Here is a 72,089-nt window from a genome sequence, read left to right as displayed (position 1 = left end):
TGCTGGAATGAGTTTGTTAGGGGAAATTTATGAACACATTACCCTAACTGGCAAGGGCTTTGAGTGCTTGAGGATTTCCTGAAGAGACACTCCAAGAACCTTCTGTGGCTTTTTGTTTTTCCTTAGGATGTGGTGCGATTTTCACGGTCTATTTGTTATAATGCTTCCCTGACGTAAAATACTCATACAGAGTAAATAAACTCTCCCTGAAATACTTCGAGTCTTTCCAATCTAGAAATCTGAGCTTAAGCTCCTTGCTTTAAATACACTGCATACAAATTACATACTGGAAGAGATAGCAAGTTCCTATCGGATCCAGACAATACTTTTTACTGAGTATACCCATTCTTAGCAGGCCTGAGTACACAGATTTGGTCTTTAGAAATTTTGCTGCTATATTGTTGACGGTATAAAAATTAATTATTGGTAGAAATTCTCACTGGATGGTGTTTTTCATCCTTTTTAGTCTCATTTAGTGCTTTTTTGCTTTGAATTTATTCTGTCTTATACTAACATTGCCCCTTCTGACTATTTTGGTTGCATTTACATGGTATCCCCTTGTCCACCTCTTTATTTTCATCCTCTCAGTGTCATCCTGGTATAAATGTGTCTCTTAGAAAACAGCTGATGTGTACATCCATGCTCAGTCGCGTCCAACTCTGTGTGATCCTGTGGACTGTATCCCGCCACACTCCTCTGTCCATGGGAACTTCCTGGCAAGAATACTGGAGTGGGTGACAATTTCCTCCTCCAGAGGATCTTCCCAACCCAGGGATCGAACCTATATCTCCTGCGTCTCCTGCATTGCAGGTAGATGCTTTACCACTGAGCCATCAGGGAAGCCCTCACAAAACAGCTTGGTTCATATTGTTTTACCCCATATAAGAGCAACTGTCTTTTAAAAGAGGCATTTAACTCCTTCATATTTATTGATTCGGGCATATTTCTGCCACTTCATTTCATGTTTACACCTATTCATTTACTAATGTGGTTAGCAAATATTTTCTCTGCTTCTTGTTTCTCAGATATGGAGCCTTTGTAAATTGCATTTAAGTTGTGGCTGGAACCATGGTGATGTTGATGAATAATGAAAGTGCCACTTTTGCTAGCATGCCTTGAAAAAAGAAAACTTGTCTTAAAGTTAATGATGTCCGAACTTGGTAAATCTTCTTGAAAGTGATTGCCATTGGGGTCATGCTTAGTTGTGATAGGATTTAACTACAATAAAAGTGGTTTGGACTTAGAGTCAGGCTCGGGTTTGAATTTGCCCCTCACTCCCAACACACACACACACACACACACACACACACACACACACATACATGTCTGTTATGTGACTGTGGATATTTAATTAACCTCTGTATCCGCTAATTTCTTCATCTGTAAAAATCCTGGGATGTGGAGATTAACTGAAGCAACACAAGAGAGTGTTTTCCACAATTCTAGGCTTACTGCAGAGTCTTAACAATGTCTATATAAAAATAAAACTGCCATCTCTCTTGGTTTGTGGTGTGTTTCCTTTTCGGAGCTGGGGTCTGGTTGGTATGCAAGAAAAGGAGAAGGCATGTGAGCTATGTTATCTGCTTGTCATCACAAGAGGAGCCAAGTGGCAGACCATGGATTGAAGCGCATCCGGAGCACTGGGGTGGGCCTGGGAATTCCACAGCGAAGACTCTGAGATAAGCAAGCGCCAAGGGTGGGGCCTGCTGAATGGTTTGGGCTTCTACAGGGCCAGGGTCTTATAGGAAGAGAGATGACGAGGGAATCTGACTTCCAGAGCTGCCAAATAAGGAAGAATGTCATCTCTCTCTCCATTTCATCCAAGTAGAAATGTCAGCAACCAGAGCAACTCACCCTGTGCCATCTTGGGACCCCCAAACGTGGTTTTGAAAGGACCTAGGATAGCTTTGAGCTAAATGGTACATTAGGAAACATTTCTTCTATTTTTCAATATGCTTTCACACCACTCAAGCTTTTTTTTTTTCCTCTTCCTTCTTTTGCAAAACATAATTTATCAAGAGGACAGCTGTCCTTTGAAGGCAGGAGTTGCTTTAAACATCACAAAGCTCCTGTGATCCCAGCCCCCTCCTCGCCCAGCCTGATGAGCTTTGTCCAGCTTGGGGGTTCTGCTCTCTTACTCACCCAGACTGCCTCCCCAGGGAGCCACTGGGTTGAGCCTCCAGAGGTCATTTCCTTGCCAAACATTCCTTTTCAGTGAGAGGACGTTTTCATCCCCTGGTAAACAATTCCAGCCCACACAAAGCAGACAGGGGTGCCTGTCCCTCTTCTTGCTCTCCACTTGGTTCTGAGCCCATTCCAACCCCAGAGGCGTCAGTCTGCTCTATAAATTCCTTTGTGAAACCTGAGCTCCTGGGCTCCAAAGGAGAGCAAAGATCTTGGAGGGGTTGCAGTTTCCCTTCTCTCTAAAGATCTGCTTGTGTTGGCAGCAGAAGGGTACGTTCTTCCAAAACATGCGCTTCCCTTTCTTACATGAATTCAGTTCAGAAAGCACTGCCAGGCTCCTCCTAAGCAAGAGAGGTAAGGTCGCCTCCCTTGCAGGTCTACACAGGAAAGAGATGACAGGCCTGGGGAGGGGGTGGGGGATTTTCTGAGGTAAAGGGTCTGAAACTCTGTCTCCAACTGTCACTATTGGGAGGGAAATGGCTCTGTTCATGGGAGGTGGGGTGAGGGGGTGGCGGCTGGGTCAGCCTTGAGCTTCAGGTGATTTCTTTTTGAGAGAGAAAAAGAAAGGAAGGGAAGAAAGAAAGGAGACAGTGAAAGAGGATAGAAGAAAGAAGGAAAAAAAGAGAGGAGGATAGAGACACGTTTACTGGCGGGCGTTTCACTGAGCAATTGTGTCACACACCCGAGTCCCTCATCACCAACTCCTCCAATTACTTCCAGGGCACTTTTAAAATTCATATTGTATCATTTCTTAATATACGTGTTTCCTTAATCCTAGAATTTGGAAATGAAGTAGTAAGTCATTAACTGATAGAATCTTAGGGAACTCATCTTTGAAAAGCGATGCATTGTTTTGGTGGCATTACAGGAGATAAAAAGAAGAGAAGAAGCCAGTTGTGGCCTTACTGTAAGACTTTCGATTTTCCCATTGTATGGGTCTGTTGGAGTTTGCGGTCCAGCTGGTTTTCTCCTGAGTCCATGGGGAGACTCTGAACCCCTATGTGTCAACGGGTGCCTACATCTTAATACTCTCATCAGAAACGTCCCCTTACTTGCTGTTTCCAGTTGGATCGGCACAAATGGTGAGAAAGCAGGTCATGGGAAAGCCATTCTGGCTGAGTGACTTTTCTTTCCCCCAACCTTCTGCCCAGCTGGCAGCACCAGGCTGGTGCTGGAGCCTCCCCAGGGAGCTCAGAAGCATGCTGACAGGCAGGGCACCGCTGGGCAGCCACGCCTGCCCCCTGGCCTCCATCCAGCCCTCTGAGCCCAAGCTGGGGCCACCTTTCCTGTTTGTTTTTCATTAAATAATGTTTACTGAATGCCTACTATGTGCCAGGGGCTGCTCTAAGGGCTTTTGGTACCCCAGTGAGAGAAACAGACAAACATACATCCCTTGCTTCATGGAGTTTATGTCCTAAGGTTCCTATTTTATTAAGAGGATTGGTTTATTTATTTTTAATTTTTTAAAGGGACATAAACATGGAAATAGTACAATGAGTACTTGTATACTCTTCACGTAGATTCAACTGCTAAGCTTTTAAAGCTATGCTCTTTCTTTTTCTTTCCACTTTTCTCTCTCAACACACAAACACACACACTGTTTTTTAGCTGAACCATTTGAGAGCAGGTATAATGACACCTCACTCCTAAATAATTCAGAATGTATCTCCTAAGAATAAAGACATTCTCCTACATTATTTCAAAGTCATTATTACACACAAGAAAACTATCATTAAATCAAATATCATGTCTAAAATACAGCCCAAATTTAGATTTCTTTAATTGGCTCTAAAATGTATTTTATGGCTTTTGTTCTTTAAATTACAGGATCCAGCCACAGTTTATGCATTTTGTCTGACTGTTCTCTTTTATGTCTTTTCATCTAGAACAACCTCTCACTTTTTGTTTGGTTTTTCAAGTCATTGACCTTTGAAGAGCCCAAGGTAGTTAGTCTTTTTGACCGCCCAACACTCTAGATTTGTCAGACTGTTGCCTCAGAATCGGATTCAGGTCAAACATTCTTAGTAAGAATATTACATAAGTGATGTTACTCATTGCACTTCAGGAAATGCATAACATCTGGTTGTCCCATGGGAATAGACTAGATAAACAAACATTTCTTGAATGAAGGACTTATATATATGATGTATGTATTTTCCCCCATAGTCTTAGTAAAGGCAGAGTCTTTAACAATCAAACTTCTGATACCATGATAAGGTATCACACACACACAGTTTAGTCACCAAGTTGTATCTGACTCTTTTGCGACCCCATGAACTGTAGCCAGCCAGGCTCCTCTGTCCATGGGATTTCTCAGACAGGAATGCTGAAGTGGGTTGCCATTTCCTTCTCCAGGAGATCTTCCCAACTCAGGAATGGAATCCGTATCTCTGGTGTTGGCAGGTGAATTCTTTACTGCTGAGCCACTAGGGAAGCTCTCTCTCTCTCTCTCTCCCTCTCTCTCTCTCTCTCTCTCCCTCTCTCTCTCTCTCTCTCTCTCTATATATATATATATACACACACACACATATTTGTGTAAATCTAAATAAACCCTGGGATGGTATTCCCAATTCTAGATAGAAATTATAATCAGCTGGAAAGTTTTAAAAAATGCAATATCTGGTCCTGAGCAATTCTCTTGATAAACCAGGTCACTGATGAAGGGGTGCCTGCCAGATTTCTCCACGGTAAAGATGCTTTTTGCTCCTTCGTATTAAATATGTAATCCCTGTGTGATCTTTTATTTTTTAAATTAATTAATTTATTTTAATTGGAAGCTAATTACTTTATAATATTGTAGTGGTTTTTGCCATACATTGACATAAATCAGCCATGGGTGTACATATGTTCCCCATCCTGAAACCCTCCTCCCACCTCCCTCCCCATTCCATCCCTCAGGGTCATCCCAGTGCACCAGCCCTGAGCACCCTGTCTCATGCATCGAACCTGGACTGGCGATCTGTTTCACATATGATAACATACATGTTTCAATGTTATTTTCTCAAATCATCCCACCCTCGCCTTTTCCCACAGAGTCCAAAAGTGTGTTCTTCATATCTGTGTCTCTTTTGCTGTCTTGTATATAGGGTCATCATTACCATCTTTTAAAATTCCATATATATGCATTAATATACTATATTGATGCTTTTCTTTCTGACTTACTTCACTCTGTTTAATAGGCTCCAGTTTCATCCACCTCCTTAGAACTGATTCAAATGCATTCTTTTTAATAGCTGAGTAATATTCCATCGTGTATATGTACCACAGCTTTCTTATCCATTCATCTGCTGATGGACATCTAGGTTGCTTCCACATCCTGGCTATTATAAACAGTGCTGCAATGAACATTGGGGTACATGTGTCTCTTTCAATTCTGGTTTCCTCGGTGTGTATGCCCAGCAGTGGGATTGCTGGGTTGTATGGCAGTTCTATTTCCAGTTTTTTAAGGAATCTCCACTCTGTGTGATCTTTTAGTGCTATGAGAATATCCTGATGCCCAACAATCTTTTATGGTCTTCGTGTTCATAGATGATCTTTCCTTGAATTAATTGTTTCATTGGGGGTTGTAAAGCCATTAACTTTCTAATTGTACCCTTCTCTCCATATCAATTAGCTGGCATTCTTCTGTTAAGAAGAGACTTTCCCTTTCCTTTCCTTTCTATATTTATTTACTTGTTTATATATTCATATTAGCTTTTTGAGTACCGTTATGGACAGACACGACTGAGCGACTTCACTTTCACTTTTCACTTTCATGCATTGAAGAAGGAAATGGCAACCCACTCCAGTGTTCTTGCCTGGAAAATCTCAGGGATGGGGGAGCCTGGGGGGCTGCCGCCTATGGGGTCGCACAGAGTTGGACATGACTGAAGTGACTTAGCAGTAGCAGCAGCATGGACTCAAAAGATTGTCTTATTCAGAAGTTAACATCATGATTCTTTCTGACATTTGACATGTCCCAAATCTGGAGAGCAGGAGCCCTTACAGTTGCATCTTTGGGCAAGTTCCCCATGGTCTGTGAGTATCATGGTCTGTGCTTCCTGGCACAGGGTAGTCTAAGCTCATATTGAACCTCCCCTGTTCCATATATATATATATATATATATATATATATATATATGAACTATAAGCACGGTATAGGAGGAGACAAAATATGAAATGATACATGTGTGGGCATTTACTCTGAAGGGAATACAGCACTAAATGTCAGCCAGGGTATCTTTGTGAAGAAAAATAACCAAGACACTTTTAAGCTAGAGATGGAGTACTGGTCTGGAAGCAGGGAGACCTGAATTGGAATCCCAACTCTATGTGACTTGGGTTGAACCACTTAATCTCTTCTGGTGTCACTTACTCCATTGTATTTAATTAGGGAACTGGGCTAGAGGTACTGAAACACTTTTTATGCTCCAAAATTCAATGTTCTGAAGAGATTAACAATACCTATTTATGAGAAGGGTTTTGAGCTGAAAGTGGGGATTGTTCCTGTAAGATTTTAGGGGCAAAAACCTTACCTTTTAGCTTTTTCTCCTCTTCATCTAACAAAACTCATTGTAAAAAGTGCTCAGTCAATGTTTTTGGTGGTGATGATCTTTTCTGAAGCTAGAGCGAAACAGACTGAACTGCCAAGATTTAGGTAAACCATAAAAAAAAAAAAAACAATTATGGTAAAAGGAGAGTTTAAGCACTGGGATGTTTACAAAGGGAGGCCTCAGTCTTTAAAGTAGGAGGATCCTACCTGCTTGAACCTGGCCCTTCCTGATGGTCAGAGAATGAACTCAATGACTGCTTGGTGTTTTTTCCTGGTCCTCAAGTTGTCTTTTCCTAAAGAATCCAAACTTAAGATGTCTTGTAGCATTTTCTCCTTTATTAGGAAACTCCAAACTACACCAAGAAAAATTTTCTTCCAACATTCCTTACTTGAAGTCAGAAATTGCATTTTAAAAGTAATTCTCTTCTGCTTTAATAAATTGGCTAAAAAGGTTAAATGGATTTTCTTTCTATGTTTGCAGTGAGAGAAGCACTTATCTCTCACCCCAAGTGAATGTCCTATGTAATTGGATGTGAATTAATTCCAAAGTTGCATCAAAATCTTTTCAGAGTGTTACTATGACAATCAGACTTATTTTTCAAAAACCACTTCAGTGCAAACTCTTCATCATCCCACTGTCCATTCAGTACAATTTAATCTCATGAAGTCAGTTTAGCTTTTCAAGAAGTTTAGGGGTAGAAGGGGAAAACATTATGCATTCACAATAGCTGATTCTCCCACACACCCATTCTCCTCTGAGTGGTAACAGGCAATCCACTCATCCTTATCACCATCTCACAATGCTGATTATTAAAGGCTCTGCCTTACATATCAGAAGAGGTAGATATAGTGGCTCAGACGGTAAAGAATCTACCTGCAATGCAGGAGACCCAGGCTCGATCTCTGGGTCAGGAAGATCCCCTGGAGAAGGGAAAGGCTACCTACTCCAGTATTCCGGCCTGGAGAATTTCTATAGTTCATCGGGTCACAATTTGTATAGTCCATTGGACACGACTGAGCAACTTTCACTTTATGGGCTTCCCTTGTTGCTCAGTTGGTAAAGAATCTGCCTGCAACTGAACCAGGAAGAAAGAGAAATTATGAACAACCCAATTACAAGCACTGAAATTTAAGCTGTGATCAAAAATCTCCCAAAAATCAAAAGCCCAGGACCAGATGGCTTCACAGGAGAATTCTATCAAACATTTAGAGAAGAGCTAATGCCTAGCCTTCTAAAACTCTTTCAAAAAATTGCAGAGGAAAGAATACTTCCAAACTCATTCTATGAGGCCACCATCACCCTGATACCAAAACCAGACAAAGACAACACACAAAAAAAGAAAACTACAGGCCAATATCACTATGATGTTCATCACTATGATGAACATAGATGAAAAAATCCTCAATAAAATTTTAGCTAACAGAATTCAGCAACACATTACAAAGCTCATACACCATGATCAAGTTGAATTTAATCCAGGAATGCAAGCATTCTTCAATATATGAAAATCAATCATGTGTTACACCATATTAGCAATTTGAAAGATAAAAACCATATGATAATCTCAATAGATGCATAAAAAGCCTTTGACAATTCAGTACCCATTTATGATTAAAACTCTTCAGAAAATGGGTATAGAAAGAACCAACCTCAACATAGTAGAGGCCATATATGATAAGCCTACAGCAAACATTATTCTCAATGGTGAAAAACTGAAAGCATTCCCCCTAAGATCAGGAATAAGACAAGGGTGTCCACTTTCACCACTATTATTCAACATAGTTCTGGAAGCCCTACCTACAGCAATCAGAGAAGAAAAAGAAATAAAAGGAATCCAGGCTGGAAAAGAAGAAGTAAAGCTCTCACTATTGGCAAATGACATGATACTGTACATAGTAAACCCTAAAGATAGTATCAGAAAATTACTAGAGCTAATCAGTGAATTTAGCAAAGTTGCAGTTTACAAAATCAATACACAGAAATCACTTGCATTTCTATATACTAACAATGAAAAATCAGAAAGAGAAATTAAGGAATAAATCCCATTCATCATTGAAATAAAAAGAATTAACTATATAGGAATAAATTTACCCAAGGAGAAAAAAGAACTATACACAGAAAATTATAAGACACTGACGAAAGAAATGAAAGATGGCATAAACAGATGGAGAGCTATTTCATGTTCCTGGGTAGGAAGAATCAATATTGTGAAAATGACTATACTAGCAAATGCAGTCTACAGATTCAATGTGATCCCTATCAAATTACCAATGACATTTTTCACAGAATTAGAACAAAAAATTTCACAATTGAAATTGAATGAAATTCAAGCAAAATGAATTTCACAATTCATATGGAAATACCCCCAAATAGCCAAAACACTCTTGAGAAAGAAGAATGGAGCTGAAGGAATCAACCTTCCTGACTTCAGATTATACTACAAAGCTACAGTCATCAAGACAGTATGGCACTGGCACAAAAAAACAGAAATATAGACCAATGGAACAAGATAGAAAGCCCAGAAATAAACCCATGCACCTACAGGCACCTTATTTTTGACAAAGGAGGCAAGAATATACAATGGGGTAAGGACAGCCTCTTCAATAAATGGTGCTTGGAAAACTGGACAGCTATATGTAAAAGAATGAAATTAAAACACTTCCTAGGAGCTATCCCACGTTGAAGGTCAGGAAGGGTGGTGGTGAGGAGATATCCCTCGTCCAGGGTAAGGAGCAATGGTTGCGCTTTGCTGGAGCAGCCGTGAAGAGATAGCCCACGCCCAAGATAAGAGAAACCCAAGTAAGATGGTAGGTGCTGCAAGAGGGCATCAGAGGGCAAACACACTGAAATTATACTCAGAGAAAACTAGTCAATCTAATCACACTGGACCACAGCCTTGTCTAACTCAATGAAACTAAGCCATGCCTGTGGGGCAACCCAAGATGGGCGGGTCATGGTGGAGAGATCTGACAGAATGTGGTCCACTGGAGAAGGGAATGGCAAACCATTTCAGTATTCTTGCCTTGAGAACCCCATGAACAATATGAAAAGGCAAAATGATAGGATACTGAAAGAGAAACTCTCCAGGTCAGTAGGTGCCCAATATGCTACTGGAGATCAGTGGAGAAATAACTCCAGAAAGAATGAAGGGATGGAGCCAAAGCAAAAAGAATACCCAGCTGTGGATGTGACTGGTGATAGAAGCAAGGTCCGATGCTGTAAATAGCAATATTGCATAGGAACCTGGAATGTTAGGTCCATGAATCAAGGCAAATTGGAAGTGGTCAAACAAGAGATGGCAAGAGTGAATGTCGACATTCTAGGAATCAGCGAACTGAAATGGACTGGAATGGGTGAATTTAACTCAGATGACCATTATATCTACTACTGCGGGCAGGAATCCCTCCGAAGAAATGGAGTAGCCATCATACTCCATTGAGTAGCCAACAAAAGAGTCCGAAATGCAGTACTTGGATGCAGTCTCAAAAACGACAGAATGATCTCTGTTCGTTTCCAAGGCAAACCATTCAATATCACAGTAATCCAAGTCTATGCCCCAACCAGTAACACTGAAGAAGCTGAAGCTGAACGGTTCTATGAAGACCTACAAGACCTTTTAGAGCTAACACCCAAAAAAGATGTCCTTTTTATTATAGGGGACTGGAATGCAAAAGTAGGAAGTCAAGAAACACCTGGAGTAACAGGCAAATTTGGCCTTGGAATACAGAATGAAGCAGGGCCAAGACTAATAGACTTTTGCCAAGAAAATGCACTGGTCATAACAAACACCCTCTTCCAACAACACAAGAGAAGACTCTATACATGGACATCACCAGATGGTCAACACCAAAATCAGATTGATTATATTCTTTGCAGCCAAAGATGGAGAAGCTCTATACAGTCAGCAAAAAGAAGACCAGGAGCTGACTGTGGCTCAGACCTTGAATTCCTTATTGCCAAATTCAGACTTAAATTGAAGAAAGTAGGGAAAACCACTAGACCATTCAGGTATGACCTAAAACAAATCCCTTATGACTATACAGTGGAAGTGAGAAATAGACTTAAGGGCCTAGATCTGATAGATAGAGTGTCTGGTGAACTATGGAATGAGGTTCGTGACATTGTACAGGAGACAGGGATCAAGACCATCCCCGAGGAAAAGAAATGCAAAAAAGCAAAATGGCTGTCTGGGGAGGACTTACAAATAGCTGTGAAAAGAAGAGAAGTGAAAAGCAAAGGAGAAAAGGAAAGATATAAGCATCTGAATGCAGAGTTCCAAAGAATAGCAAGAAGAGATAAGAAAGCCTTCTTCAGCAATCAATGCAAAGAAATAAAGGAAAACAACAGAATGGGAAAGGCTAGAGATATCTTCAAGAAAATCAGAGATACCAAAGGAACATTTCATGCAAAGATGGGCTCAATAAAGGACAGGAATGGTATGGACCTAACAGAAGCAGAAGATATTAAGAAGAGATGGCAAGAATACACAGAAGAACTGTACAAAAAAGAGCTTCACGACCCAGATAATCATGATGGTGTGATCACTGACCTAGACCCAGACATCCTGGAATGTGAAGTCAAGTGGGCCTTAGAAAGCACCACTACGAACAAAGCTAGTGGAGGTGATGGAATTCCAGTTGAGCTATTCCAAATCCTGAAAGATGATGTTATGAAAGTGCTGCACTCAACATGCCAGCAAATTTGGAAAACTCAGCAGTGGCCACAGGACTGGAAAAGGTAAGTTTTCATTCCAATCCCAAAGAAAGGCAATGCCAAAGAATGCTCAAACTACCACACAATTGCACTCATCTCACACGCGAGTAAAGTAATGCTCAAAATTCTCCAAGCCAGGCTTCAGCAATAAGTGAACCGTGAACTTCCAGATGTTCCTGCTGGTTTTAGAAAAGGCAAAGGAACCAGAGATCAAATTGCCAACATCTGCTGGATCATGGAAAAAGCAAGAGAGTTCCAGAAAAACATCTATTTCTGCTTTATTGACTATGCCAAAGCCTTTGACTGTGTGGATCACAATACACTGTGGAAAATTCTGAAAGAGATGGGAATACCAGACCACCTGATCTTCCTCTTGAGAAACCTGTATGCAGGTCAGGAAGCAACAGTTAGAACTGGACATGGAACAACAGACTGGTTCCAAATAGGAAAAGGAGTACGTCAAGGCTGTATATTGTCACCCTGCTTATTTAACTTATATGCAGAGTACATCATGAGAAACGCTGGGCTGGAAGAAGCACAAGCTGGAATCAAGATTGCAGGGAGAAATATCAATAACCTCAGATATGCAGATGACACCACCCTTATGGTAGAAAGTGAAGAGGAACTCAAAAGCCTCTCGATGAAAGCGAAAGAGGAGAGTGAAAACGTTGGCTTAAAGCTCAACATTCAGAAAATGAAGATCATGGCATTCGGTCCCATCACTTCATGGGAAATAGATGTGGAAACAGTGTCAGACTATTTTTTTGGGCTCCAAAATCACTGCTGATGGTGACTGCAGCCATGAAATTAAAAGATGCTTACTCCTTGGAAGGAAAGTTATGACCAACCTAGACAGCATATTCAAAAGCAGAGACATTACTTTGCCAACAAAGGTCTGGCTAGTCAAGGCTATGGTTTTTCCTGTGGTCATGTATGGATGTGAGAGTTGGACTGTGAAGAAGGCTGAGCGCTGAAGAATTGATGCTTTTGAACTGTGGTGTTGGAGAAGACTCTTGAGAGTCCCTTGGACTGCAAGGAGATCCAACCAGTCCATTCTGAAGGAGATCAGCCCTGGGATTTCTTTGGAAGGAATGATGCTAAAGCTGAAACTCCAGTACTGTGTCCACCTCATGCGAAGAGTTGACTCATTGGAAAAGACTCTGATACTGGGAGGGATTGGGGGCAAGAGGAGAAGGGGACGACAGAGGATGAGATGGCTGGATGGCATCACTGACTCGATAGACGTGAGTCTCAGTGAAATCTGGGAGTTGGTGATGGACAGGGAGGCCTGTCGTGCTGCGATTCATGGGGTTGCAAAGAGTCGGACACGACTGAGCGACTGAACTGATCTGATCTGAACACCAAACACAAAGATAAACTGAAAATGGATAAAGATTTAAGTGTAAGACCAAAAACTATAAAACTCTTAGAGGAAAACATAGGCAGAACACTCAATGACATAAATCAAAGCAAGATCCTCTATGACCCACCTCCTAGAGTAAAGGAAATATAAACAAAAGTAAGCAAGTGGGAACTGATTAAACTTAAAAGCTTATGCACAGCACAGGAAACTATAAGCAAGGTGAAAAGAACCCTCAGAATGGGAGAAAATAATGGCAAATGAAACAACTGACAAAGGATTAATTTCCAAAATATGCAAGCAGCTCATACAACTCAATGCCAAAAAAACAAACAACCCAATCAAAAAGCGGGAAAAAGACCTAAACAGACATTTCTCCAAAGAAGACATACAGATGGCTAACAAACATATGAAAAGATACGGAACATCACTCATTATTAGAGAAATACAAATCAAAACCACAATGAGATGTCACCTCACACTGGGCAGAATCACCATCATCAAAAAAATCTACAAACAGTAAACGCTGGAGAAGGTGTGGGAAAAGGGAACGGTCTTGCACTGTTGGTGGGAATGTAAGTTGATACAGCCACTATGGAAGACGGTATGGAGGTTCCTTAAAAAACAAGGAATAAAACCACCATATGACCCAGCATTCTCACTCCTAGACACATACCCTGAGGAAACCAAAATTGAAAAAGACACATGTATCCCATTGTTCATTGCAGCACTATTTACAATAGCTAGAACATGGAAGCAACCTAGATGCCCATTGACAGATGAATGGATAAAGAAATCGTGGTACATATATACAATGGAAAATTACTCAGCCATAAAAAGGAACACATTTGAGTCAGTTCTGATGAGGTGGCTGAATCTAGAACCTATTATACAGAGGGAAGTGAGTCAGAAAGAAAAAGATAAATATCGTATTCTAACACATATATACAGAATCTAGAAGAATGGTACTGAAGAATTTATTTACAGGGCAGCAATGGAGAAGCAGACATAGAGAATAGATTTATGGACATGGGGAGAGGGGAGGAGAGGGTGAGATGTATGGAAAGAGTAACATAGAAACTTACATTACCATATGTAAAATAGAAAGTCAATAGGAATTTGCTGTGGGGCTCAAGAAACTCAAAGAGGGGCTCTGTATCAAACTAGATGAGTGGGCTGGGGAAGGAGATGGGAGGAAGTTCAAAAGGGAGGTGATATATGTATACCTATGGCTGATTCATGTTGAGGTTTGACAGAAAACAACAAAATTCTGTAAAGCAGTTATTCTTCAATGGAAACAAAACAAAACAAAACAAAACAAAAAAGAAGAATCTGCCTGCAATGCAGGAGACCTGGGTTCAATTCTCAGGTCGGGAAAATCCCCTGGAGAAGGAAATGTCAACCCACTCAAGTATCCTTGCCTGGAGAATCCCATGGAGAGAGGAGCCTGGTGGGTTACAGTCTAAGGGGTCACAAGAGTTGGACATGACTGAATGACTAAGCTCAGCACAGCACCTGTGTTAGAGGCTTTGGAGAATCCACTCTGTGGTCCGCGTGTGGTGCTGCAGTCACGAGGGCTGTTTATTTCTATCTATTAATTCAGTGATTTTGAGATCTCAATAAAACTTTAGGGGCTCAGAAATCATTTTGTTCAAAGCTCTCCTTTGGTAATTTGAGGAGTTGAGGGGATTTGCTCAACTAGTCCCAGGGCAGAGCCCGGATTAAAAGCCAGGTTCCCTAATTCCTCACCCCACATCCTTCATCTTTCACAACTTTATACATTTATATATACAAAGGCTGCCCTCCTTGGTTTTGTGGCAGAAGCAGCATGCTATGTTGCCTGCGGTTTTCCTTAAAAAAAAAACTCAGTAAAACTGAAAACTCCCCGAGGGCAGGAGAGTTTGACTCTTGAAAGCATTGGTATATCTCTAGCTCTAAAAAATGCCCGACACATAGTAGGGCCAAATAAATATTGATGGTAAGTTTGATGTGTGTTTCCCACAGTCTTAGTAAAGGTGATTTCACAATCAGAATTCTGACACTGGGATAAAGATGACTTTACTGCCTCTATCTTCAAGGATATACACAGATATATTTATGTATGTATTCATTTAAATCTGTACCCTGGAGTGGTAATCTCAATGCTGGGGGGAAATTAGAATCAACTGGAAAGGTTTTGTTTGTTGGTTTTTTCCTTTTTCAAGACAATACCTGGATATTAAAGTTTATATTCAGATTTCATTCACCTGGGTTGAGACGATTCTAAGATGCACCCAGCCTTGGAACCACCACCCAAGGAAAGGGCACTTGTGATATGCCCTAACTGGGAAATTACACTTGTCATGGTTGGTCAGCATTTGAAAAATGCTAATAAGATGCTCACACTCCAGAGGATATTACCTAAGCACTTTATCTTTATCCCTAATTAGTATTAGAAGATTATTTGTTATTTAGCATTAAAATGTTCCTAATTATTTGTCATTGAAAGGAGATTTGAGATATGTGATTTGGCTAGGAAAGACTATAAAACTCCTACCAGATGTTAGCTAAATACTTAGCCTCACTATGTGTCAGGCACTTTGCTATGTATGCTCTGTGGAGTCCTAGACCTATATATTCAGTACTAGCAATTGGTCAGATCTTGTCTTGGGTCATACATGGAAGGTTCTGTCATCTGATTGGGCTAGCAAATTAGCTAAAGTCTACTGCTAGAATGACTTCATTTTCCAGGCACTGTCTTAGAGTGTAATGGGTAGGGGCCACTTTCAGAAAGTTTACAGAACAGTCGTGTGGCTGTGTATACCTGTTAGCTGACACAATCCATAAGCGGGGCAGAATTTGGTTACAGACATAATTTATAGCAAGGCACCTGCTGCTGTAAGGTATGGGGAAGAGACCTACTGCTGCTGCTAAGTTGCTTCAGTCGTGTCCGACTCTGTGCGACCCCACAGACCACAGCCCACCAGGCTCCCCCGTCCCTGGAATTCTCCAGGCAAGAATACTGGAGTGGGTTGCCATTTCCTTCTCCAATGCATGAAAGTGAAAAGTGAAAGTGAAGTCACTCAGTCGTGTCTGACTCTTCGAGATCCCATGGACTGCAGCCCACCAGGCTCCCCCACCCAAGGGATTTTCCAGGCAAGAGTACTGGAGTGGGGTGCCATTGCCTTCTCCTACAGCCTTCACCCATGTCTACCAAAGGAAACTGCTGATATTTGCAAAAAGGCAGCTTGAAACTGGGTTGCTTACAACCCAGTGTGTATGCAATTTTTATTCAGAGCTCTGGATACAGGAGGACCTTGGTCTTGAGTCTATCCTTTGAGAGGAGAGGAAGGCAGATGCCTTCTGCTCAAAATGTACTGCTCAAAATGTTCCCAGCATGTGTGGCTTTTCAAATACAGGTGATTTCATCCTTGGTTGGCAGGGAAGGGAAGGAACCTTGAACCTTGTTTGCTTCAATTCTATGACCTCCCTCTGGTATTTTTGAGTGTGTAACTGAACCTAGGCTTGGCTGGAGGGATACTTGGATTCCTAGTAGGGCCAAGTCAGCCATTTCTCAGAGCCAAGAGAGGTGAGGAGCAGCTGGGACTGGGAAGGCAATTAGGAGGGATGGGAAAATGAGCAGTTACAAGTGCAACAGCAGAACAAGGTGGCTTCCAGTCAGAGTCTGGTGACAGTCCTCAGAGTCCTTCCTGTTTGTATCAAGGTGGGTGTTCCGAGGGCAAGGAGTGTTAATAACCATACCATTTTGTGTGCTATAAAATACCTTGGATTGTAGCAAATAAGAGACCATTTTGGAAAACAGCCTAAATGTCCATAAATAGGAGACTGGTTAAATAAGCAAGGGTATGTCCACACACAGAAATCCACGTGGTGGTTGAAGATAATGAGACAGACTCATCCGTGCTGGTAGAAGATAATCTTTAAGACACATGATCAAGAGAAACACATCAAGTACCAAATCAGCACTCAGCAAGATTACAATTAAGCAACCTTCTTCTCTCTGCATTGTTTTAATTTTAACAACATATTTGTATGTTACTTACATAGTCAAGAAAACAGTAAAAATAAAAAGTCTGAGTAAAATGTAAAAATAAGTGTAAAATGTCCTAAAATTTGGCAAGACAAAATTGTCCTTGGAGCTGAGCTATACGGCACATGAACCCTGGTGGTGCTGGGGCACGTCTCTCAAACCCTGGGTGACAATAATAAACGCTTTAGACTCCACTTCTCTGCCCCTCACTTTCCTTACCTGTAAATAGGATTATAATCCTGGTCGCATTGAAATGCACAAATCCTGAGAGGAAGGAGAAAAAGCTCTTAAGATGACTCTGGCCAATCTCAGGGACCATTTCCCTGCTCATTCTAGTTGACACTGGGTTGCTAAATCATTCTAGAACCAATTTGTCTTAATTCGTCTTGATAAGGAAAGGTTATGCTTAGTTTGAGGTTGTGATCAAGTCAAATGTACAAATTTCAGAACTTACTCCACTATGGGAACTTTCATGGAAAGGAAGCTCCTTAAAAGCAAGTCACAGAAAACTCTCCTCCAGTTGCGAAGTTTGGTTTTCAATTTTGATGAATAGGAATGATTTGAAAATACAGTTTCATCTGATCCGTTGTCAGGGAGCTATGAGTATCTAGAAGCTCTTTTGAAAAGCAAAATCTTCTCATGTTTTACAATGACCAATGGGATCAATACTGGAAGCGGCGAGTGGAGAGGCAGGTAGAATTTACTCACCTGATGATACCCAGGGATCTGGCCAGCAGGCTCCTTTCTCTAAGTTCTGCCCATCCCATCAAGCCTTCCTCAAGCGTCATCCTCTGCAGTTTTCTGTAGACCTATTGGACTCTCCTGCGTAAAACCAGCCAGGTTTGAGGGGATAATTAAATGACCAGAGGAAGAAATAGGCTTGGTGTACCATCCCACCCACTTTGACTTGCTTTTTTTTTTTTTTTTTTGAGGTGTCCTGAACATGGAAGGACCTTTTAATAGGTCTTGGTTGGGCCCTGAGTGGGTCTAGGTTTGAACTACTCTGAAAATGTGCTCTGACCTCAATGATTCTCTGCTTCTGATGGACGGAATCCAAACTCTTCAACCTAGCATCCAGCAACCAGCTGTGCGTCTGCAGCCAGTGACTTGTCACGTTTCTGCGCCTCCGTGCCCTCTCTGTAGAATGAATGCACTGGCCTTGCTTGAACTTTGAGGGCATTACCAGCTCTGGGATTCAATATCCAAGACGCTTCAACAACCGGTGACCCTTCCCTCAAGGAGATCTCCTAAGGCTCCCCGCAGTTTGGGTCAGGCCTGGAACAAAGAGACTAAGATAAGAAACGGTAGGAAAAGTTTAATGGCTACTTCTTATTTAAAGAAACCAGTGAAAATGGTCATCGCTGTCTCCACCTCAAAGAAAACACCAGGAAATTTCATTTTCGTAAAACCCCTTTTAGGATAGAATATTAGGAGACTAGAACAGATACCCGGGTAATTGGGAGGATCCCTCTTTGTCAGCACTTTGGTCGGGGGGCAGGTGGCGGGTGTCAGTGTGTCATTCTGAAAATTTCAGCAAAACCACCCCCAGGCTGATCAGGGGAAAGAAGAGATTGGCAGCCATGTGTGCTGAGTGGGGTGCATTTGAGGGAGTGATGGACACAGAAGGTCAACAGAACATCTAATGAACACACTTTTCCATTCACACTCTCTTTCTCTCACTCTCCCCTCCTTTCTTTTACTGAAAAAAAAATAAAAAAACATTTTAAAATGGCTTTGGAGATAGTAATTCTAGTTTCTCCTTGGACTGTAAAGAGACAGTAAACATTTTTACATAATTTAACACTTCAGAGATGAGAAACCAGGATCAGAGGTCTTTTTTCACTCCAACCCAAACAAAGCTCTTTGTTCCTCTGGCAACCTGTCTCAAACCTTCATCAGAATTACTCGAGTGCTTTGAAAAACACAGACTCCTAGGACTCAGCCATAAATTGACACAGAATGCCCCAGAGTGGGGCCCAGGGACCTGCAGTTTTCACCAGCTCCGGCAGGTGTCTTTTCTCCACAGCAACTGAGAACTGTGGCTCAATGACCTGATCAAGGTCATACTGTTACTAACAATCGGCCTCATATAATCTATCTCAGGACATTTTGAAACTTTTTTGAATAAAAAGTGTTCCAGTAAGTATGCTGTTACAGTAAACATGTCATGTGCTAATTATGGCCTGTGACACCGTGAAATAAAACTGTATTACTGAATGCTTTCAATTTCTTATAATGATGGTAAGGTGGCCTGTCATGGGGCCTTTTTAGCCCTCGACATCACTCCAGAGGATTCCAAACAGATATAGACAAGGGCCATTAGGACCTGAGTCCTTTCCTCTCGGGCTGTTTACCCACGGGAATAGGATGTCCTAAAGCAACACTTCCCCCAAGTGACGTGTTGATAAGTCTGGTTATCAGAAAGATATTACTGGCGGTGTGATACGCAGGGCATTTACATTTTCTTGATAGGATTAGTCATATGAAAGCTGACAAAGAAGGAAAAGGAGCAGCGGTGTGGCGCAATGTCAACAGACAGCTGTCCTCTGGCTCCCCGATAAATAGGATGACTTGCATTGCTGAGCGGTGTGGTCACTGCCAAAGGAATGGCCCTCTCACATTTCTTCCTGATTCACATATTCAGTGGGGTTACTTGTCATCCCCTCCCTCCCCTGCTTCCCAGACACTGAGTCTGAAATGAAAAATTCACCTGCCTCTGAGTTGGCCCCAGGAGGGAGGGGGGGCAGGGGTGTTACTTGGGTTCCCAGGTTGGAAGATTATCTCACCCAGCTCTAGCTATATAAGCTCACTGGAGCAGATGGGCTCCCCAGGGCAACTCAAGGGTTCATTCCTCAGGAGGAAAACAGACTGACGAACTTCGGGTCAACATGATGGTTCTGAAGGTAGAAGAGCTGGTATGTAAAGCACATTATTTTTATGCAGTGAAAAATGGTGCAGCCTTGACTTTTATTTGAAAATTGAAATGCTCTTTTCTTTCAGGCATAATGCACAGGTATTCTGAAAAATGTCATATGTGGAAAATGGTTGATTTATGTGATGGAATAAGTAAAATTAGAAAAAAAGGAGCTGGCAGTAATGAATTCTCTACATATTCCCTATTTATTATCTTCTCCTTTGGTTTTATCACTAAAGTGTGGAATCATGTACAGTAATCAAAATGCCTTAGGGGAGAAGTTCTAGTGCAACAATATATATCTGGAAACCACAGGAAGGCAAGGGATCATCAAAAGTACTGAAAAATGAAAGAATTTTAAAATCATCAGTGGGGATGGGGGGAAGAGGTTGGGATTTTCTTAGGAGAAATGTGATTAAGTGGATTAAAAGCAGATTTAAACATATCAACCTAACCTAAACCTTGATTTAACTAATAGAAGAGAACAAGTATCTAAAGGTATTCCTGGAACACTGGGGCAGCGCATCACAACCTGAGCTCTGAGAGTGCATTGCTCTGAAGCCACTGTCAGCAGGGAGGAAGGGCCCAGGGACCTCCTGCAGCATCCTTTATGGAGAAGGACCCCAGGACGGACTCTGTTATTCTGACCCGGCCACCTTCTTCCCTTGTAGGTTACAGGGAAGAAGAAAGGCAGTGGGGATGCTGGGGAGTTCCTTCCTGAGGACTTCAGAGATGGAGAATATGAAGCTGCTGTCACTTTAGAGAAGCAAGAAGACCTGAAAACACTTCCGGTCCACTTTGTCAGCCTGGGGGAGCAACAGTGGGAAACTGAGAAACAGCGAGAGGCAGAGGTAAGGGCCTTCTGGGAGGTTCACTAGTGGGAGGTTGGGGAGGGCGTAGAGGACACAGGTGCCAGATAGCAAGGAGAAAAGAGAGAAACCAAATAAATGCAACCATCCCAAAGGTATTTCTTTATCAATTTCTAACTTACAAAGAAGCAACTTCTATGGAACAGGTTGTAGAAAATAATTCTTTGGCAAGACTATGACCTCTGGATTCCAAATCAATCACCGAATGGTTTTTGACTGTTTTGACTGAAAGACTTGGAAAGAGAAAAGTGTCCAGTGAATTTCTGATGTCTTATATAGTTTAATTAATCCCAAGGAAGGGAGCCTTTTTTTTCCTCAGTAATGTGGTTCATGGATCATTGTTTGACTGTGGCAACTTTTCGTGTTGAGAAAATGTGTTGCTGGGTGAATTTTCATTACTTACTAACCACAGATGTAGTCCCCAGACAGTCTGTTTCATGAGCGCTGCTCAGTGAGCTACCTAAAAGACACTGGCATAGAAATTTTAAGAGTTTGAAACTTATTAGTAAAGTCTTTTCAATTAAAAAAATTCATGAGCATGATAAAAAAATTCTACAGAAATCTGGGGTCTGTTTATGGAAATAATTACAATATCATCACTTAGAAACTAGATTCTATCTTCAGGAAGAAGCTGGTGCTACAAGCAAGGGAAGTGAAGATAAAGGCAATTAGCTGAAAAATTTGACCCCTAAATACTTGAATAAGAAATCACTAAATCCAAGTCAAAGATTTATTATAAATATTTTTTTTAATCTTTTTGCTCAAACTGTTCACATACTGAGCTCAGACCTTGCAGATTTTGTTTTGACACAACCAGAATGCTTGTCAGTAGAACTCACCATATTTTGAAACATGCATTTCTTTTTTAGCTCAAGAAGAAAAAACTAGAACAAAGATCAAAACTGGAAAATTTAGAAGATCTTGAAATAATCATTCAACTGAAGAAAAGGAAAAAATACAAGAAAACAAAAGTTCCAGTTGTGAAGGAACCTGAACCTGAAATTGTGGTAAGCACTGCTGGGTTTCCTTATGTTGTGGGGGTGGGAGTTGGTTGCTCAGTCATGTCTGACTCTGCAACCCCGTGGACTGTAGCCTGTCAGGCTCCTTTGTCCATGGAATTCTCTGGGCAAGAATACTGGAGTGGGTTGCCATTTCCTTCTTCAGGGGAATCTTCCCAACCCAGATATTGAACCTGGGTCTCTTGTATAGCATGCAGATTCTTTATTGTTTGAGCCACCAGGGAAAACCTCGGCATTAGGCTACAAGCAAATAACTATCTGTGGAGGGTTTGACTGAATGTCGGAAAGCCCATGGTAACTCTCACATTGTTTTCTTTTAAACTTTAGACAGAACCTGTGGATGTGCCTACATTTCTGAAAGCTGCCCTGGAGAATAAACTGCCAGTAATAGAAAAATTCTTGTCAGACAAGAACAATCCAGATGTCTGTGATGAGGTAAGGCTTATACAAAGCACTGCAAAATCCAGCTTGTTAATTTTGTGTTTCTTATGCTTTACTGCAGCCTTGCTAGTTTGGTGCCAGAAATCAATCCACCTGAAACCGTCGCCCCAGCTGTTGCCACATATGCCAGTAGCATAACAGGGGAGTGCAGTGGGCCAGAAAAAGAAAATGCTGGATCAGTGCTATGGATTGCATTATTTTTTTGCACTCTCATTTTCTTCCCACTGCTTTTTCAGTTTGCCTTTAATTTTGAGATCTTTGGGATAGACTTTTAGTATGGCAGGACCAACCACTCATGACTGGAGAAATATATTGTTAGCATTAGCTTTGACTGGACCCAAATATATCAGCTCTACACAGGGAATCTCTAGCCCGGAGTTCAAGTGTCAGTTCTATCAGTAGTCACTTATTTGATTCTTGGCAGCCAATCTGCATTTTCTGGACCTCAGTTTCCTTATCTAAAAAGAGAGGGCATTGGAGTGAAATAATGCCTAATAGTGTTCCAGCACAAATAGCCTATTAATCCATTTGCGTGTGAGCTCAGGAGTCTCCGACTCTGCGACTGCACAGACTGCAGTCTGCCAGGCTCCTCTGTTCATGGGATTTTTCAGGCAAGAATACTGGAGTGGGTTGCCATTTTCTTCTCCAGGGGACCTTCCTGACGCAGAGATGGTATCTGCTGCCTCCTGTGTTTCCTGCATTGGCAGGCAGATTCTTTATCACTGAGCCACCTGAAGTGAAAGTGTTAGTTGCTCAGTTGTGTCTGACTCTTTGTGACCCCATGGACTGTAGCCCGCCAGTTCCTCTGTCCATGGCATTCTCCAGACAAGAATACTGGAGTGGGTTTCCATTCCCTTCTCCAGCGGATCTTCTCGGCCCAGAGATCAAGCCTGGGGTCTCTTGCATTGCAGGCGGATTCTTTACCCTCTGAGCCACCAGGGAAGCCACCTGGGAAGCCCATTAATCCATTATTTGAAGCCAATTTATCAGACATCACTAATCCTTTTTTGACTCCTTTCCCCTATGAACTGGAATGGGGAATCATTTCTGAAGCTGAAAGAAAAATGTCTTCCGTTATCTTAAAAATGAATACTTTTTGATATTCAACCTAACAGCAGTCCCAAAGGAAGGAAATGGCCTGAACTACATGGCAGATACTACAGAAATCATGAGGGCACAAAACACAAGAAAGGGAAGTGTCAGCACTTGGGTAGTTTTGAATCTTTAAGTCCATGCGCCTCGATGAAGACCTCTAATCACTTAGAAACGTGTATTGCAGGAGACGCAAATCTCAGTTGCAGAATAATGGTTCCAGTCGATAATTTTAGTAAATTTGACATTTCTAACTCATAAAAAAGAACTCAAGTTTCTATCAGCTAGGTCATCAGAATCCCTAGCTTCCTATTTCTTAGAAAGGATTTATACTCATTTTTATATGCATTGTTCTCTCTCACTCTTTTTAAAATCTCTGACAGTATAAACGGACAGCTCTTCACAGAGCATGCTTGGAAGGACATTTGGCAATCGTGGAGAAGTTAATAGAAGCTGGAGCCCAGATTGAATTCCGTGATATGGTAAATATATCTCTTTGTTTGGAAATGAGCCAAAGTAAGTAGACTATGTGAAGCTTGAGAAAACCTACCATGAAAAATGGGGCCAATTGTATTGAAGATTGATCTGAGAGAACTAGGCAGAAGCTTATTTCTCCATACAAAGGGAAGTTGGGAGATGGACTAGGTCACGTGAAAAGTATTTTCCATATATACTGAAAAGGAGAGGAGTATTTCAGGGAAAAGAAGGAAGTGAGAGCTGTTGGACAGAATTCAATATCCTCATCAAAGACTCGGGTCGTTATCAAGTCAGTAGCCTTACTGAGAAGTAATACAGTCAACACTTGCCTTTCAGCATCCCCATCCTTCCATCATACGTGGCCACCTGCTCCTGACCTTTGGCTGCCAGCAACATCTCAGAATTCTCTGGCTGCACACCTTATTTGATAGATGCTGATTGCTGTCAGTGAGATTTGGGGCTAGACTGCACACAAAATGAATTGCATCTATGGGAAGTGGCTGCTATTCAGATTTCAGTAATTCAACCACTGTGATTTCTATGCAGACCAGTATATAGCATATCCTATGAAATGAAGATTGAGGCTGGGGAAAAAAAATGCTCTATTTATTTAAATATAGCTCAATTTGACTTTTTAAGCAGAGTGGAAAAGGGACTGGAAAAGTCCAAAGGATTTGGCTAAAACTGAACCCAGAAGATACACACACAGAAAAACAAGTAAACAAAATATAAAGTTTGCGTGGAAAGACACAAAAATTCATGAGCATGATATTTGGAGGGCCAAGGATATACCAAATTTTCTAGTATGATTAAGTGCAGTAACTACAAATGAGGACGGTGGAGGCAGATGACAGTGTGCTAGCAGAGAACCAGGAAGAGACGAGGAAAAGACAACAGGGACACAGGAAGAGGCGTCAGATCCAGATGAGTATCTTTTGGAAGGGACTACTTCTTTTCTGCCAGAATTTTAAAATCCGTACATTTGTCTAGAACTTTTGAGTTTATCTGGCAAAAGTGGTTTAACGTTCCAGGCACACTGTGGGTTGGAATAACTCTTCTGCCACTTACTAGCTGTGTTTCCTTGGGCAAAAAATTTGAATAGTTTGGCGCCTCCTTTTTCTCATTTGCAAAATGAGCACAGGAACGCCCACTTCACAATGTTGCTGGGAGCGTCCATGCGTCTGAAGTATGTGGCACCATGTGGGCACCACGAAATTCTCAGTACATTTTAGTTCTTATCCTCTCTTAAAAAGATTAGGTTTCTTGAGAACCTCCTAATGATGCAAACATGCACACAGATACATACACAGGAGAGCATACACGTTCGCACATTTTTGCCGAAACATTTGGCAAGAGATTTGAACTACAATAGTTAGAACTGTCAACCTAGACCAGGACAGCCCAGTGCCATCACAGATGCCCTAGCAAACCTGGTATTCCTAGGTCTTAGAAACCAAGAACTAATTCCTCTGACCAGGTTCTTCTTCCACTGAGTCATGTCCTTTCACCTCCCTCGTACAGCTTGAATCCACAGCAATCCACTGGGCAAGCCGCGGAGGAAGCCTGGATGTCTTAAAACTGTTGCTGAACAAAGGCGCCAAAATCAGTGCGCGGGATAAGGTATTTCTCCTACTCCCGTTCCCCTCCTCCCCTTCACACATGCGTTGGGGTCTGGGACAGCCTTTGTCCTCACGCCCAGGGACCCAACGGGCTTTTCGATTTCGTAGTTGCTCAGCACCGCGCTGCATGTCGCGGTGAGGACCGGCCACTACGAGTGCGCAGAGCATCTCATCGCCTGCGAGGCAGACCTCAATGCCAAAGACCGGGTGAGTAGGCCGGCAGAGTTTGGCCTCCTAAAACCTTCACTCATTTATTTGGGATCACTACCCCTGCTGGGCACCTTTTCGGGACCCACTTCCTGGCCTCAGGCCCACCTTTAGCCTATTCACTCTGTTCTCTAGGAAGGAGATACTGCCTTGCATGATGCCGTGAGGCTGAATCGGTACAAGATGATCCGACTCCTGATCACGTATGGTGCCGACCTCAACGTCAAGAACTGTGTAAGTACTCAGGCAAGGGGCCTTGTTTGCCGGCTTTCTAATGAACAGAAGTATGGCTCACATACTTGAAAATAGCCTTATAAAGGTAGCATTTAGGGGGTCTTTTGATGATTTAAATGCCCTGTTCCTTCCCATAAGGATATTGCTGACCTTGGCAAGGACTCAGGTCATCTAGTCAGAGATGGGGAAGCCATAGTGCCTCCTTTGCCCTCAATGCCTAACACAGCATTTAGGAATTCTTTTAGAATTTGGTATGGAAAATAAAAGATGGTCAAACCACCCACCTTCACAGACACAAGCAGTGTCTGCCTTGGCCTGGCTGAGTTAGGCCGGAATAGTCAGGAATAAAGACACCCACCATTCCTGAAGCTCTTGAAAATTCCACAGTGGTCAGTGCAGCCAAGGGTCAAGGAATTCAAATGATTCAACACTGAATCCGAGTAATTGTGAATAGTCCTTCCCCTCTTAAAATGGCATGAATGCTACCACTTTCTTACAGAGGTAGCCATGCATTTGCCTTTATTTTTGAGCTAATTTCTATTCATTCTCCTCTTTGCTTTAGCTGCACATCCCTCAAAATAGTTTCTTATATTTAGGCCCAGAAAATGCTTGTATAAATCCCTTTTACAAGTACATGTTAATTTAGCTTCATCTGTAAGCCAGGGAATGTAACCAGATTTTCCTCATGGTCCCAATTCCTAGTCAAGCATCATCTAATACAAGCTTTAAAAATACCACTGGGAGGAATGAGTGTAAAGTACTGAAGAAGTAATTTGAAAGAGGCTTTTGGAGAATCACTTTACAAAGAAAGGGGAAAAAAAAAAACCCAGTCATCTTTTACTGTGAATCATTTCCTCCTCTTACTGTGTTACTATAAGACTGAGAGGAATACTTCATCATTCCAAAAAGGAAAATAAAACTGTCTTGGTGACAGGAACAAAATAAATGCAGATAGAGACTGCTTGGGTTGGGAAAGTGTTAACAGTAGGGTCCCCTCATCCTTGATATGGGATTGATCTTATCAAATAATTTAAACCATCAGAAAGAGTAGATTCAACAAAACCCCTAAAGCTGCAGAAAATATAATTTTTTTTCAGGCAGAGATCAAAAGCATATAGATTTGGAGAGACTGTGTAAGTCGCCAGGGAATCACGAGATAAATTTCAATACAAAGGAGTTTAAGGAATTCATGGAAAAATAGCCCTAAATATACAAATAGGCCTTAGAGCTCTGTATTTTCAGTAAGACCCCAGCATAAAGGTTCTAGAACTATAAATGTCATTGACCCAATGGATGGATATTTCCAAAAAAGGATGTTACTGGACACCATCTTGAAGGGAGTTGTAAACAATACATTACTGTATCATTATTGTATCATTGTCCCAAACTGTCTTCACATCTGCTGCTAAGTGTTCCCCAGGGCACATGCTACAGGGTGAGAAGGTCCAAAATTAAGGTTGCAGGGACGTTAACTCAAATCCGCCTAGGGCCCAGGCAGATCACATAAATGACTTTATGGTGGCTGCAGGCTCTGTGCACATAAGGTAGTGGTCCTTCCCTAATCCAGTCCCTTCTTGCTTCATGAAACCATGGATATCATGCTGCCAAGCCTTCCAGTTTTTTTCAGAGAGATCACAGATTCAATTGGGAAATCTCTTAATTTCCAACTGTTGCCAATTAATTCCAGTTTTTTAAAACTCTAAGCTGTTTGGGCCAACACAGGTCTCTAGACTTATTTGCATCTCAAAGCTGCCAGTTTGCAATCTCTGGGATAAAGAGAGACTTCTGAATAGAGATGGAAAATTTTAGGACTTCTCAAATTGAGAGGCAAGAATTGAGAGGTGACATAATTTTAATTTTTGTAAATATCTTGAGACATAAAGTAAAAAAAAACTTGGTCTCAAAAATCATTGATATTATCTCCAAGAAAAATAAATTTCCTGGGAGAGCCCAGCGTAACTTCTGAGCAGCTGTGAAAAATCTACTCCCTGGAGTGGTACCTGTGTAATTAAGCCAAGGTGTTGCAGCAGCTCATATCCCACCAGTTTTTATCAGTCAGGAATCATTTTCCAAACTGATAGGAACTGGTTTTTGACCAGGTGGATACTGCTACCTCTCCATGCCCATTCTGCAGTATACTGTATAAGTACAGAGGCATCTTTTGAATTTCAGTGAGTTGGCTTAGGCTTGCTATTTAGTGTCAAGGGACTTGGGATTTTTACCAACACCTGGGATAGTCCCACAGGGGGGCAAATAAACCAAACACTGCTGATCTGCTAATTTGAAATGCCAGAAGCATTCCTGTGAGAAACAGTAAAGGCCTGGTTTGAAAATAAACTGCAGATCATAGTGGGAAACATAAAACACCTCAGTAACATACACCTATCCATTACCTCATCAAATACACACACAGAGGAGAAGAACTTATAGATGCCTTCAACCTGGAAGTCAAATTCCCTCCTCTGTTTCGATTAGGCTGGGAAGACTCCGATGGATCTGGTGCTACACTGGCAGAACGGAACCAAAGCAATATTTGACAGCCTCAAAGAGAACTCCTACAAAGCGTCTCGCATAGCAGCATTCTGAGAAAAGCGATGACAAACGATTCCATTGGCTGCTCTGTACCAGCACATGGAAGGCGTTGCCCCAAAGAGCGACTCGTAGAGAAATCCAGCTTCTGTTTATCAGCCTGTTGTAAAGTGGCACCTAATGAGGTTTGGAGCACAGGGACGTAGGCATTGACGTTTTCCTTAGTGAAACTCACTCTATTTATTTGTATTTATTCCAGTTAACTTATTTATTTATTTACTGCGATACCACCGATACTCAGATCCTTTGTGATCATTCATTTGGTGAACAAGCTTAGTTTGTATGTGACACATCAGAGCCTCCCTGTAGGTAGTTCTTAGACTATGTTAACCAGCAATGCCTATGATGTATCACCTCGCTCAGGTGAGATGTTTCAAGGTGATTTTGAAAGACGAAGGGGATTACTGCAGCCCTCTTTTCTCCTGCATTTTTAATGCTGAAGTTTGAGGCCATGGAAAGCCTGTAGCAGCAGAAGGGGAAACAGAATGAACGTGATTCTGGGAAGACAGTAAAGCTGGCCATTTGACGCCTGGGCCTGGTATTTCTTCCCAAGTATGTACCAAGGTGAAGAGAATGTCTTGAGTGTAAGTGGAAGGAACATGGGCCACTGTGCCGTGCAGAACCAAACGTGCTCAAAAAAGTGAAACTAACTGCAAATTGTAAATGTGTAAATGTGTATTATGTTGTATGTATATTTTATATTCATAATAAAAGCAGATTCTAAACCTCTTTCCTTCTTTAAGTCTGGTGGAAAGGCCATTTAGATGGGGTTATGTCTTCCAAGCTTTTCAGATTATGAATGTTCTGTAGAACTGTATGTACTTCTCAGTATTTCATGTCTACAAAGATCACCTGAGAATCTTGTTAAAATGCAGATTCTGACTCCTCCAGTGGCCGTGGGTGGGGCGTGAGATTCTGCATTACTGACAAGCCCCTGGGCGATGCAGAGGTGATGGTATATCACAGTCTTCAATGAGCAGCATGGCTGTGAAAACTATGAAGATACACAGGAGTTCAAGCTCTTTGGCCCCAGTGATGGGGAGAAAGGGACCTCTGGTGGGCAAAATGATTACTACAATTTAATGAATCCTTAAAACGTTCCAACTGGGGTTTAACTAATCTGAGGTTTAACAATTATTGTGGACACCAGCTACTAGTATCAAAGCTGCCCAAGAAAAAATGCACCTGGCCAATGATTGTTGACCTCCAAGGAGAGTGATTTTGTCACATGCTTGGCCAGGTGCTATGACCTGTGATGAGCAAACCAGATTGTCCCTGTCCTGCCTTCCTGGGATTATTGTTGGTCGCTAAGTCGTGTGCGACTCTTTGTGACCCCATGGACTGTAACCTGCCAGGATCCTCTGTCATGGGATTTCCCAGGCAAGAATACTGGAGTGGGTTACATTTCCTTCTCTAGGGGATCTTCCTGACCCAGGGATCGAACCTTCATCTCCTGGGTTAGCAAGTGGATTTTTACCACCGAGCCACCTGGGAAGCCCCCTATTCTTAGGACTTCCTAGGAATATTAAAGAAGTGATCACAGAAATAAATACATGGTAACAATCTGCAATAAGTACAAAGAAGTAACAAGCACAGCATGCTGAGAGTCTAAGCTGAGGAGGCTCATCATTCCATGGGGAGGCGCGGGAGGGAGTTTCTACAAAGACTTCTTTGAGGTAGGGACCTTCCTGGAGGAGTCTGAAGGATAAACTGGAGTTATAGGCAGCAGAGAGAATGTAGAAAAGGGCAAGGTTATGGGGGAAGTTTGTCACTTGCAGAAATGTTTGAAGGCCAGGGTGAAACATCTGTGCTGGTAGCCCTACCAAAAACCACTTTGCTGCTGCTGCTGCTAAGTCGCTTCAGTCGTGTCCAACTCTGTGGGACCCCAGAGACGGCAGCCCACCAGGCTCCCCCGTCCCTGGGATTCTCCAGGCAAGAACACTGGAGTGGGTTGCCATTTCCTTCTCCAATGCATGAAAGTGAAAAGTGAAAGTGAAGTCGCTCAGTCGTATCCGACTCTCAGCGACCCCATGGACTGCAGCCCACCAGGCTCCTCTGTCCATGGGATTTTCCAGGCAAGAGTACTGGAGTGGGGTGCCATTGCCTTCTCCGAAAAACCACTTTAGATAGTGTAATACTCATGACCTCTCAGCTATGTCGCCAACACTTTGAGGGTGTGCAGGCACAATCCATAACCAGAAGATCCTTCAGTTAGCCGATCATGGAGTTGTAAGGATGGTGTGAAATATTTCTGTGCCTTTTCTATCCGGTCTCTGAACAATTTGTAGCATCCACCTCTTGGGGGCCTCAGGAGCTTCATTCTGTTATATCCCTCCCTCTCAATACCCTTCTGCCATCCCCTAACCTCCCTAGAGGATCCTGTTGGCTCTAACCCATCAGATCCTTATGGTTCAGGATCCTTTTTTTCCTAAGCAAAGCAGCTACTACACAGGCAGCATCTCCCTTGCTACACTGACGTCTCCCACAGCACAACTTGGGTGTGTTATTATGTGGCCAAGTTTTCTATGTCTTCCTCAAGTTCCCTTCCCCACAAGAATTGGAAGGTAAAGGAGAGAAGGAAGTAAGGGGTTAAAACACTTTTGTGTTCCTGCATATGAAGATTTGCACTAGTACAGAAGTAGGGGGCATGAGAATCAACACAGAGTAAGTTTCATTATAGCAAGGGCAACTCAGTGACCTTTGCTACTTGAGAAGATAAACACTTGAGGCAACAGCCTTCGTTTCTGTCACACAGGTGGTCAACATTTATAAGCTGTCTTCCAACCCGAGCCAGCTCCTGGCCCGCAGTCTGTCACTTGTCACGTGTGTTCTTTTATCCGTGAAGGGAATGTCCCACTGGCCAGTGGGGAGTCTTGGAAGTTGTTGTAGTCTTGCTCTTGGCCTCATCCCTCTTTCAAATGACCACGGGACTGCTTACCAAGAATACTACCCAAGGGGCTCTGTTATCTGTCCACTTCCTCTCGTCCTAGGGGCCACTCCTAGTTCAGACTACCTGTCATCTCCCTGGTTACGCAATGCCTCAGCTTAACTTTCCTCCAGTGTGTTCTTCAAGTTGCAGCCAGGGTGATTTTTCTAAAATGCAAATCTGGTCATTCTTCTCTACAGAAATTTTCAGTGACTGCCCATTGCCCTCATGAAATAAAAATGCCTTAATGTTTTCAAAAAGTCTTTTGAAATCTGGCTGCTGTTAACTCTTCATTCTCATCCATTTCTCGTTACTTTCCTAGCTAAACAGTAAATTTCAACTCAACTGAATTTCCAGTTTCTAAAAAAAAGCTCTAGGTACCAGCTTTTGTTCTCATATACTGTGCCAACTCCCTGGAAGGCTCTTCTTCCCACCCCACTGCATAATTTCTCCTCATTTCCCCCTTTTGGGGTAGCTGTTCATCCTCCAGGAAGCCATCCTTGATCCTTACTTGGACTTTTTAGTCTCGTGTGTTCTTGCTGTACTTCTTTTTCTTCGTGTCCTAACGTCTATCATGCTACCTTTACCGCCTAAATGAAAAACGTCTTCTCCCCTTGAACAAGCAACGCATGCTCATTAATAAGCCGATTATGGAAATGACTAATGAAAACAAACATTCCCTATAACCCTAATTTCATGGCACTGATTATTTCTGTGCACATTACGTATGGGCACCATACACTTAGCTTTATAACTTTATTGCCAATTGAACAACTTATTCTAGACATTTTAATAAATGATAGTCTTGTTTCAATGAACAATGGATCGTTTAACTAGTCCTGTCATTATTGGGCATTGAGGTTGTTTCCATTTCCCCATGTTAGACATTGTTGCAATGACTATCCTTATCCATCCTTTACACCTAACCATTTCTGAAGAAATGTGTTTATAGAAGTATCTATAAGGTTGGTATCAAATTATCCCTTAGCCTTTGCTCACAATCAAGAAAATACTCATTTTATAATCTTTTATTTTTTCAAACCAATCAGCAATGGAAAGATGTATTTTTGATGATTTTCCCGATTACTAACAAAACATTCAGCATCTTCAGGTTTGTTAAGCATTTTTCTGGGTCAGTCTTCTTTGCTCAATTTTCTATTAAGTCAGGTTCCCTGGAAGTGGCACTTGAAATGAGGATTCTTGTGTGATTTCTTGAGAGTGCTCTATAAGGGACTGAGGGAAACAGGATAGGGCAGGAGAAGAGGCATGGAGGTGGTTTCAGAAGTCTCCCCTAAACCTCATTCCATGGGGAGCTCAGAAGCATAAACTGCACCACAGAGACCAGAAGGCCAGGCTGCAATGCCCTGCATCAGGCATCCAGCAGGCGCCAACATCCAGGGGTGGGGATAAACCTTCCCAAGCATTTCTGGGACAACCAGCCCTGGACACTCTCTGGGGGAGGGTGAGGATAAACAATTAATACCTAACATCTGCAGCAGCTGTGGGGGAGGGGTACCATCTGGCAAAAAGAACCTGGATGGACACTAGCAGTATTTGTCACGCTGCATATTTGTTTTTTAAAAGCAATCTCTTTAAAAAAGCCAAGAATGCTAAACCTCACTGGAACATGCATTGCAAATGTACCTTCCTAGTTGTTTGTACTTTTCTAACACTACATTTTCATGGAGACAAACTGATTAAGCTTTTCTATTTTCTGGCTTTGGTGACTGTGTTTAGGTCTTTTGCAATCTAATCTTATTTTTTAAAAATAACTCTTTAATCCACTTGAATTTATGATGTGTCCTGGGTATGAGATAGGGAGTGGACTTTTCCCCCTAAATGACAGAAATATAGCTCATACTTAGTAGGAATATTCTATGACAGGTTCTGCTCTGCAGCTGCTAAGTCGCTTCAGTCGTGTCCAACTCTGTGCAACCCCATAGACGGCAGCCCACCAGGCTCCCCCGTCCCTGGGATTCTCCAGGCAAGAACACTGGAGTGGGTTGCCATTTCCTTCTCCAAGGCATGAAAGTGAAAAGTGAAAGTGAAGTTGCTCAGTAGTGTCCGACTCCTAGCGAACCCATGGACTGCAGCCTACTAGGCTCCTCTGTCCATGGGATTTTCCAGGCAAGAGTACTGGAGTGGGGTGCCATTGCCTTCTCCAATTCTGCTCTGAGCCTTCTACAAATTTCAATCTACTTAACCCTTGCAATACCACCTCTGGGAGAAGAGAAGTGATGCAGAATGGTTACATCATTTGCCCAGGGTCACAGGCAGTAAGTACTAGCAGTTTGGGTAGCATGTCTTCAGTCTTTGCACTTTACTGTACTATGCTGTCCTGCCTCTCCTGCTAAGGGACCAGTTGTTCCAACACCACTAACTGAACAATCTGGTCACTTCTCATAACTGGACTGTTCTGGACTCCCAGCTCTTTTATTCATCTACATGGATTTCTGTACCAATTATACTGTTTTAGTTACTAGATTTCTGTTGTACTCTGTAATAATCACCATCCCAAGTCCCTCCCAGTGTTTCTCTACAAAATTCCCTAGCTGGTCTCAATTTTTTTCTTTCAAAATATGAAGCCTAAAAGCAAAAAGTAAACACAAACAATAATATATACATTGTTTTGGATTTTGTTAAATTCATAAACTGGGGAAGAATTTGACCACATCTCCTTGACGTATTCCAGGCTTTAATTTCCCACATCCTCTAAGAGTTTCCTTCATGAGTTCCATCGTTTCTGGGAAACATGTCTGTGATTAGGACCATCTTTTAAAATAGTATTTTATAAAAAGTTACTATTATATTAATTAAAATTATTGGCTTTCATATTTATAACTGACCACCTTGCTGAAATAAAGGTACTGTCATCCTGTTACAATTAAACCAGTTCACGTTCTAACAAAGGCAAACTTTAAAAAGCCCTGCCTGCTGCTCTTCACTGGTGACCAGCCATCATGCCCTACTTTGAACAGGATACGTGCATATTCATAAACAAAAAGCAGGTACAACTGCAAATAGATAACAGATGTATGGAAACTAAGAAGCACCTGCATTTCTCATCTTTATCCAGTTGCTTTTCTTGAAATGTTTCAAACAAGACTCACATTTTGCTGTAACTTTACTTCCTTTCCAATATAACAATGAAAGTCCTCGATATTATATCTGGCACAGGATGGGGCTAATATATAGTCGGTTGAAAACATAGATTATGGAGGTGCACCAAAAATAAGTTGAACACACATCCCCTTAAAAATTCCAAGTTAAAATACGTAAATGTACACTCATGTGCAGTCTTGTGTACACTCACAGGCTTCCCTGGTGGCTCAGTGGTAAAGAATCCGCCTGCAATGCGGGAGACCTGGATTCAGTCCCTGGGTTGGGAAGATCCCCTGGAGAAGCCAAAGGCTATCCACTCCAGTATTCTGGCCTAGAGAATTCCATGGACTGTATAGTGCATGGGGTCAAAAAGAGTCGGACACGACTGAGCGACTTTCACATCACATCACATCGAAGCCTATTCTTTGAAGTATGGTTCCACTGACAGGATTTGATTTAGGTCGTACCTGAATGGTCTAGTGGTTTTCCCTACTTTCTTCAATTTAAGTCTGAATTTGGCAATAAGGAGTTCATGGTCTGAGCCACAGTCAGCTCCTGGTCTTGTTTTTGCTGACTGTACAGAGCTTCTCCATCTTTGGCTGCAAAGAATATAATAAATCTGATTTCGGTGTTGACCATCTGGTGATGTCCATGTGTAGAGTCTTCTCTTGTGTTGTTGGAAGAGGGTGTTTGCTATGACCAGTGCATTTTCTTGACAAAACTCTATTAGTCTTTGCCCTGCTTCATTCCTTATTCCAAGGCCAAATTTGCCTGTTACTCCAGGTGTTTCTTGACTTCCTACTTTTGCATTCCAGTCCCCTATAATGAAAAGGACACCTTTTTTGGGTGTTAGTTCTAAAAGGTCTTGTAGGTCTTCATAGAACTATTCAACTTCACCTTCTTCAGCGATACTGGTTGGGGCATAGACTTGGATTACTGTGATATTGAATGGTTTGCCTTGGAAACAAACAGAGATCATTCTGTCATTTTTGAGATTGCATCAGAGTACTGCATTTTGGACTCTTTTGTTGACCATGATGGCTACTCCATTTCTTCTGAGGGATTCCTGCCTGATGAGCTATGGAATGAGGTTCATGACATTGTACAGGAGACAGGGATCAAGACCATCCCCATGGAAAAGAAATGCAAAAAAGCAAAATGGCTGTCTGGGGAGGCCTTACAAATAGCTGCGAAAAGAAGAGAAGCGAAAAGCAAAGGAGAAAAGGAAAGATATAAGCATCTGAATACAGAGTTCCAAAGAATAGCAAAAAGAGATAAGAAAGCCTTCTTCAGCAATCAATGCAAAGAAATAGAGGAAAACAACAGAATGGGAAAGACTAGAGATCTCTTCAAGAAAGTCAGATACCAAAGGAACATTTCATGCAAAGATGGGCTCAATAAAGGACAGAAATGGTATGGACTTAACAGAAGCAGAAGATATTAAGAAGAGATGGTAAGAATACACAGAAGAACTGTACAAAAAAGAGCTTCACAACTCAGATAATCACGATGGTGTGATCACTGACCTAGAGCCAGACATCCTGGAATGTGAAGTCAAGTGGGCCTTAGAAAGCATCACTACGAACAAAGCTAGCAGAGGTGATGGAATTCCAGTTGAGCTATTCCAAATCCTGAAAGATGGTGCTGTGAAAGTGCTGCACTCAATATGCCAGCAAATTTGGAAACTCAGCAGTGGCCACAGGACTGGAAGAGGTCAGTTTCCATTCCAATCCCAAAGAAAGGCAATACCAAAGAATGCTCAAACTACCACACAATCACACTCATCTCACACACTAGTAAAGTAATGCTCAAAATTCTCCAAGCCAGGCTTCAGCAATATGTGAACTGTGAACTTCCTGATGTTCAAGCTGATTTTAGAAAAGGCAGAGGAACCAGAGATCAAATTGCCAACATCCGCTGGATCATGGAAAAAGCAAGAGTTCCAGAAAAAGATCTATTTCTGCTTTATTGACTATGCCAAAGCCTTTGACTGTGTGGATCACAATAAATTGTGGAAAATTCTGAAAGTGATGGGAATACCAGACCACCTGACCTGCCTCTTGAGGAATCTGTATGCAGGTCAGGAAACAACAGTTAGAACTGGACATGGAACAACAGACTGGTTCCAAATAGGAAAAGGAGTACGTCAAGGCTGTATATTGCCACCCTGCTTATTTAACTTATATGCAGAGTACATCATGAGAAACGCTGGACTGAAGAAGCACAAGCTGGAATCAAGATTGCCAGGAGAAATATCAATAACCTCAGATATGCAGATGACACCACCCTTATGGCAGAAAGTGAAAAGGAACTAAAAAGCCTCTTGATGAAAGTGAAAGAGGAGAGTGAAAAAGTTGGCTTAAAGCTCAACATTCAGAAAACGAAGATCATGGCATCCGGTCCCATCACTTCATGGGAAATAGGTAGGGAAACCATGGAAACAGTGTCAGACTTTATTTTTTTGGGCTCCAAAATCACTGCAGATGGTGATTGCAGCCATGAAATTAAAAGACTCTTCTTGGAAGGAAAGTTATGACCAACCTAGACAGCATATTCAAAAGCAGAGACATTACTTTGCCAACAAAGGTCCGTCTAGGCAAGGCTATGGTTTTTCCTGTGGTCATGTATGGATGTGAGAGTTGGACTGTGAAGAAGGCTGAGCACTGAAGAATTGATGCCTTTGAACTGTGGTGTTGTAGAAGACTCTTGAGAGTCCCTTGGACTGCAAGGAGATCCAACCAGTCCATCTGAAGGAGATCAGCCCTGGGATTTCTTTGGAAGGAATGCTGGCTGAAGCTGAAACTCCAGTCCTTTGGCCACCTCATGCAAAGAGCTGACTCATTGGAAAAGACTCTGATGCTGGGAGGCATTGGGGGCAAGAGAAGGGGATGACAGAGGATGAGATGGCTGGATGGCATCACTGACTCGATGGACCCGAGTCTGAGTGAACTCCGCGAGTTGGTGATGGACAGGGAGGCCTGGTGTGATGTGATTCATGGGGTTGCAGAGTCAGACACGACTAAGCGACTGATCTGATCTGATCCATTGACAGATCTTCATTTTTGAGTTCCGTTCTCTTTAAAGATGAAAAGTGGTATTTAGCTTTGATTTGAGTAAGTGATATTGAACATCTGTCCATGTATCAATTATTGGCCATCTGTACATCTCTGGAAAAATGTCTATATTCAGATCCTCTGCCCATTTTTCAATTGGGTTGTTTAGTGTTTTGTTGATGAGTGATATGAATTTTTAAAAATATTTTGGCTATTAACCCCTCATCTGATACATTATTTTAATATCTTCCCACTCAAAAGTTGTTTCTTTTTACAAACTTTATTTTACACACACACACATACGATACTTTTTCAGATTCTTCTCCTTTATAGTTTATTACAAAATATTTATTATTGTTCCCTGTACTATGCAGTAGGTCCTTGTTGGCTGTCTTTGTTCATTTTGCTGGTGGGTTACTTTTGCTGTGCAGCCTTTTACTTTCGCGTGTTTCCCTTGCCTGAGGAGACAACGTGCAAAGATAATGCTAATACCTATGTCATGCCTGACTGCCAATTGGAAATGTGGGTATTATCAAAAAAGCAAGAAATACCAAAATGTTATAGAGAGGATGTGGAGAAAAGGGACCCCTCATACACTATTGGTGGAAATACAAATAAGGAAAACACTATGGAGATTCCTCAAAAAATTAAGAAGAGAACTACCATGACTCAGCTATTACACTTCTGGGAATTTATCCGAAGAATATGAAAGCACGTATTTGTAAAGATATATGCACTACTATGTTCATTACAGCACTATTTACATAGCCAAGGTATGGAAACAAATGTCCATCAACAAATGAACGAATAAAGATGTGGGGTGTGTGTATATAAAATAGACTACTAAGCCATAAAAGAAGAAATCTTGCCATTTGTGACAACACAGATGAGGATATGATGCTAAAGGAATTAAGTCAGACTGAGAAAGACAAATACTAAGTGATTTCATTCTTATGTGGAATTACTGGTAAGGGGTCAACTGTATGGTGATGGGTAGAAACTTTTGGTAGCACATATAGTATACATCGGAGAAGGCAATGGCAGCCCACTCCAGTGTTCTTGCCTGGAGAATCCCAGGGACGGGGAGCCTGGTGGGCTGCCGTCTATGGGGTTGCACAGAGTTGGAAACGACTGAAGCAACTTAGCAGCAGCAGCAACATAGTATACATAAATTGAATTATGTTATACACATAAAACTTGACAATGTTACATCAATTTAAAAATAAAGAAGAAGAAAAAAAATAAAAGACTCTGGTAAATGTCCACTGGATCCCTTCCAAATCTAGTTGTCTTGCTCACACCTATTTTGACAGTTCTTTTAAATGATTTATCTTTTAAAAATTTTTCAAAAGCATCATTTTTCCTGGGAATCCTTTTTTCTTTGCTCCTCCTAGTTCATCAGTTTGCATAATTTTAAATTAACTTACATAATTTTATAATGCTAAATAAATGCAATGACATAAACAGACTTGTGAATAAACATACACCTAACCCTTGGTGCGGAGAAGGCAATGGCACCCCACTCCAGTACTCTTGCCTGGAAAATCCCATGGATGAAGGAGACTGGTAGGCTGCAGTCCATGGGGTCGCTAAGAGTCGGACACGACTGAGAGACTTCACTTTCACTTTTCCCTTTCATGTATTGGAGAAGGCAATGGCAACCCACTCCAGTGTTCTTGCCTGGAGAATCCCAGGGACGGGGGAGCCTGGTGGGCTGCCGTCTATGGGGTTGCACAGAGTTGGAAACGACTGAAGCAACTTAGCAGCAGCAGCAACATAGTATACATAAACTGAATTATGTTATACACATAAAACTTGACAATGTTACATCAATTTAAAAAAGAAGAAGAAAAAAAATAAAAGACTCTGGTAAATGTCCACTGGATCCCTTCCAAATCTAGTTGTCTTGCTCACACCTATTTTGACAGTTCTTTTAAATGATTTATCTTTAAAAAATTTTTCAAAAGCATCATTTTTCCTGGGAATCCTTTTTTCTTTGCTCCTCCTAGTTCATCAGTTTGCATAATTTTAAATTAACTTACATAATTTTATAATGCTAAATAAATGCAATGACATAAACAGACTTGTGAATAAACATACACCTAACCCTTGGTGCGGAGAAGGCAATGGCACCCCACTCCAGTACTCTTGCCTGGAAAATCCCATGGATGAAGGAGACTGGTAGGCTGCAGTCCATGGGGTCGCTAAGAGTCGGACACGACTGAGAGACTTCACTTTCACTTTTCCCTTTCATGTATTGGAGAAGGCAATGGCAACCCACTCCAGTGTTCTTGCCTGGAGAATCCCAGGGACGGGGGAGCCTGGGTGGGCTGCCGTCTATGGGGTCGCACAGAGTTGGCCACAACTGAAGCGATTTAGCAGCAGCAGCAGCAGCCCTTGGTGAATGCAGGAGGGTGAAGGCAGAAGCAAGCTGGCACTCAGGGAAGTGGCAGCTCTGGGGCTCAGCAGCAGTGGCCATCTGTTCTAGGGGATGCAGCAGGCCAAACAATCATATTGCGTTCAGATGCGAGTAAAAAATGCTTTATTTTAGAATCATGATGCTTAATACAATATATAAATAGAAACAAAGCTGTATATGTGTGAAGTATTCCTATACTTGTATTTTATTAAGCGCTTTTATTATTTTTTAAATTAGGAGTACATTTTATATTTTATTTAATGTCTTACTTGCATCTATTAAGATGATTCTCATTTATCTAATCTGACCTATTAATATGATAAAGTATAGTACACTGAAAAGAACTTAAACATACTTACATTTCTAAAATAAATCTCACCTGGTTATGGGATACATGGTTTTGCCAATATTTTATGTAAGCATCTAAATTCACAGGTGAATACACAAAAATAAACTCAAAATGGATTAAAGATCAAAACGTAAGACCAGAAACTATAAAACTTCTAGAGGAGAACATAGGCAAAACACTCTCCGACATAAATCACAGCAGGAACCTCTATGACCCACCTCCCAGAATATTGGAAATAAAAGCAAAAATAAACAAATGGGACCTAATTAAAATTAAAAGCTTCTGCACAACAAAGGAAACTCTAAGCAAGGTGAAAAGATAGCCTTCAGAATGGGAGAAAATAATAGCAAATGAAGCAACTGACAAAGAATTAATCTCAAAAATATACAAGCAACTCCTGCAGTTCAATTCCAGAAAAATAAATGACCCAATCAAAAAACTGGGCCAAAAAACTAAACAGACATTTCTCCAAAGAAGACATACAGATGGCTAACAAACATATGAAAAGATGCTCAACATCACTTGTTATCAGAGAAATGCAAATCAAAACCACAATGAGGTACCATTTCATGCCAGTCAGAATGACTGCTATCCAAAAGTCTACAAGCAATAAATGCTGGAGAGGGTGTGGAGAAAAGGGAACCCTGTTACACTATTGATGGGAATGCAAACTAGTAGAGCCACTAAGGAGAACAGTGTGGAGATTCCTTAAAAAACTGGAAATAGAACTGCCATATGACCCAGCAATCCCACTGCTGGACATACACAGTGAGGAAACCAGAACTGAGACACGTGTACCCCAATGTTCATCACAGCAGTGTTTATAATAGCCAGGATGTGGAAGCAACCTAGATGTCCATCAGCAGATGAATGGATAAGAAACTGTGGTACCTATACACAATGGAGTATTACTCAGCCATTAAAAAGAATACATTTCAATCAGTTCTGAGGTGGATGAAACTGGAGCCTATTATACAGAGTGAAGTAAGCCAGAAAGAAAAATACCAATACAGTATAATAATGCATATATATGGAATTTAGAAAGATGGTAATGATAACCCTGTACGCGAGACAGCAAAAGAGACACAGATGTATAGAACAGTCTTTTGGACTCTGTGGGAGAGGGAGAGGGTGGGATGATTTGGGAGAATGGCATTGAAACACGTATAATATCATATGTGAAACGAATCGCCAGTCCAGGTTCGATGCATGACACAGGATGCTTGGGGCTGGTGCCCTGGGATGACCCAGAGGGATGGTACGGGGAGGGAGGTGGGAGGGGGGTTCAGGATGGGGAACACGTGTACACCCGTGGTGGATGCATGTCGATGTATGGCAAAACCAATACCAATACTGTAAAGTAATTAGCCTCCAATTAAAATAAATAAATTTATAATAAAAAATTTAAAAAAAGAAAATAATACAATAGATATTTCAGCATGAATATCTGAATATCAGTGGGATTGCTGGGTCATATGGCAGTTCTATTTCCAGTTAAATTCCACAAATTAAAAGTATTATTGCCCTGTACCCCAGAGTTAAAGAATATGAGTCCTTAACAAACTAGAGAATATAACATAAAAGAAGTAGACTCATAGATAAGGAAAAGAAACTGAGGGTTACCAGTGCAGGGGGCAAGGGAGAGGGGGCAACAGCGGAGGGGGCAGCAGGAGGCACAAACTAGAGGTGGTGGCAGACGGGCTCAGGGTGCACTGTAACCACAGGGGCATGGCCAGTATTCTTTTAACAACTGTAAATGCAAAGTAACCTTTAAAACCTGTACAAAATTTAAAAATGTTTACGAATAAATAAAACATTTTTAAAGGCAAAAAAAAAAACCCCAAAATAAATTCACAGATTGAGTTTGGTGTAAAGCTTCCTCCAATTTTCTTAGTATCAATATAGCATAAATGCACATACTTGTAAAAAAAGGCAACTTCTATTTAACATAATGATCCCACTATTAAAAAAAATTATTTACAAATTTGGTTGAGTCTAGTACTTTGAGATTTTCACTATAGTTTTATAAAAATCAGTATTAGGTTTTCAGGGGCTTCCAACTCAGAGGAATCCTATTTTAAGGACATCATGGAGGTAAGAAGCAGCAAAGGAAGAGGCCAAGAGTGATTTTATGTGCACTTTCCCTCTCCTCCACAAATTTTATAGCAATTGCTCTTAGAAAGGACTTGGACTTCATGAACATAATGAGAGAGGCTTAAAAGAAAAGATCAACTAAAAAGTCAATCCTTTAGCAAAGTTTTAATAGTCCTCAAAATAATCACTTTTTGAGCAGTAAAACTAAAAAATAGTCATATATACCAAGTGAAGCTGAAAAGCATGAACTTCAAAATGAACAAGAAAGATTTTTAGAGTCTCTTGTATTGAAAGATCGTACGTATACCTGCCATTTATCACTTAATGCAAAGGATAAACAAACTTGTCTTTGTTTTTCTCCTAAAATATATTTAAATTAATGTATGGGGACAGTCTTTTTTTTCTAATGTTTTACTAGGTTTTGTTATTTTAATGGCTTGAATATAAGATTGCTTTTATAGACTAGTGACATCTGGCTCCAAGTGAAAACAGTGAATCATACGGGGGTTCCGTTTCTGTTCAGAGTGGCTGATGGACTCTGAAAGGGGAGTGTTGACTGAGATGGACGGTTCTTTTCAGCTCTCACACTTGGCTTTTTTGCAGGCTGGAAGAGAATCATCATCTGCTTCTGATGTCCGAGGTTTCTTCACCGTGGAAATAATTCCAAAAGCAGTTTTTCTAGTTTCTATAAATCAAACAGGGAAACCAAAGTGCTTAAAGTTAAGATATGATTTAAAGAGGTGGTATAACAAGCATCCCCATGTTCAGTTCAGTTCAGTCACTCAGTCGTGTCCGACTCTTTGCAATCCCATGAACTGCAGCACACCAGGCCTCCCTGCCCATCACCAACTCCTGGAGTTTACCCAAATTCATGTCCGTCAAGTCGGTGATGTCATCCAGCCATCTCATCCTCTGTTGTCCCCTTCTCCTCCTGCCCCATCCCTCCCAGCATCAGAGTCTTTTCCAATGAGTCACCTCTTCCTATGAGGTGGCCAAAGTACTGGAGTTTCAGCTTTAGCATCATTCCTTCCGAAGAAATCCCCATGTCACTTACAGCATAAGTAAATGATAAACCTGTATGAACTGCTGTGAGTGCTGATGCCATTTACTGCGATCACCTTTACCTGCCCCTAGCTTATACAAATATCAGTATATTATTAACATCTAGTTCATTCCAAAGGGACTACCCTCAAGGGTAAAATTACAGGGCAAGTTATCTCCAACGGTCTGTCTCTAATGGCATCTCATGTAGCCAGAAACCAAGTTTCAGAGGTTGGGGCAGCACATGCGTAAAGTGTGGTAGAGATGGATGAGCCAGGACAGCAAGTGCAACAGTCAGCCGTCCTGATCCATGGTGGTGTGTGTGCTCACTTCATTTTATGGTACAGACCATTCACTATCTGTGTCCCTCACTAGATCATGAGTGTCTGTCTGAAGAATCCATCATATTATATGGCCAACATACAGCAATGCCTGGTTATTTAACAAATGTTTAAGAAATACTTGTTGAGTGAATAAAGAATAATACACATGGTTATTGATCTCTTTTGTGTTGTTGACAATGGACAAAGAAGAATGGAAATTATTAGATGTTTAGGTCAGGCTGGCAGCAGAGTTCAACTTCAGTCTAGCTAACTTCTGCTAAAAATGTACTAAGGGGCCAGGCACTGTGTTATCTACAGAGGATTCTGAGAAGCCTAAACAGTGCTTCTTTCTACCCATACTGACAGCACATCAGGGGCAAATATAATAGTATAGTAGGAATGGAGACCCCACGAGAAGTAACCCTGCCTGGAGGAATCAGGACGGTATCACAAAAGAAATAACACTATCATAAAAGAAAGAAAAGAAAAAGGAAAGTTTTCCTTTGCAAAGATATGGAGAGAGAGATAAGAAAATAATACGTAGGAGACAAGATGACTGGTGTAAAGGAGGAGTGTGAAAAAATCAGGGGAAACAAGGCTGGAGGGGTCGTTTGTGAAAGGTCACAGTGCCACGAAGAGATTTAAACTTAGTCCTTAGGAAATGGGGAAGGATGAGGGAGGAAGCAAGACCTTTTGGTGACAAGAGATAAAATCAAAGGGACTTGATAAACACAAATTTAATTAAGACATTTCATGTAATAGAAAGTAAAGTCATTTCTAAAAAGTTAAATATTACCTTCTCACTTATCAAGATTAATTTACTAAGTCTACTAAATTTCTGTCAGTTATTTAAAAGCATTTTAATTTATAACAGGGACAAAACTTCTCTCAAGGTCATTACAACACCAACATAATGAGAGAACCTCAAAACAAACAGAAATTGCCTTAAATTTGCATTTCACCAAGAAAAATGTTACAGATGTTTATTTTATCACTATGATTATGAGTAATAGTCTAAAAATCAGCAGAATAAATATAAAAATTAAATTGTGAAAAGCAATTAACAAAAATGTTTGTAACAAAAAGGATTAGTTTCAAAATTATTTTAGTTCTATGTCAGAAATATTTTTTTTAATCACATGAACATTTACTTCTTAATCTAAGCCAACAAGATTATAAATCACTGAAAAACAAGATTTTTATATAGTTACTAAAGTAACTCTTTTAGACCCTAAACCTCTTTTCTCTGTCTTGACCTTAAAATTGCTATTCACTGGCTGCTAGAAGCCCACAGGACTCATCTAACTTTGATTCTTTATAGCAAGCCTTCCAATGTGGAGAAGGCTTTCAACTCTTCTGTTTTCTAGGTATCTACTCCTGCACTGTTTTCAACAATTGCTCTCATGATAGGGTTTTCACACCCTCCAAGAATTAACCATCTTTTGGTAGTGCTTCTGTGCAGTGGTGCCCTTAAATGTGGCACTCAGGATGACGCAGGTGCCAGTTGGGTCTTACCAGTACAGAGGATGACAGTGAGGCTTTGAATCCTCTTGCCTTAGAATAGAGTAATTCTTTTCATGTAAACTTAGGCTCTCACTGTTTCCACTGTTTCCCACATCTATTTGCCATGAAGTGATGGGACCAGATTCCATGATCTTAGTTTTTTGAATGTTAAGTTTAAGCCAGCTTTTTCACTCTCTTCTTTCACTTTCATCAGGAAACAATGGAAGCAGTCAGAGACTATTTTCTTGGGCTCCAAAATCACTGCAGATGGTGACTGCAGCCATGAAATTAAAAAGACGCTTGGAAGAAAAGCTATGACAAACCTAGACAGCATATTAAAAAGCAGAGACATTACTCTGCCAACAAAGGTCTGTCTAGTCAAAGCTACGGTTTTCCAGTGGTCATGTATGGATGTGAGAGTTGGACCATAAGGAGTGCTGAATACTGGAGAATTGATGCTTTTGAACTGTGGTGTTGGAGAGGACTCTTGAGAGTCCCTTGGACAGCAAGGAGATCAAACCAGTCAATCCTAAAGGAAATCAGTCCTCAATACTCATTGGAAGGACTGATGCTGAAGCTGAAGCTCTAATACTCTGGCCACCTGATGCGAAGAACTGACTCTTTTGAAAAGATCCTGATGCCGGAAAAGATTGAAGGCAGGAGGAGAAGGGGATGACAGAGGATGAGATGGCTGGATGGCATCACTGACTCAATGACATGAGTTTGAGTAAACTCCGGGAGTTGGTGACGGACAGGGAAGCCTGGCATGCTGCCGTCCGTGGGGTCACAGAGAGTTGGACACAACTGAGTGACTGAACTGAACTGAACCTTAGGTTGAATTAATAATCCTAGTATCCCACCACACGACTGTCTCATTGATCCCAATGTCAACTAAAACCACGGGAACTACAATTTATCCTATAGATGTGCTATTAATTCTACAGGGACAGAGAGCATAAACTAGGACTGTCAGGGGCACAACTAGAATGACTGGGAATGCTATTAGAGTCCACAAGACTTCTTTTAGTTTAGCTTCCATAAAAACCTAGCTTTAGATATAGCTTATGTTGAATAGCTGAGGTTCTTGAAGTCAAGAGTAGATCTTCATATTTTTCCCTATTAAATTTTTAAAATTAGTTTCCCTTCTTTGTCTTAGTCTGTTTTAGACCACTAATTGTTACCCAAAATCTTGATGATACTTAAACGTTCCCTTAAGATAGACAAAAATAATGGCAGAACCACCAGTTTGAACTATTTCCTAATTTCAGAAAATCTTGATAAAAGTTCTAATGTGGTCATTCCCAGAGCTTATATGATGGGACTAGGTTATGTATATAATAAAAGAATCTCAAACTAAAAATGTTGAAAACAAAAGCAAAATCATCTAATTCGTGGTAAGTCAATACAGCAACCAGTTCTGCCAAGCAGAAATCAGATCATTAAAATCCAGACATAGTATACAAGCCCTCAGTAACTACTCTTTTAACCTAGTCTTAACTACTCTTAAATAACCTAGTCTTTATGTATCAACCAGTTCTGAAGCTTAACACGCATGTGGATAGTATCAAGTAGACTGCTTCCTGACCATTACCACTACTACTAAAATTTACAAAGAGAATGCAGATAAAAACAGCAGATCAAAAGTACACATTTTTTTCCTTTTAAAAAGCCTCTTTTTCATTCTCCAAAGTCCTGGCATATCAAACACTTCTAATTCAACTTTTATCATCTGATGAATAATAAATTCAGTGCCTTCAAGCAGCAGAATTAGGGTAAGGAGGTAGATATATGTAAATGAAATGTGAGTTAAAAAAAAAAAAAACGTGAAGTCTATGCATACTTGAACATGGAAACAAAAAATGAGAAAAGAACCACAAGATGTAATAAATGTGCAACGTTGTGATCTGAGTTTGCTGGCTAGATCTTTAAAAATGTATTCGGTGCTTTTGTGTTCCTCATCAATGGCTTAACATGTATTTTTCACTTTTCACTTCTCTCAATCAGTGATTTTCAGCAGGGAAAGCATGTCCCTCTGGAGAAGAAAGGGCAATTAGAGGCCTATCAAAATGTAGACAGGGATACATATGTAGAGCTTGAAAGAACGCATTCAACACTCAAGGCAAAGTGTATTCATTCCACACACTACAGAACATAAAGCCTGAAGTGAAGGGCAAGAAAAGCAATGATGCACACGGCTAGTGGGTTCAGAAAAGATGATTTTAAAGGAACTCTGAGGGGCAGGATAATAAAAGTTGATATGGCTCAACTGTTTGACAGAAATGACTGGCTCTTAACATGACCACTCTGATTCTGTTGGAAAAACGTGCTCACCTCCATGCAGAAGCACTGCCCGGCAGTTGGTGGACACTGCGGCCTTCGCATCACTTTCAGACAGCCCAAACAGCAACCCTCTGGGTGTCGTTAAAGATTTCAGCCCAGAATCAGCCGAGGACACCAGACCAACAGAAACATAACCAACAATGCCAGCTGCCCTGGCACTGAGAGAGACACTTTAATTTTACAGTTCTTAGCCTAAATGGAAAAAGCATTTGAGAAAAGACTCATTTAACTCTAAACTTTTACTCTTCCCCCCTTTTCTACTTTACCCTTCATCCAGAAAACAAAAGGATAAAGCACTTTAAGCCTGATGTAATTTGTTTTTGAAATTCTTAGTTGATAGACTTATAGTTTTAAAACTCTTGTTAAAGTTTAATATACTAAATTCAAATTTCCTAAAAGAAAATTGCAATGACTTCTTATTCAGAAAAGGATACAAGTTTGCCACATCGTATGGGCCTCTTATTTCTAAAGGCTAAAATAAAATGAACAAAAAATAGATATGAGAAAAGTTATTCATAACATTTCAATGACTTCATCTGCAGTAAATAGGATGCTTAAGTATCTAAAAATAAAGAAGTCAACTGCATAAATTTAAGTCGTTATAATTTTGATGGGTTTCTTACATTTTTGAAAATATAAAAGATCCTTGAAAAGCATTTTACAACAATATGAAGGAAAGACTATTTATATAGACAAAATTTGAAGCCCCAAAAGAATGGGGATAAATAGGGATAAAATTGCTTTTCAGCAATTACAATGAGCAAATGAAGTTAAAAATGAAAACACAACCTTTTATTACATTACTATTTTAATTTCTACCCTAGAAACCTTTTAGTTTTAAAACTTGAAAAGTGAAAACAAAGTACTTAATGCCAGACTTACCCTTTCTGCAGCACTAGATATAATTACATTCTACAAAACAGAAAGTAATCAACATTAATCTTAGATAAATGTGGGAAAAAACTGAAGAGTCTTACAATACAAATAACCAGCAATCAAATTTTTAACATAAACACCAACTTCTTCTTAAGATAAGGTACATAATTAAAGTGATGGATGAAAGACCTCATGTCAAACTAAAAGCAGCCTAAAATAAGAAACAGAACAGGCCTTCCCAACAGATCTTAGGAAAGATGAATCAGTTTAAAAAACTAGTTGAAAAGGGCATGTAACCTTAATTCAACTCAATGATGACAAATAATTGCTCTCCAGACTATTCTTTCACAGGAGGTAAATGGCCAATTCTTTACTGAAAGATAAAGACTTTCAACACATCTTCCCCACTTCGTGTTATTTTTCCCTAGAGCATTTTTCTCTCTCTTAAGACCTGCAGAGCCTGTTGAAATGGTAGAATTTGTTCTTGGGCCTTGAGAACTTTTTGCTCTAAGGATCAGCTGGATAACCCCAGTATATTAATAATAAACAATCAGATTTGAAAACCATCCTAAAATTATGGAACCATACCTTTCCTTTGCAGACCTGCATCAAATTGAGGGCGTTGGAAATTGTGTACCTTCTCATCGTAGAGTCTTTGATAGCAGGGCTATAGAGAAGTTCAAAGCCCACTCCTCGGTCAATTGCCTTCATGGGAAACGAAGAAGAGAAAACTGTTAAGGCTAACACACACTGTCTTACTTTATTTTCACTGAACTTCCCTCTCACCTCCTTCCTCACCCTGTCCCTCCTCGCCTAACTCCTGCATGTCCAGGTATAGCTTTGAAAAAAGGCATATTTGTGCCCGGATGGCACCATCCATGGGAGGAAAAAAGACCTTTGGCTCTATTTGGTCAACAGAGTTTATCTGAGCTGTGGGGAAGCTGACTTTATATAAACAGCCGAGGAGAGCAACGTCCCAGTGGCGTGGCAGAAGGGCTACTACTCCATGAACGATCAAAAGGAAATCGGAGACGTGTTCCCTACACGCAGGGTAGACTGTCTGCAAATGTAGTAAACCAACTAAGTTGATCCAAGAATGAAGAACTCAAAAACATTCTAAGAACAGGAGTAGAAGGCGTCTAGGGTAAGTGATGTAGTGTGAATATGCTAAAGAAAGAAACACAAACAGCCAAGAAGTGCTATGTGCCAGGCACTGTGCTGAGAGAGTCTTATGTATTTATTCAACACCCACAGTGCCTAGAAAGCACTATGGCAGAGACAGCTAACTGTCCCGCCCTGATCTCCCCATTTTCTTTATTAATGGAGTCAGTATCTTAAGCGGGGCTCATGAATGCCCAGCAAAAACAAGGAAAGCAGCCTGCATCCCTGACAATATTGCCCAGCTTGCAAGCTTGGCCTTCTACATGAGAAAAAGAAACTTTCTTGTTTAAGGTGTTCTTAATAGGGTGGAATCCACAGGTATCCACAGGTAACACCTTATTTAAAAATTTTAGATAGATGAAATACAGACTCATTACCTGAGCTCCTGCTTATAAGATGATTTTAATGCGAACTGCCTTAAGCTCATCAACTGATTGTTCAGCCTGGAAGAGGTGGCAATGGGACTAAATCCACCACTACACTATTCTGCTTCCCTGAAGAGTGATTTGCATCTTCATCCATTTACAAGAGAGGGGTTTCAAGCCAGCTGTGCAAGGGAATGATGAGCAAAAGCTTACATGGTTCTTCTCTTCTAAAAACTTCCAGTTTAGTGGGGGAGACCATCAAATAATTACACAAAAATTAAAAACTTCCACTGTGCTAAGTGGAGAAGCAATGGCACCCGACTCCAGTACTCTTGCCTGGAAAATCCCATGGATGGAGGAGCCTGGTAGGCTGCGGTCCATGGGGTCGCTAAGAGTTGGACACGACTGAGTGACTTCACTTTCACTTTTTACTTTCATGCCTTGGAGAAGGAAATGGCAACCCACTTTAGTGTTCTTGCCTGGAGCACCCCAGGGATGGGGAGCCTGCTGGGCTGCCGTCTCTGGGGTCGCGCAGAGCTGGACACGACTGAAGTGACTTAGCAGCAGCAGCACTGTGCTAAGTAAAGTCAAGGAGAAGTCTAGGTGTAGGTGAGGAAGGACTTAAATCAGTTAAACAGCAGAAGAGTGAAGCACTTGCGCAAGGCAGGCTGCGGGGAGGGGTATATGAAGAGGCTCTAGGGTTGGAGGGAGTGGTGGAGCATGTGGAGAAGGTCAAAGGCTGGGGAGGAGAGAATGAGGAGAGACCTGTGGTGGGACTGGAGGCTAGAAGAGGATGGGTAGGGCCAGCAATGCCGGTCTTTAGAACAGAGACAGAATTAATCTTAGTAGCCACACAGAGCATCTATGGATTTTCTCATGGAGGTGATGACTGGAGTCACAATGGCTGCAGTGGTCTTTTGAAGGAACAAAGTAAGTAAAGCAGGCAAAGACCAGGAGGTAGATGGGCTGAGACCTGTCCAGCTAGGACGGCTGGAGGTCTATTCCTGAGTGTAAAAAGTAATGCAAAAAATCTGTCTTCTGAATACAGACTTCTTTTCTTCCATCCCCTAATCTTCCCTTTCCTCTTCTTGCTGCCTTGAGGTGCCCAGATTTTATTTTAGCTTCCCTATATACCTGATCCTAGTTTAATTAGCATTTACACCCTGTCTTCCACACTGCAACCTCCCCCTCTCTCTTTTTCAGACAGCTTCTTCCTGCCCCCAATTCTTTGTCTTGTGTTGATTATATCTGGGAATGATGTCTGTTATGATATTCTTTGTGGCACAAAGATATACCACATTCTCCCTGTCTAGCTTGGACATCTGGAAGCTGGCATCATGATACTTCTCAGTAACACAGAGCTGTTCTTTTATATAAAAAGCATTTAATACATTAATATTCTGAGGGAATAAATAGTAGCTTATGGAAAAGAGGTCATATGATAATGCTGTTCACTATGGATTATCCACCATAAAAGAAACCAGGGTTAACTTGGCAAATTGAAATTCACAGACAAACCAAATCATGTCTTTCAACCATATTCTCAACTATCCCCCTGGCTGTTTCTCTAACCAAAACTACTAATTAGCCAAAGAGGCTTACTTACATGTACTTCTTTTCCTCATCCCTCTAGCTGCTGAACTACAGTACAGGTCGGTAAGAGGAGAAATAGAAGATGCAGGTGACACACAGAACTAGGTGACCAGGTCCCAAAGTATTCTTGCTTCTCCCCCACCTCCCGCCCCCCTGGGGACCAGAGCAAAATAAAAACAATTTTTTTGGGCGTGGAGAGGGTTAATGGACATAATTATCCACTTAATTATTTTTTAAGAAAGAAGTTCTGATTCTGATCTTAGTACATTAGTCAAATTCACTTTTAAAATGGAAAGAAAACTCAGAAACTGAAGATAATGTGCTACTGAAGGCTGTGAACACTTCTTTCACAACACTTTATTTAAAAATTTTAGATAGATGAAATACAGACTCATTACCTGTGCTCCTGCTTCCAAGCCCATTTTAATGTAAATTGCCTTAAGCTCATCAACTGATTGTTCATAACAGCCTTGTCATAAGAAATGCCAGCGCGTGCTTGATTAGCTTTTGTTTGCATCTCTGACCAAAGGTTCTGGAATAAGCAGATATTTCTCTACTAATGAGAAGTAAGTCATAACGATGCTACAAACCAAGAGCAGGTGTGTGACATGTGAAGAGAGGTAGTGGTGGCACAATCCCAAGAACTAAAGCAAAGCTTAAGAGAAAGAAGAGAGAAAGAAAATAGGGGGCTGATTACTGGGACAATATACAGATTCCCTGTTTATTTCCTAAAAATTAGTTCCTTACTGAATTGCAAAGGAGGACACTCTTGGTGTATCATTCTTGAGACAGGTAACTCGTTCATACGATTCACTATCAAGTAACACAAGAAAGCAACAGAGAGTCTTAATTGCCTCTCTGCCCGTTTGCCCCACCCCCGTCTCCGATAATCACACTTATTCATTTCTTACGTCTTTTCCCAGAGTTTCTTCATACAAATATAAGCAAGTATGAACAACATCTGTTTTCCTTTTTTACCCCAAAGATAGCATACTACATTGCGGTTCTGACGTGAAGGGCTCTCCATGTCAGCTCCTACCTTCAGCACTGCTTTAGAGCTGCAGTACTCCACGGCAGAGGTAAGGCACGCTTAACCAAGCCTCTCATAGCTTTGAGTTGTTCCAGTATATCTGTAGAATAAATGCTAAGGTGGGATTTCTGGGTATTACAGGTTGAATTGTGTCTCTTATGAAGGTTATGTAGAGGTCCTAATACTCAGTATTTAGGATGTAACCTTATTTGGAAACAGGGTCACCATAGATGTAAATTAAAATGAAGTTTTACTGGAATAGGGCGGACTCCTATTCCAGTATGACTGGTGTCCTTACAAGATGATGACCACATGAAGACATAGAGACACGCGGTAAAGACAGGCAAAATCAGAGCTACGCAGCTGCAGGCCAACGACCACCAAAGACTGCCAGCAAATCACAGAAAGCTAGGAAGAGACAAAGTAGGATCCCCCTACTGGTCTCAGAGGGAGCATAACCCCATGTCTTGATTTCAGACTTCCAGTCTCCAGAACTGTGAGTTGACGCATTTCTGTTAGTTTAAGCCACCCCATTTGTGGTACTTTGTTATGATAACCCCAAGCAACTAATACACTAGGTCAGAGGGTAAAGCATGCATAATTTTCATAGCTGTTGCCAAATTATCCCCTCCCTCATATGGACTGCTCCACTTACACAGTTAAAATCAAAGTATGAGAACCCTTGCTTTCCCACAGCCTTACAACCATGTATCATCAAACTTCTGGGTTTGTGCCAATCAGATAGATGATTTTTGATGTGAATTTCTCTTAGCATGATGAATTTAAGCATCTTTTCATATGTTAACAGCCTATTTGTATTTCCTTTCCTGTGAAATGTCCTTTTCATATTCTTAATCCATTTTTTTGGATTGAACATCTCTCTTTTCTAAGCTTATCAACTTCTGCATGCATGCTTAGTGGCTCAGTCATGTTTGACTCTTTGTGACCCCATGGACTGTTGTCTGTCAGGCTCCTCTGTTCATGGGGATTTTCCAGGCAAGAATACTGGAGTGGGTTGCCATGCCCTTCTCCAGGGGATCTTTCCAACCCAGGGATCAAACCCAGGTATCCCGCATTGAAGGTGGATTTTTTTACCGTCTGAGCCACCAGGGAAGCCCTATCAACTTCTAGGAGCTCTTTATATATTAAAGAGACTAGCCATTTGTCTATGACATAAGTGAAACTATTTCCACCAGTCTGTCATCAGTCTTTCCACTCTGTTTCTGATGGGTGGTGGTGTTTTTTTTTTGCCACACAGACATTTTTTGATACTGCCAAGTTTGCTGGCCCTGCTCCAAGCACTAGATCCATAAAGTACGTAACACATTTAGGTTCACAGTATGTGTGATGAAAAATAAAGTTTATAGAGCAGTCACACCCAACTCAAGGATATATGGAAAGATTCCTGGAACAACCTCATTGCTTCAGATACTATTTACTGGATTTCTTTCAGTGGGCACTAATTGGACCAAGAAGACAAATGGATTAGAGTTAGAGAAAATGCTGAAGGGAAAACTTCACAAAGAGAGCATGAAAATAGCTCAAAAAACTTTTAGTTGTTGTTCAATGGCAAAACACTGTTTAAAAAAAAATCAAAATGAAGGTGAAGATAGGTGTTGCTTAAAGAAAATTCTTCTCAAAACCTGAATTCATAAAGATATTTTAAAATATGAAATTACTCTGTGCTTAACAAAGAGCTCTGCTGTAATTTTAAATAACATTTCTCAAGAGGAAAATGACAGCAGATTTAGAATCAAAGCTTGAGTACAAATCCCAAGTTAACCTTTGAGAGAGATGTGTACCTGTTGTGAGATGCAAGCTACCTGAGTCTCAATTACATCACCTGCATAATGGAGAGAATTCACATCTACCCCACCTTAAAGCTGTGGGCTGAGAGCAAGTGTGAGAGAGCTTAAACCTTAAAATGCTATTAGAGGTCATTTGGTTATCCAAGAAAAGGAGCTGAATTCAACTTTCTTGAAACCCAACTATAATACGATAAAATGATTCTATTACAAGTTACTTAGACTTTAGAGGAGGTTTGTAGGAGATTCTAGAGGGAATTAACATAACTGAAATTATGGTGCCGTAAGCATGTGGTGAAGATACCAAGAGGGATGAAAGCTGCTAAAAATTATATATAAGGAATGCTTTGGTATGTCTTAGCTCCTGGGCCCTGCTTCATAATTGCAACCTTCTTTTACTTCTTAAAGCTGTATTGAGGGATGATTGAAAAATATGATGTATATATTTAAAGTATATAATGTGGTCATTTGATATACAAATACTCTACATCAGGGGTGCCCAGGCCACGGACCAGCAGCAGTACACGGCCTCTTAGGACCCAGGTCACACAGCAGGAGATGAGCGGCAGGCCAAAGTGAAAACATCTATCCCCTCCCCAAGCCCCGAGTCCATGGAAAAACTGTCTTCCAAGAAAACAGTTCTTGGTGCCAAAAAGGCTGGGGACCATTGCTCTACAATGTAGAATGATTACCAAGATCAAGATAATTAACACAACCATCACCTGATATAGTTAACATTTTTTTCTCCTGTGTGAGACTGCTTAGGATCTTCTCTCAACTACTTTTAAGTTACAATACTGACTATTACCCACGGTCGCCCATGCTGTATATTAGAGCCTCGGAACTAGTTCTTTTTCTAAGTGAAAATCTGTACCCTTTGACCTAAAATCCCAACTTTCTGAGCTGATAATTCTCACATGCCTTACGGCCAGGAGGTCAAGACTAATGAATTAAGTATCTTACTGCTCATTTTTTTTTTTCACCACTCCATCCAAACTAAGATCTGTACCCAATACTGTGATCCTTATAAACCAAGCTAACAACTTATCATGGTCAAAGACAAATTCATTCTAAGGGCCAAAAGAGCATGCAAGGACCAAGACTTCAGACTAAATTGTTCCCCACGTTCACTACATCTTCTATATTTTCATGGGGAATGTATTTCCATACTTTAAGGATACAGTTCCAAATCCATAATAGGTATAATTATCAGGTATAAATAATATACACACATCTATACAACTACTCTTTACCCTGTACAACAAACTCAGTAACTTTTATTGTATCAATATGCTTCTAGCTTTTAAATTTAGTTAATTTAACTTTTAATTCCAGTTTCTCTTAAATGAAAAAGAGGTGAATGAAATTAACAGGGACTCTTCTGCTTCCTGACCAATTCACACCGCAGCCTACTTATACACTAGACAAAGACTAAAAATAAGGCTGCACAGCCTTCCCTCCACTCCATCATCTAGTTTTTATTAAACAACATATGTAAAATGTTCACACCAGATTTTAAAAAAAGCAGACAGTGTGTTAAATACTGCATATCCGTCTCACTTGTCAAATTTTTACTTTTCAGAATTCTTACATTGAAAAATGTGGGAATGTGGCCAAAAATACCCATCAAAAAATAGTACCTTCCTGACCTTACAGATGGAACTGGAAGGTGGGCTGTCCTGGGGCGTCTCCTCCTCATGCCCCAGTGCCCGACTCCTCTCACTGTGGAGGCTGCCTGCTGAGCCCTGACAACAGCTAAGGGTTAATGGCTTGCAGGATTTGCTTGTGTTCCCTAAGTTGCACCTTGACAATATGAAATTAGATGTATACTCATTCAACTGAAAATTTTAGGGAGGACTCATTAAAGAGAAGGTATTGGGGTAATTAAGAAAAGACCATGACACGGTTGGTGCTTCCTAGAAGCTTACAATCTGGGTTGAACAGTAGGGCAGGTTCATAAGAAACCAATAGACATCCCCAAAACTGCCACTGGGTGGCTTAGCATTGTTGTGGGATGAGAGGAATTAAGTGCTGTGAACTGCTGTCCATTCCACGGACTTGGCCTTAGCATCACATGTCACTGTCTCCTCCCAACCAAGAACACAGTATTGTATGTGGGTTTACTCAGGCAAAGTCATCTAAAAAATGGCCTTCCTTGTTCATCAGGGTAAAGAGAACAGTAAAGAAGTTGAAAGTTTAAGAGCAACTTATGGGAAATGCCATTTACATGTAAACTGGAATGGCAAACTGGAGCTGGTAAGAAGCCTTGGCAAACTTCTGGAGACAAAGCCTGCTCCGCAGGGGAGGACCAACACGTGAGGCCAGTAGGACTGTCACCACCTCAGGTACTCTGTTAGTCTGAGCTTTCAACATGGTAGCTAGGGCACATCGGAGGTCTCACCCAATGGAAATCAACCTGGTCTGTCCCAACCCTGGGTCTGAAGAGCTGTACAGCTTCTCCTTGCCTTCATTTCACCATGTTTGACAAGTGAGCTGTTAAAACAACATAGATTTCCAATTCTAAAACGTGATGATTTAGGGCCTTTTTTTAAAAGTGTTTACTCATTTATCTATAAGTACTGGCAAGAACATGGGGAAACAATGATTCGAGCGTGTTGTTATACATATGTTCCGTATATTCTCATTATTAATCAGCAAAGAGCTGTTTAATAGTTTTTCCTTTAAATATATAACTCTAAAATTTTGAATACTTTTCAAAATATTACTCTTGAATGCTTTACAGTAGCATACATTCAGGGGTAGAACATAAGCCATCTTCAACTTTTTCCACACCGGATTCAATTTTTCCATACCATACAGATCAATTTTCTCCTCTTTACCGTCTCTGCCTATTCTCAGCATCAAGCCAGCTCCTTAGCAGCAGAGAGGGAAACAAAAGATTCTCCAGAGACAAATGAATAGGGGAGTTACCTATCCTGAAAAAAACCCATAAATTTTTAATTTTCCAATTCTGACAGGGTTGGGTATGTAATCTAGACTGTTAAACCTTTTTTTTCTCCTTCAACAGCACTTTTTGAGAATGGGAAACAGCTTCAGAAGACTCTGTTCTAAAATAGCATCCTGACTCTTCCCAGGATCCGGTTGCCAATGCAAATAGTTGACAGCTGTGCCAACCTTATAGCTCCCAATGTGAAGCAATCTCACTTTCATGATAGAATAAGACTTATAAAAAGGTGTGACAGATGGAAGATAACGAGTAGAAGAAAATGAGAAAGTATGTAGAAAGGTAACGAGAAAGATTCTATAGAAGGAGACAACGCGGGGTCACCTTCTTTGGTCATTACAAAGCAACGCTGGCTCTTTGTGTGAGCCGGCACACCTCGGTGCAGATTTTAACTGGGCACAGACTACGCCTGCTGTGCTTTCCATTCCCTGCCACCCCACTCCCCTTTCCAGTTTGCTGCTGCCATGAGAACCCTATTTTTTCCCTCCTCCTTTCTTGGCTTCTCTGTCTCCTTAATATGCAACATGCAGACTGTAAGTGTCCATTATTATTAGCTATCCGCTTAGGAAATTTCCTGAGGCCTTTCAAACACACCTTGGTAATTTATTGGTTATTTTTTATATTAAGCTTTCTTTCAGCCTTTAGTCAGCTTGCACAATAAAATCCTTTAAGTTGTCTATTTATTACCAGCCTTTGATTTTTCCCCTCTAAAAACAGCGGTTTCCTCTGCCCCTTTCCCAGCATGTTAACCCACATCTAGAGATTCACATACAGAACAAAGTGTGACACTTACCACATTAATAGGGGGTCTTTTGAAGTAAAATGGTAGCTTCTCTGTCACAGTTATGCAGACTAAATCCACATCTAAATGTGTACAAGCAACCTGTCAAGGAGAAAACACACGTAAAACCAAAAGCAAAACTGGCACATGTTAAGAGTGTGGTAGGGTCAAACATGCCATAAAGAAATGCCAATAGATATGGCTCACTCAATGGACACTGTAGGGTTCTGTGTTCAATGCATCCGTCCAGTTGCAAAACCAATGGTTAGCCATTCACATTTGGTTTGAATGGTTTAGCTGCAATCCAGCTGAAGTAGGGTGGTATGTCTACAGAACATCTCAACAGACATGGTCCAGAGACCCTCTAATCCACGGTCAGCTACACAAGGAGAGGTTGCTAAGAGAGGCTCAATTTCTGGAAGGTTACTTCAGATTGTTCCAGAAAAAGGAAACGGTTCTGATATCCAAAAAAAAAAAGCAAAGCTAAAAGGAACGTATGCATGGTCCACTTTCTCCAGAAATTCTTTATTTTTGTGCCAGCAATTGTCCCACATCTATGGGTCCGATCAGTCTACTGAGTGGTCAAAGAAACACGTGGCACTACCAACAGCATTTTGTTCAAATGCTGATAGAAACAAAGCATCTCCACAAATGGTCAAAGGAGAACTGTTGTAAATCAAATGATTCTGAATGCATTTTTTAAACTGTTAATTTCTCTCCTTTCTTCTCATTTTTACTATTACTTGTTGACACTCTGCATTTACTTCCTAAAGAGATCTGAAACTGCTTATAAAAAAATACATGCAAGACAAAAATAAATGGATAAGGAAACGAGGATAAAAGGAAGAACAGGGAAGGAAAATAAAGCTGAGGAGTGGTTACTAGCTTAAAAGTGCAGGCTAGAAGCTGCACATCCGGCTCTCCTTTTGCTATTATTTGATTTACAGAGATAAAAAGAATTGGCTCTTCCCTACCATGACAAAAAATAAGCCTCACTATCAATGCTGGTATAGTCAGGCTTGATGAACAAATTCCAGCTGCCAGGGTGGCTGTGCTGGCAATCTAACATCAGTGGCAATGACCAAGAGAAATGGGTCGAGATGGGGTGACAATGCCCTGCAGGGTAGGCTTGACCTTTAGCAATGACAGGACAGGCACATCTTACACTTTTTCTTCAGAACCCCTGCTCCTCTCACTGCTACCCCCACCTCAGGGTTCCAGGAAGCAGGAAGTGATCCGAGGCTGCCTGGCTTTAAGACAGTCTCAGTAACTTAGTAAGCCTGGGAAGTAATGCTGCTTTGGCAGACACTCGGCTCATAAAGGACCTGTCCCATCCCAACTGCTACAGCTGTCTAACTCATAAAAGTCATTGAAAATTTGCTAAGAATGGATGAGAAAAGCTCTGAATAGCAGGTAAAACTAAAACAAATTCAGCTTCTGTTTGCCATTTTTACACTATCAGACTGGCAAAGATCATAAAGTTTAGTAATATACAGGTGACACAAGAACAAACAAACGGACTCACAGGGTTTTCAGAATCAGTCTCAAAAAGCATTTCGGCAACAGGTATCAAGATTTTACATGCACACATCAGCATATTTCACCTATAGGAAGGTATCCTACAGAGACCAGAAGTACCTATAGGAATGTATCCTATAGAGACCGGAAGTCTGTTCTATAGCTTTATACCCTACAAATGCTTCAGGATATTAGTGAAAGAACATTTGCTGCAGTACCAATCACAAAAGGTTAGACATGAGTAAACATTCCTCAATTTTACTTAAACAAACAGGGTTGCTTTACACAATAGAACACGCTGACTCCTTCTATGCAGCGAGGCACCTCTCAAATGGATATTATGGAACTACTGGCAGGTGAACAAAGCAAGGCGTCAGGAAGGAAGGCAGGAAAGGGAGAGGGGAATGAAGAAGGACTGGGTGAAAATACTCCTGAAAAGGAACCCAAGACCTTCTGACTGTGGTTGCCTCTGAAGAAAAGGGACAAGGCGTTTTAAGTAGGAGGATGGTGTACTTTTCAGCGTACACCTCTTTGCACTCTTTGAATTTATTATTACAAGCACAAATTATTTTTCATTTCAAAAAGCTGATTCATTTCTTAAAAGCCTGTAAAACATTCTTCTCCAGCGTAAAGCTAAATTAGGTTACTTGATTATGTATTGCTCTTTTTTCCCCAGGGTTAATTTAAAGAAAATCCCCTGTGTTGGTTTAAATACATGCATTATAATAAATCTTCAGTTACAAAGGACAGCTCTACTTGGCACCTTAGACTTAAAATGTCTCAAAGCCAGTTCTTTTGTTATTTAGCTATTAATCCAAATGTTCAACTGATACACTTAGGTAACTATAAAATAAGAGCTAATGTTTAATGTTCACATTATAATGAAATACTTTCTAAATCATTAAAAATGATTACATTATGTCCAAATACTTGTGATTAAGAATTTGATTACAGTGGTTTTGGCAGGTTGTATATGAATTCGTATCAACTGTTCTTAATCTTCCTCTGGGCAAAGACTCTTATGAGGATTTAAGGAAGGTATTCCCCAAATGGTACATACACACATACACTTATCTTTGATTTTATGGAACAAGGAGAGTAAGAGGGAGAAGGTTCAGTCTCCCCCAAATCCTTCATGGATGTCAGATTGGTACATCTGGTGTTTTATGCAAGGAAGAACCAGGCTTGCCAGTGAAAAGAGATGCCCATAAATGGATCCTCCCAACCTTTAAACCCATGTTTTAAAAAAAAAAAAAAATCCTCCCCTCAAGAATTTGCTTAAAATGGAGATTACCAGGCCCTATTCCCAGCAATCAATTCAGTAAGGAGGGTCTAATCACCTGCATTTCAACAAATTTTCATGGCAAATCTGAGCCAGTGCAGCCAGACCACACCTTAAAAGGAGCCTGGAAAGATCCGCCCTTTTCGGTAGCCCCAGGTGTTAGTACAAAAATGCTCTGCAAAGGGTAAGGGATGGACTTTGGGAGCAGGAAGAAAAGAGAACTTTAATTTTCACTTATTTTTAATTCCTTCTCTTAAAATATTTTGTTCAGTGTGTGTATATTATTTCATAAAGCACACTGATATAATGGAGCATGCAAATAATTTAAAAGAAAATAAATATACCCATCAAATAATTTAAAAGAAAATAAACACATATATTGGGGATGTAGGACCAGTATTTTTTCAAACTGATACAGTACACACTCAAAGTAGATTGGAGGCCGCTGGACTAAACAGGTTGAATTCTCCTCACCCTGTCCAGTCCTAAATGGGAAAAATAATGGGAAAGAATATGAAGAAAAATATGTGTAATTGAATCATTATGCCTCACAGCAGAAATTAACACAACAATCAATTATACTTCAATAAAATTTTTTTAAAAATTCCTAAATGGCAATAACTAACTCAGAAGCTCCTGAAACTTCTATGTAACTTTCTCTGCCACATTCCACAGCCACCCCCATCCCAAGAAGCCCTGGCCAATGGACTCAGCTTACAACCTTTCATCTTTGCCTTATCCCCTGGGGTAACTATAGAGAAAAAGGGTTTATCTATTAGATATCTTTCAGATACTCTGAGTGGAAACTAGTACGTTAATTCCCATGGAAACAACGCTACTTAAGGTGGTTAGATTTCATACTACTAATTGCTAACGTGTTTAGGAATACTTTTACGATTCATTTTTGAGACCTTAGTTTTAGAATATCCTATCTACAGAGACACTTGCCTACATTCTAAATAATCAACTTATCAAACAAAATCACTTAATAGAACATAACCTGTTAAGCAACAAATTGCTTGCATTTGATCCAATTTCAAGCTTTACGATTGTAAGAAAAATCTTTTTAAATGGATTTTCTATAGAAAACAAGGAGTGCCAACTTCAACTGAATCTTAAAGAATGGGTAAGATATGGAAAAATGTTCTGATTTTAAAAACTTTTTTCTACAGTCAATCCCAAACAAATACTCTGCCAATTATTTATAGCTTTTATCCATCTTCCAGAATATTTCTAACTCTTCCACCCACTATCATGAATTATGTGTTCATATTTCTGACCTAAAATTTGAGAATAATCTGAGGAAAACAGTAAGATAAATTCACTGTATCAAATTATAATGCATTCTAACACCATAGTCCTAGTTCTATGACACGTTACCTGAGGTTTAGAGCAAATCATTTAGCCTGAGCTTCAATTTTCTCTTCTACAAAATGGCGATAATAATAAGCATTCATCCCAATTACCCCTGGGCTGTTTTCTCTAATCAAATAAATGGCTATGGAAATGTAGGATGTATGCTCTTCAAAATCAATTCAAAACACAAGGGTACAATAAAAAATTAGGTATACTATCAACTTTTAATCTACATTATAACCGAGTTGTTAATATTTAATAAAAAACTAAGTTGCTGCTTAACAAATCTGGACATATTCATGTTTCTCTTAAGGGTTTCCATACTGAATCAGAATCCCATGTGGAACTTAAAAAAAACAGATACCCAAGCTCAACCCCAAAACCTGCCTAATCAGAATCTCCCATGGTGGAGATCTGAGCCTGCCTGATTTTAAAAGGTTCCACAGGGGTCTCTGATGTCTAAGATCCACTCGATCCTACTTCCCTTTTCTCTGAAATGAAATTCTAGAGAATTACTATAACTGAGCATTTCAGAAAAGGAGTCAGCAAAAAAGGGGAATTCATTGCTAACTTGTGCTGTTTCCCTGCATTAATATAAACAATGGAAATTGTGAGTGTACCTCAAAAACTAAATTTATCACACAGAAGTCTCCTTAGTCAACAGCTCCATCTACTGGAATAAACTTAGGGAAAATCTTCTTATAATTTTAGAACAGACTACTTAAAAATCGATTATGTTGTAAAATTAAAACATTAAAGACCAGCTCCATAACACCCCTTTGGTGGACACACTTTTTGGTAGATGGCTATTTTCTTGAACTGAGACAAAGTCAACATTCCTTAATTTCTAAAAGCAGCTATATCTCACTTTACACGGTAAAACATATTCCTGAAAAACTATTATTACAGTTGATTTCTTTTCTCCTGTGATCACTAACAACTCCCAATGTGTTCTGTCTCAAGCTGACAAAATGTATTGAACATATACATTAAACAACTCTGCCTCCTAAAAAGTCACAGAAATGGCCATTTGAAAAGAAATTCATAAAGGTTCTCTTAAACAAAAAGGAACACCAGCAGACAGTTGATTCTGAAGGATATCTAGAAGACCATGATCATGCTAGCATACGGACCACGCCTCTGAGCACACAAAGGAGAAGCGAAGCAGAGAAGGACCTTTTATGTCACAGTAGAATCTTGTGCCTTTCTTCTGTAATACGCAGCAGCAAATAGCAAGGACAGAAACTGAAGTGGTAAAGAATCCACTTGCTAATGCAGGAGACACAGGTTTGATCCCTGACATGGGAAGATCCCACGTGCCACGGGGCAACTAAACCTGAGAGCCACAACTTCTGAAGCTGACTTGCCCTAGAGCTCCACAACAGGAGGAGCCACCTACAAGAGAAGCCCATGCAATACTAGGAAAAGCAGCCCCCCGCCCACAGGTAGAGAAAAGTCTGCACAGCAAAGACCCAGCACAGCCAGAAGTATAAAAATAAACAAAATTATTTTTTTTTTAAAAAGAGGAAAACTTGATGGACTCTCTTTGTATCAGCCCATCAAATATCTAGCAGAACAAACAAAACAAAATATGCCACCCAAATACACTCTCAGGCAGTTCCAGGACTCCACATATAAACGAAAAATCCTCAATGTTTCCAGATGAGATCAAACAGGTCATCTACAAAGGTACAACATCAGACTTCTTATGTAAAATAATGAGTACTATTTTCTTTTACTGTTACTTACATGAAAAAGTTTTTCTGTCTTTGGAAAAACTGCAACAATATCATACAGCCGGACTCTTGAAGAAGTTGCTCTCTAGTAAAATGAAAAGAATGTTACCGTACAGGAACAACACAACAACAAATGCTTATGGGATTCTGACTAGTGTCCTGGCTGCACTCACATTTCAATCTTGTAATACCTATAATCTGCCACTGACATTTTTGCCTTGCTTTGTATGTTGACAGAAAAGACTTTCTCAGCACATAAGACTCCAGTTATCAACACCCATCTCATCAATCATCTCTCCTTCCTTCCCACATTATCATGTTTTACCTGTATATCAAACATTTTGTTTGAGACACAAAAATCAAATTAGACAGCTCCTGCTCTTATAAGCTAGCAGAGGAGCTTGACAGAAATTGACTGAGCACCTGCTATATGTAGGGCACTAGGGATACAAAATCATTTAAGGCATGTGTCTGCTTTCAGTGGAGCTTATCATTTTTTGGTGAGACGAGAATTATACATGACTAAGTATGACGTGATTAGGTTCACGATGAGAATACTGTTAAATACAAATTAAACTGCTAGATGTGTAAGAAAATAACCAAGAGCCCTCCGACAGAAGGAGAGAGATTTATCAGTTAAAGATTATTTATAAAAGAAAGTCTCAAACTGATACTGTATGTGTATGCATGTGAAAAGGCTGAAAAAATACATATTCAAGTTTACAATCACTGAATGATGAGATAATATGTGCTATTTCTTCTTTCCCTTTGGCACCTTTTAAATATTTTACCTCTTATTCTGTAAAAAGAAAAAGCAAGATAAAAATTAAAGGAGGAAACAGAACGGGTGAAGAGATGCAGCAGGTACTGGGCTTGAGCAGCTAAGCAAACCCACTGGGCAGATGCATGCCAAGACAGGGCAGGTTCTAGGTCTCAGAAAAAGTCAGGATCCAGTACTCTTTTCCTCGGCTTGACACTCCCACTTGGGATAGGGACTGAAAGGGGCCACCAGGATGTTCATGGTAACGAGAAAAATCAAAGTCTGTGACCATAAAAAGTCACTTCTATGTCTCCCCAGGCTTAGAGAACTGGAATGTAACCTGCAGCTATAAAAAAACCCCAAATTTGGTTTTTCATAATTTCTTTAGCAATGCTAATTGTTAGAAAGGAGGCCAGCCCTTCCTTGATTACTCCTTTTCTATGAGAGAGGAGGCCATTCCAGCTAATGATGAAACAGCTTATGTTCTCAGAGATCTCACTCTCTCCCTCCCTCACTGATTCATCACATCAGCACCAGCTATTTGCAAGTCTCCATTTAACAAACAAAATCTAGACAGCAGGTTCTCACCAGCATCCCAAGCCTCCTGTTCCTCCATGGAGTGAAGTTGGTTAAGCAAAGTTAGCAGCAGACACTGGCTGTATTTTCTCATAGCCCAATCATTCCCATGGAAACGGCTTTTCGTAAGGCAACCAATGACCACCATGTCATTAGGGAACTTGCCTGTCCAAGACACGTTTTAGCCCTTCTCCTCAGGTACGCTGATGTTGCTCACCCTTCTCATGTTCCTCATTGTCCACCTACTCCTCAGATGGCCCGTCTCAGTCTCCCATCCTAGCTCACCCTCTACTCCACCACTGAATATAGATGTTCCTTAGGATTCTGTCCCAGACCTTCTCCTCCCATATTATACTTTGACCAGGGAGTCTCATCCATTCTCATGAGTACAATTACTCTCTACAAGGTGACCACTTCCAAATGAGTATCTTGAATTGCGGTTCCTCTTCTGAGGGCCACGTCCTTTTTTTCCAACTACTCATTTGACAAGCTCCACTTGAACTCTTGCGGCTTCTCTGGTGGCTCAGTTGGTAAAGAGTCTACCTGCAATGCAGGAGACCGGGGTTTGATCCCTGGGTTGGAAAGATCCCCTGGAAAAGGAAATAGCAATCCACTCCAGTATTCTTGAGTGGAGAATTCCAAGGACAGAGGAACCTGGTGGGCTACAGTCCATGGGGTTACAAAGAGTTGGACATGATTGTGACTGTCTTTTCACTGGAACTCTTACAAGAACTTACTGTGTCTCAAACATGATGATCTGACACTTATTTCTCTTTGTATGTTTCATCTCAGGAAATGGTACCATCTACCTATCTGGCTGCTCAGGCCAAAGCAGGGAATCACCACCTTCGATCCAATCAACATCAAATCCTGTCAATCCTCCCCTCCCCCACCTTCCCTTATCCTATCCTTTATCAAATCCCTTCCTTTATCCCCTTTGATCCATTCTCTATAATGCAAATCTCATAACTGTACTCCCTTAGTTAAAACCTTCAAAGGCTTCTTCTAATTGCTCACCCAGACCTACGTTTCTAACATCATCCTAGGTTAAGACAGCTCATCAGGCTCAACTCAACTGGCATTTCATTTCCCACCATGCACCATGTTTTTCTGGGATTTAGAATCTTGCATAATTTATCCTGTCTGGGGGAATATCCTCTCCCTATCTGGCACCAATAACATTCACTGATTTGTATGGCCACAGTTTGAACATCAGCTTCCTCAGCTTGGCCTCCTGTTACACACTCCCAGAACATTCCTTATTTACTATCTCCCACTTTTTAAACATTTTTCCCATTTTCCAAAGGATTATGTCTGTATTACTCATAGCAACATCACCAGTACTCTATGTCTGGGTTGTGTAAATTCAATGAATACCAGTCACTGGAAGACTCTTTAAATCTTTAAAAGCTTTAATCCTTATACATGTGTCATGAATAGAAGAGACTCTATTATACCATGTGAATTCTGAGCTAAGGAGAGCAGTCAAGTGTCATACACTGGGGGTTAGGGAAGATGTAAGAATGAGGTGAGTTGAAAAGCAAGTGTTAAGACCAAGAGAGAAGAAAAATAACTTACCAACACATTACAGTGAGACGGATCCGAAACGATAATTGTTAGTCTAGTTAAAATTTTAATTGGTTTTGATTTTCCCTGTAATAAAAAAAGCACAAAATACAGATGACTGATTTTCCTCCTTACCAGTGGAAAGTACTCATTAAAAGGTACTAACAATACAGAATAGTGAAGATCAGTAAAACCTAGCCCTAACTCTCAAGGAATTTATAATAGAGGTATACTTTGTTTTATTGTGTTTTGCTTTGTTCTGCTTCACTGATATTGCTTTTGTTTTTTTTTTACAAACTGAAGATCGGTGGCAATCTTGTATTGAGCAAGTCTATTATGATGTGTCATTTTCCAACAGCATTTGCTCACTCTCGTCTCTGTGTCACATTTTCATTTTTCTCCCAATATTTCACATTTTTTCATTATTATCATATTTGTTACAGGGATCTGTGATTACTGATTTTGCCTAAGTCCTAATCACTAGACTGCCAGGGAATTCCCTGATCTCTGATGATACTATTGTAATTGTTTGCAGTGTCAAAGACCACACACATGTCAGACATTGAACTTAATCTATTGTTGAAATAACAACAAAGGATTGAGAATATTATATAAACTTTTAGTTAATAAAGCAGTGGCAGGGTATGAGAGGACTCACTCCAATTTTGAAAGAAGATTCACTGTGGGTAAAATACTATCAAACAGCGTTGCATGCTACAGAGAAACTGTACTGAGAGGTTTCATGCAGCAAATTCATCGTTGTCTTATTTTAAGAAATGGCCACAGCCACCCCAGCCTTAGCAACCACCACCCTGATCAGTCAGCAGGCTTTAGCATCAATGTAAGACCCTCCCCTGGCAAAAAGATTATAACTTACTGAAGACTCAGACAATGGTGAGCACATTTTTAAGCAGTAAAATACTTTTTAAAATTAAGATAAACATTGTGTTTTTTTAAGATATAATGCTGCTGCACACTTAACAATGTAAGCATAAACTTAACATGAATCAGGAAACCAAAACATTCGTGACTTGCTTTAATGTGGTAGTCTGGAACCAGACCCACAGCATCTCTGAGGTATACCTGTATAGCTAGAGAAAAAGAGATGTACATAATGTTTCATGGAAAAACTAAGTCTTCATGGAAAGGTAAGACTGGTAGACAAAGGAAGGGGCAGTGCAGGTTAGAGAACCAAACGTATGACTGGGAATGTCTGAACTGGATGAGTACATATTATGTTTCTTAAACAAAGCACTTACCTGTACAATTGGCAAAGTTGTAAAAAGTTCAGAAACAGCTACCGGTTTTTCAATTTCCTATGACAAATAAAAAATAAGTTTTCAGAAAGCTAATTTCTAGCATGCAGAAACCCTAAATAAGCTGTGTGTATGTGCATGCATGTATTTTTTAATGAAGAAATTTGAAGCCGAGTAGGACAGGAGAACATCAATGGAAAGGGAGGATGAACAACAATTTTTTAGAATGAAACAATCTGTAAGGAACAGTTGTTGGTCTAAGGAGAGATACACATATTTACTAGTATGTTCGGAAGGGCAATCATTCAGTAATGAGTCCATGACAGTAAAATAAAAAAGATTAAATATTGTGATTACAGTTTAAACAACAACAATGCACTTTTAAAGTTACTTAACATCAAACCAACTTTAAGAATCTTTACACCATACCCCAGCACTTCACAAAAAAGTTATCATTTGCACAGATATGTATCAGCTCAACTGTTAACATATAAAATAATGCACAAAGAGTGCTCATTTGTAGCTTCCACATTACCAATACACACAAAATAATTATAAATGCTGGTTATTATTGTCAGAAATCTATTTTACCTGTTTCTTTTCCTTAAATTCAACAACATGATTGATGGCAACAACTGAATAGCCCACTGAAAAGAAAAATTGAACATTCTTGTCAAATACAACAACCTCTTTTACACATAAGCTCATACCAATTCATGTCAAGACTACAAGGTAGAAGAATGGTTATGAGTATGGACTCTGGAGTCAGATTTGCCTGTTCTCAAACCTGAACATTTCCACTTAAAAGTTACTTAACCTTAAGTTTCAGGTTCTTCATCTGCCAAATGGTGATAGTATCAGGATTCATCTCATACAACTGTCATGAGAATTAAGATAACACACGCTGGATGTTTTAGAACAGTGCCTGGCACAGACACTGGGCTTTGTTTGACTTGGTGATGTATTATCAGCATGACAACAAAGACCCTTATCTTTGCCTATCTTCTTTCAACCATTATTCTTTTTCGTGTCCCCATGTTCATTTTCATCTCATCAAATTTATACTTTTTTCACTATCAACTTCATTCTTACGTTGTTGTCATTTTTTCTGTTGCTTTTTACCCTTTCTACTTCTTCAGAGACCCTTTTGCTAAGGAGAAACAGGATGACCACTAATTCACACCAATGTCCACGTTCTCCTTTGAGCTACCCACCAAGAGACTGAAAACTCTATGAAGCCAGGGCCTGGCTTTATCAGCCTCAACACAGCACTGTTCCGGACATGTGGACTTCAAAAATATGTTTAAATCATGACTCCAATCTTTAAGCTATTTAAACACCAACGGTGACGACAGGATATTAATATTAAAAGATAACGCATATTAAGGCCAAAATAGTGGTCTCCTCCCTCATCAGTTTGTCCAAGGTCCTTTTCTTCGTCTCTCAAATATTTACTGAGCATCCATTACTTAACAGACCCTGAAGAAACCTTTTCTTTTGAAACCCTTCTATCCCCACTTAGCAGTTGCGATTCACTTCAATAATTTAGATGAGGTCTTACCTCTCACGGCTTTTGTTTCCCCTGGATTCAAAGAGGAGTAACATTCTAGCCATTCTGCTCTCCTCCCACGTTCCTAGTAAGTCCTCCGCCTCCACTTACTCTCCGTGTAAATAACATTCCAACACTCTGAACCACATGCCCCCTCCCCATTCTCAGGGCCCCCACAGTACTTCTGCATCAGTTTCCAGCATTTGACAGCATCAGGACAATGTCAAGAGACGCAGGAAGGGGCGATATAAAAAGCACTCGTGTAGGTGTACACTTGGGAGCCCTGTTTTCTTCTATCCATCAGCTGTGAGGCCCATGCAGATCCCCCGCCATGTCAGGGCCTCAGTTTCCTCAATTCCCAAGACAGAAGGAGCTGGACTGGGTAACGTCTCCCCAGTGCTTTCGAGTTTCCCGCGGGTCAGAGCAACACCGCAGGGGCATCAGTTTCCAAGGACACGCCGGAGGCCCCAGGACACCAGAACTAGGCCCGCCGGGTCTCTCCAGAGCATGTCGAGCATGGCTCGACAGCCTAGGGACAGCGAGACAGCGCAGGCACGGGGGCCCGCGAAGCCCGGGAGACTCACGGTGAGCAGCGTTCTCCACGAGCCCACGCAGCGCCTTCAGGTCGGAACCCGCCCGCAGGTCCAAATCGGCAAACACCGCCATGCTGAAGTCACGTGAACCCTGGCGCCGGCGCAGCCTCTGGGCCCCGCCTCCTCGGGCATGCCGGGAACTGCAGTTCACCGGCTCGGTCAGCCCCGCCCTCCAGTAGTCTGCGGCTCTCAGGCTCCCGCAGAAGTTAGCATGTGGAGATTAGCAGCCTCGCTTCAGTCCTTCTTCGTCTTCTTCCAAATGAGAATGTCTGGTTTCTCCTAGGGTTGCGGGGTGGGAGTTCACATCTCCCACCCTTCATCCTTGGAAATAATGTAGAAAGTAATTCTTTTAAAATGGACATGAAAGTGAAAGTGAAGTCCAACTCTTTGCGACCCTGTGGGCTGTAGCCCACCAGACTTCTCAGTCCATGGGATTCTCCAGGTAAGAGTATCCAGGGGATCTTCCTGACCCAGGGATCGAACCCAGGTCTCCTGCATTGCGGGCAGACGCTTTAACCTCTGAGCCACCAGAGAAGCTGGACAAATACACCATTAACTGAGCGCTTACTTGAACCAAATCCTTTTGCTAAGGGCTGGAAATGCTTTAAAAGTAATGGGGAACTTGTTCTTTTTTTCCCCGTTAAAGGCCATTCCGTTGTTTAAAATGGACTTAACGGAAAATGGGGAAACTGACCTAAAAGCGGATTGCCAGGGGGAAAGGTCTTTTTCCTCTGTCTGAACTGGGGGTTCACAGCGCGCTACTTCCTTACACTCAACATCCTCAGCCACCAGATGGCAGGGTTCTCTCTAGGATGAGAGGTTAGCTCCATCAGGGGTTTAGCCAAGAACTGGGTAGAAAAGAGAGGGGCGTAATTGAAATAAGAAGAAATGTACAATCAAATTCAACACAATTGATATTTCCACATTTTTGAACTTCGTGTAAGTGAACTCTTCTTAAATATTGATCAATGATCCAAGAACATAAAACTGTGAAACTACAGTTGACATCAGATGACAATCATGTGGTTGGATGGCATCAGCGACTCAATGGGCATGAATTTGAGCAAACGCTGGAGGACAGAGAAGCCTGGCGTGCTGTAGTCCATGGGGTCACAAAGAGTTGGACATGGCTTAACAACTCAACAACAACATTAACATCAGTGCTTTTTCAAACGATCTGTGATGAAGGGCCTGGTTACTGCCCTCCCCACCCACCCACCCAATTGTTCTAGGACCCATTCCTGTTTCCTCCTGCATGACCAGTAGACAAATCTGGCCTCAAAAGTTTGATCAAACATCTGAATTCCTGTGTACTCGACTGAATAAGAAGAGTCCAATAACTAGGGACTTGGGTATCCAGATAAGGCCTAATGGGTGTGAAAGTTTCTAAACAGTTCCAATTTCTGTGCTAACTTATCACAGAGAGTACACAGACAATCTCTAGCCTGAGGCCACATCTTGACTTGTATTCCTCTCATGATTTTCCCCTTGGTCTCAGAAGGGAATTTTAAGAGGGATCTGCCCCACGTTATTATTGTTCAGTCACTAAGTCATGTCCGATTCTTTGCCGCACCACGGACTGCAGCACACCAGGATCCCCTGTCCTTCACTATCTCTTGAAAGTGAAAGTGTATATTGCTCAATCCTGTCTGACTCTTTGTGACCCCATGGACTGTAGCCCACCAGGCTCCTCTGTCCATGGCATTCGCCAGGCAAGAATACTGGAGTGGGTTGCCATTTCCTCCTCCAGGGGATCTTCCTGACTCAAGGATGGAACCCAAGTCTCCTGCACTGCAGGCAGACTCAAATTCATGTTCATTGAGTGACTGATGCTATCTAACCATCTCATCCTCTGCTGCCCTCTTCTCCTTTTGCCTTTAATCCTGTCCCT

General features: G+C 40.9%; 2 protein-coding genes across 7 annotated transcripts; one reads left to right on the top strand and one right to left on the bottom strand.

The window, feature by feature from the left end:
* The first annotated feature begins 19,648 nt into the window (after window positions 1–19,648).
* ANKRD1 (ankyrin repeat domain 1) lies at window positions 19,649–29,009 on the top strand. Of its 2 annotated transcripts, none has more exons than XR_015155614.1 (9): window positions 19,649–19,734; window positions 20,405–20,584; window positions 21,472–21,609; window positions 21,949–22,056; window positions 23,538–23,636; window positions 23,968–25,251; window positions 25,359–25,457; window positions 25,593–25,691; window positions 28,167–29,009. XR_015155614.1 is itself a non-coding variant. In XM_086378516.1 (9 exons), exons 1-9 carry the CDS (start codon window positions 19,708–19,710, stop codon window positions 28,275–28,277), a joined length of 960 nt encoding a protein of 319 aa, XP_086234642.1. In that variant the 5' UTR covers window positions 19,649–19,707; the 3' UTR covers window positions 28,278–29,009. The 2 variants fall into 2 exon arrangements, 1 of the variants encoding a protein (XP_086234642.1); XM_086378516.1 differs by having other exon boundaries at window positions 25,153–25,251.
* A 10,877-nt stretch (window positions 29,010–39,886) lies between these two features.
* On the bottom strand, window positions 39,887–70,280 carry RPP30 (ribonuclease P/MRP subunit p30). 5 transcript variants are annotated; one of them, XM_086378515.1, is made up of 12 exons: window positions 70,190–70,280; window positions 68,648–68,703; window positions 68,060–68,116; window positions 66,813–66,887; window positions 65,570–65,777; window positions 63,912–63,983; window positions 58,019–58,108; window positions 48,895–49,011; window positions 48,313–48,342; window positions 47,865–47,902; window positions 47,422–47,501; window positions 39,887–42,908 (listed from the first exon to the last, which is right to left on the bottom strand). In XM_086378515.1, exons 5-12 carry the CDS (start codon window positions 65,606–65,608, stop codon window positions 42,799–42,801), a joined length of 576 nt encoding a protein of 191 aa, XP_086234641.1. In that variant the 5' UTR covers window positions 65,609–65,777; window positions 66,813–66,887; window positions 68,060–68,116; window positions 68,648–68,703; window positions 70,190–70,280; the 3' UTR covers window positions 39,887–42,798. The 5 variants fall into 5 exon arrangements, 2 of the variants coding, with proteins under 2 accessions (XP_086234641.1, XP_086234639.1); XR_015155612.1 differs by lacking the exon at window positions 65,570–65,777 and adding an exon at window positions 52,465–52,555 and having other exon boundaries at window positions 42,374–42,908; XM_086378513.1 differs by lacking the exon at window positions 65,570–65,777.
* Window positions 70,281–72,089: the final 1,809 nt, after the last annotated feature.

This window comes from Bos grunniens, chromosome 26 (assembly GCF_055505025.1).
Source record: "Bos grunniens cultivar Pamir isolate PY7600 chromosome 26, Bosgru_T2T1.0, whole genome shotgun sequence".
Lineage (NCBI taxonomy): Eukaryota > Metazoa > Chordata > Mammalia > Artiodactyla > Bovidae > Bos > Bos grunniens.
This window is presented reverse-complemented; position numbering and strand designations above follow the sequence as displayed.

Coding starts and splice junctions, on each gene's coding strand:
- ANKRD1 (XM_086378516.1), top strand. CDS start 19,708: ATGATGGTTCTGAAGGTAGAAGAGCTG. Junction 23,637..25,152: donor AGATTGAATTCCGTGATATG/GTAAATATATCT, acceptor TCCCTCGTACAG/CTTGAATCCACAGCAATCCA. Junction 25,692..28,166: donor ACCTCAACGTCAAGAACTGT/GTAAGTACTCAG, acceptor TGTTTCGATTAG/GCTGGGAAGACTCCGATGGA.
- RPP30 (XM_086378513.1), bottom strand. CDS start 70,271: ATGGCGGTGTTTGCCGATTTGGACCTGCGGGCGGGTTCCGACCTGAAG. Junction 49,012..58,018: donor AAAGACCCCCTATTAATGTG/GTAAGTGTCACA, acceptor TTTCCCATGAAG/GCAATTGACCGAGGAGTGGG. Junction 42,909..47,421: donor GGCAGTGCTTCTGCATGGAG/GTGAGCACGTTT, acceptor TTTGATTTATAG/AAACTAGAAAAACTGCTTTT.